Source organism: Hylobates moloch, unplaced genomic scaffold, assembly GCF_009828535.3.
Source record: "Hylobates moloch isolate HMO894 unplaced genomic scaffold, HMol_V3 SCAFFOLD_5, whole genome shotgun sequence".
NCBI lineage: Eukaryota > Metazoa > Chordata > Mammalia > Primates > Hylobatidae > Hylobates > Hylobates moloch.
The window spans coordinates 105882258-105952108 of record NW_026652280.1 but is presented as its reverse complement, the minus strand read 5'-3'; the positions used below and the strand labels follow the sequence as shown (position 1 = coordinate 105952108).

Genomic DNA, 69851 nt, shown 5'->3' with positions numbered 1-69851 from the left:
ATAACAACTTTGGACCTTGAACTTATGTATCATGTGGAGAAGAGCCAATTTAGCAAACTAGGAAGATTTAAAAGGGAAATTGTGGCCAAAACCTTGGGAAAAGGAGGTTCTTAAAATCAGTGTTCCCCTTTGTGCACTTGTAGGAAAAAAAGAAAAACCTTCTAGAGCTGATTTGATGGACATTGGAGAGAGCTTTCCCTGTGATTATAAAAAAGGAAGCTAGCTGCTCTACGGTCATCTTTGCTTAGAGTATACTTTAACCTGGCTTTTAAAGCAGTAGTAACTGTGCCCCACCAAAGGTCTTAAAAGCCATTTTTGAAGCCTATTGCACTGTGTTCTCCTATTGCAAATATTTTCATATGGGAGGATGTTTTTCTCTTCTAAGGTGATGTTCTTAGCACTTTAGTTCCTGTCAAAGTTTTTGTTCTCCCCTTCTGCCATCTTAAATGTAAGCTCAAACTGTTCATCTATGTGTCTCTAGGGTTAAGCCCAAAGACAAAAAAAAAATTTTACTACTTTTGAGATTGCCCCAATGTACAGAATTATATAATTCTAACGCTCAAATTATGTGAAAGGGTTGCTGCTGTCAGCCTTGCCCACTGTGACTTCTCCAAACCCAAGGAGGAACTCTCGATCAAGATGCCCAACACTGTGATCAGAACCTCCAAATACTGCCATGAGAAACTAGAGGGCAGGTGTTCACAAAAGCCCTTTGAACCCCCTTCCTGCCCTGTGTTAGGAGATAGGGATATTGGCCCCTCACTGCAGCTGCCAGCACTTGGTCAGTCACTCTCAGCCATGGCACTTTGTTCACTGTCCTGTGTCAGAGCACTGAGCTCCACCCTTTTCTGAGAGTTATTACAGCCATAAAGTGTGGGCTGAAGATGGTTTCATGTTTTTGTATTACATATCTTTTTGTATGGTAAAGACTATATTTTGTACTTAACCAGATATATTTTTACCCCAGATGGGGATATTCTTTGTTAAAAATAAAGTTTTTTTAATGGAAAAAAAAATGTCTGTGAGATGGCTTTGGAGAAGTTTTTGGAAAGAAGGTGTGTCTAAAGGAGTTTTCCTCTACTTAACAATCCACACTAATGAAAACCTTGTAGAGAGAACACTCCCTATGGACCCTGAGGAATGTCGGCAGAGTGGGGGCTAGAAGGTGAAGAGGGATACAGTTTGAGGCATGTTTCAGACTCGCTGAAAAACTATACTGGGATTTTCAGGTTGTCTAAACTAGTTTTCCAAATCCATAGTTAATCATTACTAAATTCCTTCAGTTTTGGAGTTCATGGGTTCTTGAAATACAGGGAAATGATGTTTATGAGGGAATTTGAAAGAAAAGAGTGGAGGTTCCTTTTTTTTTTTTTTTTTGAGACAGTCTCACTCACCCAGGCTGGAGTGTAGTAGCATGATCTCAGCTCACTGCAGCCTTGACTTCCTGGGCTCAAGTGATCCTCCCATCTCCGCCTCCCACATAGCTGGGCTACAGGCATACACAATTACATTCAGCTAATTGTGTGTGTGTGTGTTTTCTACGCTCAGCTAATTTTTTTATTTTTTGTAGAGTTGGGGTTTTGCCATGTTGTCCAGGGTGGCCTCAAACTTCTGGGCTCAAGTGATCTGCTGGCCCTGGCCTCCCAAAGAGTTGGGAATACAGGCGTGAGACACCACACCCAGCTGAAGATCCCTTTTTTACAATATGGTTTTATCATAGGGTTTCTTCCCAATGTAAACTTGATTTATATACTAACAAGGATAACTTCAGGACTTAAGAGGTTATAGAGTTGTGAGTATTAAGTTCTTTGGAGGCAGCTAACCATTTTTTTATTTTCACAGTTCCTATCCGAGCACATAACTCAGTAAATGTTTGCTAACTATTCAACTCCACCCTCATCCCTTAGAATGCTTTGGTGGTTCCTATTCCTTGTAGGGTAATAGTAGTAGAGTAATACCACAATCCCATGTTTAATTGGTGTGATTTTCATTTATTTATTTATTTTGAGATAGAGGCTTGCTCTGTCTCCCAGGCTGGAGTGCAGTGGCCCAATCTTGGCTCAATACAACCACCACCTCCCAGGTTCAAGTGATTCTGCTACCTCAGACTCTTGAGTAGTTGGGATTACAGGCATGAGCCACCACACCCAGCTAATTTTTAATTTTTAGTAGAGACGGGGTTTCACCATGTTGGCCAGGCTGGTCTCGAACTCCTGACTGCCCGTGATTCACCCGCCTCAGCCTCCTAAAGTGCTGGGATTACAGGTGTGAGCCACGGCGCCCGGCAGTGATTTTCATTCCTAAAGAACTGACAGGTGAGAAACCCTGGGATGGCCAATTTAAATATTTGCACAGATCTGGTCCTGGCCCTTATTTGGGAATTGGTTTTTCTGAGGACTTCCACAAACTAATTCCAAATAACAGGCTCCTGGAAATTCTACGTGAAATCAATGTGGAGTGTTGTAGCCCTAGCTATTCACGAGGCTGAGGCAAGAGGATCATTCAAGCCCAGAAGTTCTAGGTTACAGTGAGCTATGATTGCACCACTTGCACTCCAGCCTGGGGCACAGATTTTGTCTCATAAATAAATAATAAGCAAACTAAAATCAATGTGAACTTAACAGAAAGTGAGATTTAAAAGATCCTTTTCCATTTCAATCTTCATTTTTCGTTTATCTTTCATTTTCCATAGCACTCTCCTCCCTCTCTTTGTCTCTCTTTCATTACCAAAGTGTCAGTCTCTATTTCTCCCTATTGCCAGGGTGACTTTCACCTGAACTCTCCACCCCTTTCTCACCTGTTCAACAATTTAGTGGCTCCTCTCCTTCAAATCTGTGACCAGGAAATTAGGTCAAAGTTGATGGAAAAGTTTTTTCTGTAGCTTGTTTTCCAGGGACTAGAGGGGTGAAGCAATGACAAGAGCAGGCCAGAGAGCAGTACAAAGGAATGGAGAGACCATGGAGTACATGAGCCTGGTTGTTTGTGTGCACAGTTGGGCTACCAGTACCCAATATGAGAAGAGGGATGGCTTTGAAAGGATAGATAACTTCATACCCAAGGCCTTTTAGAGATCTGATCCTAGGGCCAGGCAGAGTGGCTTACGCCTGTAATCGCAGCTACTCAGGAGGGTGAGGAAGGAGAATCACTTGAACCCAGGAGGTGGAGGTTGCAGTGAGCCCAGACTGCACCACTGCACTCCAGCCTGGGCGACAGAGCAAGACTATCTCAAAAAAAAAAAAGGAGATCTGATCCTGGAAGGGCCAGAACATGGGCATCTCCTCCAGATACCCTTAATATCCTTTATCCAGCTGTCCAAATAGAACTTTCTATGACAATGGAAATGTTCAATGCAGTAGCCACTAGCCCTGAAATGTGGCTACTGTGACTGATAAACTGATTTTTTTTCTTATTTTATTTTATTTTTTTTTTTAGATAGGGTCTCATTCTGTCTCCCAGGCTTGAGTGCAGTGGCACAATCTTGGCTCACTGCAGCTTTGACCTCCCAAGCTCAGGTGATTCTCCCACCTCAGCCTCCCAAGCAGCTAGAACTACAGGCACATGCCACCATGCCCAGCTAATTTTTTGTATTTTTTGTAGAGACAGGGTTTCACCATGTTGTCCAGGCTGGTCTTGAACTCCTAGGCTCAAGCAATCTGCCCACTTTAGCCTCCCAAAGTGCTGTGCACACTTTTTTTTTTTTTTTTTTTTTAGAAACAGGGTCTTGCTTTGTCTCCCAGGCTGGAGTGCAGTGGCATGATCTCTGCTCACTGCGGCCTCCACCTCTCAGGGTCAAGTGATTTCCCATCTTAGACCCCTAGTAGCTGGAACTACAGGTGCATGCCACCAAGCCTGACTAATTTTTGTATTTTTCATAGAGATGAGGTTTTGCCGTGTTGCCCAGTCTGGTCTCAAACTCCTGGGCTCAAGCGATCCTCCCACCTCGGCCTCCCAAAGTGCTAGGATTACAGGTGTGAGCCACTGTGCCCAGCCTGTAACTGAATTTTTAATTTTGTTTAATTGTTTATTTTATTTATTTATTTATTTTTTTGAGATGGAGTTTCTCTCGTTGCCCGGGCTGGAGTGCAATGGCACAATCTCGGCTCACCACAACCTCCACCTCCTGGGTTCAGCGATTTTCCTGCCTCAGCCTCCCAAGTAGCTGGGATTACAGGCATGTGTTATCACATGTGGCTAATTTTGTATTTTTAGTAGAGACGGGGTTTCTCCATGTTGCTCGGGCTGGTCTTGAACTCCCGACCTCAGGTGATCCGCCCATCTCAGCCTCCCAAAGTGCTAGGATTACCATGCCCGGCCCAATTTTATTTAATTCAATTAAACTTTAGCTTTGTGTGACTAGTGACTGTCACATATGTAACTAGTGACTAGTGACTGCCATATTGAATACCACATCAAAATCTAAGGGAGTAAGCAGCTAGAGCTGTTCCCCCAGAGGAAACCTATCCTTCTCTTACAGCACAAAAACTCCGCTCTACTTCTTTTTGCCTTGTGTATACAATTTCTACCTTACACCAGGACATTTTCTTTTTTTTTTTTTTGAGACGGAGTCTCGCTCTGTCCCCCAGGCTGGAGTGCAGTGGCGCGATCTCGGCTCACTGCAAGCTCCGCCTCCCGGGTTCACGCCATTCTCCTGCCTCAGCCTCTCCGAGTAGCTGGGACTACAGACGCCCGCCACCACGCCCGGCTAATTTTTTTTTGTATTTTTAGTAGAGACGGGGTTTCACCGTAGTCTCGATCTCCTGACCTCGTGATCCGCCCGCCTCGGCCTCCCAAAGTGCTGGGATTACAAGCGTGAGCCACCGCGCCCGGCCTGCACCAGGACATTTTCTGCGTACAGGCTTGCTTCAGTCCACTTCCTTGGGGAGTGGCCTAGCTATTTCCCCACTTAAGTGGGTGAATATTTTGGGTCTTCTTTGCCTATCCTCTTCTCACATGCCTTTTAATTTTTAAGTAGCTACGACCTCCATGTACAATCATTAGAGGAGATGTGGTTCTGAGTATCATCTATTCAGTAGGTTCAATCTGGTATAGGGAGATCTGAGAGAAGTAAAAAGGAAAACTACCTAAAGAGAGAAAAAGGCAAGAAAATAAAATTAACAAGAAAAAGGGGCCGGGTGCTGTGGCTCATGCCTGTAATCTCAGCATTTTGGGAGGCCGAGGTGGGTGGATCATTTGAGGTCAGGAGTTCGAGACCAGCCTGGCCAACATGGTGAAACCCCCGCCTCTACTAAAAATATAAAAAATTAGCCGGGCATGGCAGGGACTTGTAGTCCCAGCTACTTGGGAGGCTGAGGCAGGAGAATCGCTTGAGCCCAGGAGGCAAGACATTGCAGTGAGTCACGATCGCCCACTGCACTCCAGCCTGGGAGACAGAGAGAGACTCCTTCTCAAAACAAAACAAAACAAAAAACAGGTACTTCAACAACCGGAGTCGTTGGCTGCCTTGATTGATACCTCTGAACAGACTGGAAACACAAGGATCTAACTTGGGTTGAGGCACTGGGTAGGAAAAATGTGGAGGGGAGGATCTGACAAAGCACAGGTTCAGCAAAAAACAATCACACAAGAGCTGAAGGGCGTGAAGTGGAGTCAAGGAGTGACCTTTGCACAATTCTTTTTTCTCTTTTTGAGAGAGGGTCTCACTATGTTGCCCAGGTTGGAGTGCAGTGGCTATTCACAGGCACAATCATAGCAAACTCTGACCTTGAACTCATAGCCTCAAGGGATTCCCCCTACTCAGCCTCCCGTGTAGCTGGGACTACAGGCACATGCAACCTTGGCCCAATTCTTTCAACAGACTACAGATCCCTCTTAGAATTATTTTCTTGGGCTACCTCTAGGTGATAAAATGCATAAGGTAAATAAGGAAAACATTTTACTGACCTTCCAATGATCACAAGTCCCTGCCCCAGGCATCCTGGCCTCAGTAGTTTGGGTATGGGGGATGGGAAGTTTGTTTGTCCTTTCTCTGTTATGACCTCACATCGACCTCCATTTCATAAGCTGAAACACTCCTTTTCAGAGAGCTAAAGATCCAGGGCTGCAGGTCCTGGCTCAATAGGTAAGCCTAGAACCCGGAAAAAGTCCAAAGATTAGTCTTCCTATACTATTAAGAAAAAAATAGGCCGGGCACGGTGGCTCACGCCTGTAATCCCAGCACTTTGGGAGCCGAGGTGGGTGGATCACCTGAGGTCAGGAGTTCGAGACCAGCGTGGCCAACATGGTGAAACCCCATCTCTACTAAAAATACAAAAAATTAGCCAAGTGAGGTGGTGCGCGCCTGTAGTCCCAACTACTTGGGAGGCTGAGGCAGGAGAATTGCTTGAACCCCAGAGAGGGAGTTTGCAGTGAGCAGAGATCACGCCACTGCACTCCAGCACCTGGGTGACAGAGCGAGACTCTGTCTCAAAAACAAAGAAAAAGAAAAGGAAAGGAAAAAGAAGAAAAAATAGCATAGTATAGTAGTTAAGCACGTGGACCCTGAAGCCAAACTATCTAAATTAAGATCTTATTTCTACCATTTAACCAGCTATGTGACCTTGGGCAACTTGTTTAAACCTCTCTATGTAACAGTTTGTTCATTTATAAAATGGGAGATAATAATAATGCCTACCTCAGAAGATTGTGAGAAATTTAAAAATATATGTAAAAAGTTAGAACAATGCCACATAAGTGATTGTTATCTAAAATAAAAGAAGAGACATATCCCTCATTACCCCCTTGAATAATTTTCTTTCCTTCTTTCTTTCTTTCTTTCTTTCTTTCTTTCTTTTTTTTTTGAGATAGAGTCTCACTCCATCACCCAGGCTAGAGCGGAGTGGGGCGATGTCAGCAACCTCCTCCTCCTGGGTTCAAGAAATTATCTTGCCTCAGCCACCCAAGTAGCTGGGATTACAGGCATGCACCACCATGTTTGGCTAATTTTTTTATTTTTAGCTGAGGTGAGGTTTCACCATGTTACCCAGGCTGGTCTCGAACTCCAGACAGTTCGACTCAAGCTATCTGCCTGCCTCAGCCTCCCAAAGTGCTTGGATTACAGGAGTGAGCCACAGCACCCACTTGGCCTTGGGGTGTTCTTTTTCACGGTCCCAGTATGCTTTACAAGCCTGTGGATTAAACCCTGTAACCTTCTAAAAATTATTTGAACTTTCTTAACTTTTCAGTACACAACTCCAAAGAAAAGCTTCCCACCATTTGGAGTGATAAACTGAGGAACAGAGAGTACTGGATATACAATGTGATGCCACAGGTCTTCCAGACTTTTTCTTTCAAGGCATTGCATTCCATTTGATTTTTTTCCGTGAGGTGGACTAGACTGAGTAGCACAAAGGTCAGTGGAGGTGAGCCCACGGATGAGGCCCAGTTTAGCCTATTTAGGTTATTCCTGTTCTGTCCTGACCTTTCCCTTTGCTTGACCCTTCCCTACTCTCTGCTGGGCCTGTTATGTAAGGAGAAAAGAATGAACAGACTTTGACTATCAATTGATTGGTCATCTCCAGGCAACAGAATGATGGGAGAAAGACAGGGAAAACAAAGGGACAGGATTGTGAATTCCATGTGCCCTGAGTCCTGAGATGTTAGGCAAGGTCCATTCTCAGTCCTTGTTGGGCTATGAAGTTGCTGACAATCAAAGTTAATCAAATGGTCAGTAAACAGGTTCTTGGAAATGTCTGGCTAGGTTCCCAGCTTGGATATTTTTAACCTCTTGGACAGATGGATAGAGCAAGGATTTCAGCTGCTGAGAGGGTAGGAGGTATTCAGGGGCATGAGAACTGTGCTTCCCTTTTTTTATTTTTTTTATTTATTTTATTTATTTATTTATTTATTTATTTTTGAGACGGAGTCTCGCTCTGTCGCCCAGGCTGGAGTGCAATGGCGCAATCTCGGCTTACTGCACCTCCGCCTCCCGGGTTCAAGTGATTCTCCTGTCTCAGCCTCCTGAGTAGCTGGGATTATAGGTGCCCACCACCATGCCTGGCTAATTTTTGTATTTCTAGTAGATACGGTGTTTCACTATAGATCCGCCTGCCTTGGCCACCCAAAATGCTGGGATCACAGGCGTGAGCCACCGCGCCTGGCCAACATTTGTTATATGGTTCTGTGGCTAAAGATCCCTCCCTCTCCACTTCAGATTCTGACTTCCTCCTTCATCTAGCCAGACTCAGGTTTAATCCTTTGTCTCCTGCTCTTGCATTTCTCTTTATTCCCTGTCTTTCATGCTTGCTTCACCTTCCAACTGCGAGGAAACTCTGGTTTCTGTTTTACCTCCGGATTCCTGTAGATCAGGAAGAGGGTGGTTGGGCAGGGGCCAATGGCTCCTTTGTTTCCCCAGGAGATAGGTGTAGCTCTGCCACTGGTACTCAGAGGCTTCTCTGCAGTTCTCTCTCCTCAAGTTGTCCCGCAGGACAGCTCCAAACTCTCCTGCAACCTCTTGCATCCCACTGCCCCCAACTCTTGGGAACAGAATTTGACACCATGCAAGCCCAGGCCTGTGCTTCACATACTTTTGGAAAGTAGAAGAAATGATCGTGAAGGTCAGAGAGGTTGTAAATGGTGACCAAGTCTGACAAGGCAAGATCTGCTATCTCTGGTTTGGGAAAATTAGGTCACCTGGGAGGTGGAAGGGCTGGGAGAGAGGTCGGTCATTAGCAAGTTCAGAATATCTTTTTGACTGTGAGGGAGGCCTGGAGGTTAGGAATGAAAGTGAGGAAGAGGAGACAAAAATTATGATAATTCCCTATTTGGGGTTCCATCTTCCCTTGGTGAATACCCTTTAAACTGAATACCCTTCTATATCCAAAGACTGCTTCCTTCTTTCCTCTTGTTCTTTCCTGTATCTCAACACCATTTCTGATACTGCCCACCCTGCTTTGTGGGTGGAGGAGAAAATCCCTGACATAAGTGCTCCAAGATTGATGGGAAGCTGGTGGGGAGATGGACTTAGGGAAGGGAGATCACACTGTGATTCATGTTTCTCTTCTTTTGTCTTGATTTTAGCTGATGATGAACCTAAGCAAAGCTGGAGGAAACACTAGGCCAAAGGGAGCAAATCCAGGGCCCATAGGCCAAACCAGCTTGCAGACATTTAGAAACCCATATTTCCGGCTGGGCACGGTGGCTCACACCTGTAATCTCAGCACTTTGGGAGTCTGAGGTGGGCAAATTACCTGAGGTCAGGAGTTCGAGACCAGCCTGACCAACACGGCGAAACCCCGTCTCTACTAAAAATACAAATTAGTTGGGCGTGGTGGCGCATGCCTGTAATCCCAGCTAGTCAGGAGGCTGAGGCAGGGGAATTGCTTGAACTCAGCAGGCGGAGGTTGCAGTTAGCCAAGATCGCACCATTGCACTCCAGCCTGCACAACAAGAGTGAAACTCCGTCTCAAAAAAAAATTATAAATAAATAAATAAACCTGTATTTCCTTTCCTAAACATTTGAATCGGTTGTAAACATTTAAAAATCAGATTTCACTAACATCTGCCATTCTGGTGTCTCTTAAAAAGCAATCATATTTGGTAACACTGAGTCACATTCTTTCATGGCATTAATCAGCTGGAGCTGAAGGGGCTAGGCAGGCTCTGGTTTGCCCGTTCTCACCACTCCCTATTGCATTACACTCTCGTGCTTCGATCTTTTATATCTGCCTGACTCCTGTTTAGTGTTTAGGTTTGTCTTAGCTTGTTACCTCTGCTCTAAGTAGAGCTTCTCAAATATTTCTTCTGTAGGACCCTTAAGATACAAGAGAGTGAACCATTTTCCCCCAGGACTCCCAAAGCAGTCTAAAGTAGCCTGTCATAAGCCAGAAATGTCCTTGAAGTACCTATTTTCTTTAAAAAATGCAAATTTTGATTTACACTGCATAATATATTTGTGTTGGTTTTAGCATAAAAATGATTTATCTTCCCCCACCAAATCTTAAAAGTAAAATTAACACTCTGGAAGATGTGCCATGTGTATTCTGTGGCTCCAAATAGTCCTCACCATATCACCCCAGGAATAATCCAATTTAAACAGCACTGTATAAAGGCATGAGGTAAAGGGAGACATGGAGAAAAGACACGGAGAAAGAGTCAAAAAGAGGAAAAGAATTTGAAAGACAACAAGAATGAGTCTGAGTGATAAGCTTTCTGTCTGGTCCTCAGCCAACCCTCCAGTCCTGGCCCAGTCCAGCCACTGAGAAGTGTATAAACATCCCTGATATCCCCGGACAGGTGTTAATGTGGCGGCTCAGGGTAGAAAGCAAGACCCAAAACAGGAGCCAAGCCAAGTAAGGGAGAGGTGAGGGATCCAGAGCAGCCAAGTATGGTGAGATGAGAAAGATTGTCTAGGTGCCAGGAAAGAGGCTTGGAAAGGAAACGAAAGACTTAGAAAAGGGCTGATCAGCATTTGCCCTTTCTCCCACTGAGCCCATTTTGTGTCACTTCCTCTTATCACTCTGCCTAAGAAAAATGAGGTACGAGCAGTAAATTGTCCTCCTTTGAAGAGGGAATTTCTTCTCCAAAATGGCTACATCTCTGGTCATACCAGAGCCTTGGGAGGATGAGTACCAGGGCTTCTTTCCCTGTCCAAATGGGACTCTACCTATTCTCTCCAAGACAGGAAATACCTCAAATCCACATCCCTAACTTAGGTGAGTTTCTTCCACCTACCCCTTTTGGTAAGACAAAAATAGGTCTAATTCCCTCCCTCCTAATCTAATATTATCAACACTGTCCTGAGCGTACCAAAGAATATCAGAGACAGGATTTGGATATTTTCCCCCTTTCTCTACTGTAAACCAAGATCAGTGTGGAATCACAAGGATGGGAACTATTCAGGAAAGGGCTGGGAGCACAGGCCAAAGCTGAGGATCCTGGGAGGAGGAGAGGTTTGAGAATGGAGAATAATCCCAGACTCTGAGGTCATGGGGACCTAGCCCCTTCCTGCATTGGTTGGGATCAGGCCTGAGGAATCTCTGGATTCCTTCCCCAACATCTTGACATCTTGGATTCTCAAGGTGAGAGCACCTAGCCATTAAGGTCCTGCAGTTAAGTTGGATCAGTGTCTTCCCACTGACCCCCATTAAGGTTATGAGGGGGGCCTCCTTTCTTTCCTAGATACAAAGAGGCAAATTAAAGTCTGTTGGAGATGAGCCAAAGGCCTTTCTGAGGTGATAGCAGGAAACTAGAACTTATTTCCAGTTTTGTGGTCCCAAATGACCTTGAGGAAATGTGAGCCCCAGAAAGGGAACGGTCAGTGGAGAAGAAGTCACTACTGGTTTGGCCAGATTAGTTAGTGGAGCTATTCTCGTTGAGCTCATTTCTCTTCTCCATCCTCTGGCTGGACATGACATATGAGGGGACATGAAGAGGACCTGCTCACCAGCCCCTTCTTCAGTCAGAAATCTACTGGTGGCCTGTTTGATTTGAGTCCTGGCTTGCAGATTGTGACCTTGAACTCTGCTGTAGGTGGTGTCCCTTTCTTGCTAGTTGATGGAATTGCTGATTTTCTTGCTACCCAAGCTGAAGCAGGTTCTTGGAAACGACTGGCCAGATGCCTGAGGTATCTTTAGTCTGCCTAGGCTGAAAATAAAGTGGGGAAATCCAGCGAATGGAATGTGTTCAGCCAAAGTTAGGCACATCCTGCCTTTGTTCTCAGGCCCATTTGAATTCTTACAGATGGATCAGCATAAGCCCTACTATGTGAGAGCTAGAAGGTCTCCCAGGGGACACATCTAGTCCAAATTTATATTTCACACATGAGGAATACTGAGGAGTGGAGACACACATGACTTTCCGAAGGGCACGAAGCTATGGAGTGGTGAAACTAGGACCACAAAATAGTGTGAAACCCTGTCTCTTAAAAAAAGTGAACTGAGGAAAAGAACTGTCCGTTCCTTACCAAATTATAGGTGCCCAATTACCTTACTCATCTGACCCTCCAATTTTCTTTGGTCTCCACTCCCAATCTAAACTACATGTTGCTTCCAGGTCTGCCATTTAGCCTCCCTCAAACCACTTGAGTCACTGAGCCTGTTTGCAGACCCCTCTTAAACTGTCCACCTGAGATGGGAGAAAATCATGAGGCTAGGGATGGAACATAGCATAGAGAAAAATAGGATTCTTTCCTTTTTTTTCTTTTTTTTGTAGAGGCAGACTTAGGGAAGACTGTGTTGCCCCAAGCTGGTCTTGAACTCCTTGCCTCAAGCAACCTCCCACCTCAGCCTCCAAAAGTTGTGGGATTACAGATGGGAGCCACCATGCCCAGGACAGGATTCTTGACAGAGAACCTATCCTGCCTGGGGCCACTGCAGCCCAGGCTGTGGACATGGCAGCAATCTGTTCAACATAAGCCCTATCAGGCAAGTAGTACTGGGCTGAGTAGCACTGTGTAGGTCCTCTGTAAATGTTTGCAAGCAGGGGCCGGGCACGGTGGCTCATGCCTGTAATCCCAGCACTTTGGGAGGCCAAGGCAGGCGGATCACAAGGTCAGGAGTTCGAACCAGTCTGACCAACATGGTGAAACCCCATCTTTACTAAAAATACAAAAATTAGCCGGGCATGGTGGCGTGCGCCTGTAATCTCAGCTACTCAGGAGGCTGGGGCAGCAGAATCACTTGAATCCAGGAGGCGGAGGTTGCAGTGAGCTGAGACAGTGTCACTGCACTCCAGCCTGGGCAACAGAGTGAGACTCCATTTCAAAAAACAAAACAAGACAAAACAAAAAAAGTTTGCAAGCATGGCCTCAACCCCTAACCTCTCAGGGGTTCCTCCAAAGTGAATAGGAGCCATGACCCTGTTTACTAGGCCTTGGGCTTCAGGCCTGCCTGATAGTACCTATGGAAAGTAGGGGAAAGGCTGATGGAAACAAGTCTAGCTCATGCCTGGAACCACTTCAGAATCTGGGAAAGCTGCTGGGTCCTGTGTCCCTGGCTTTGTCCAGCAAGGTCACCTGCAGACAGGGCAGAGTCCAAGAATAGTCTGATCTTTCTGACACTTTGAAGTAATACAACTGATCTCAAGTGTTCACTCCAACCTTTGTCCTCATTTCCCCAGTCTCATGGGAAAAGGATGTGTACGTATAGGATGTGTGCTGATTTTCCAGAATCTTCTTTGTTCCCATTCTTTTAAGTTCCCAGGCTGACATTGTGGGCTTTATGGGGTGGCTGTGCTCCCAACACAGACACATACAGTTGACCAGGTGAGGACTTGGTGTGTGTATGTAGGGAACAATGCAAAAGGAAAATTTTCAATAGCTTTTACTTTTGTTTTTGCTGATCTCTCCCTAGCTATAATCACAGGCTGAAGTACAGCTATGGGAAACCCCAGTTACAGGTCCCCTATCTCCTTCCTGCCACTCAACACAACACCTCAGGAGGACTAAAAAGAGAAACACATCAATCATCATAAATTGCTCAATGACTCTGGAATGTTCTGTTTCTATTCCTGTCTCCTTTGCTGCTTCTACTCTTTTCTTCTTTTCTTAGAGACGGGTTCTTGCTTTGTTGCCCAGGCTGGTGGTGCAATCATATAGCTCACCGCAGCCTCAAACTCCAGGGCTCAAGGGATCCTCCTGCCTCAGCCTCCCTAGTAGCTGGGACCACTAGGGAGTGCCACCATGCTCAGCTATTTGAAAGATTTTAAAATATTTTTGTTGTGGAGACAGGGACTCGCTTTGTTGCCTAGACTGGTCTCAAACTCCTGGCTTCAAGCAATCCTCCTGCCTCAGTCTTCCAAACTTCTGGGATTACCGGCTTGAGCCATGGCACCTGCCATTGCTTCTATGTAAACACTAACTAACACACCCAAACTAGGCTTTTAAGGTGCTTTCCCTCAATGGAGTCACAGTCTTTCTTCATTCTTTACTATGGGGTCAGACATATTCAACCTTAGATTGCCAGTCTCTATCACTTGATGCTGTAGGGAATTCAGTCGGCCTGTGTGAATGCAGTTGGGGAATTTTTTGAAGGTTCTTCTATACCCCATCTTACGGCTTTCAAATGCTCAGTAGGGTTGCTATGATAGCATGCCTTCTTATTCAGTTCCTATTCTGGACACGCAGCTTGCCCGTGACTGTTGCATGTCAAGTGGCTGGAACCAATCAGCTCATCTAAGGCATCCTCAGAAGCCAATCAGAGCCTCGGAAAGTGACCTCACCCAAGGGAGAGCTCTGTGGGTGAGACAGCATCTCTCAGATCTGTGAGTGTCCCTAAGTCACTCCCTTCCTCCCCACCCTCCTTACTTCCTGTAAAACAACACCGCCTACCTCCCTTCCCCCAAAGAAAGGGAGTGAGAAAGGCTAACTAAATTCCACAAAGGGACGAACCAAAAGGGAAACTGCAACTCAGCCACACACTGGTTTCTGTTACTGGAGAATAGGATATTTAGGGGGGCTTGCTCTGCACAGACATACCTTTCAAAGTGGCATCTCCAGGATCTGGAAGAGGAGGGAGTATGGTGGATAAGTCAGCTCCTCCTCCCTCCTCATACCTGGTTTTCTTGCCTTTCCCCACAAAAATAGCTGTAATCATTTTTTGTAAATAAGGACAACATCAAGGTCAAGTGTGGGAAAGACAGGGCCTATGTCCTTGTGAACATGTGTCAACAGACACAATCACGTCCTTGTGGCCTGAGGACCAGAGGCTCAGAAGTCAGCTGGTCTGCAGGGGGCATAGGCTGTTCTCTACAATTTACTTTGCATTACCCTACAGATGAGGCCTTGAATATTCCTTGGCTGGGCTAGATTGTGAATATATGTCCCACCATGGGGGTAGAAGGGAAGGGACAAAAGACAAGCGGGCTGTAACCCTCCAGTATGTCACACCAGACCCTGCTTAGTTAAGCATTTCCTTCACTCCTCCGGCCCTCTATCACCAGGCCTCACCCACAACAGACAGATAAAAACACTTTATTTAAAAGTATAAAACCAGGCTTCCTCCTTCAAACTGCTCCCACCCCTAATTATCTCCACAAAGAGCTATACAAATTGGGCAGGGTTATGCGTACAGTCATCTCAGCTCTAACAATCCCAGTTCTTTCAATTCTCCTTTCTCCCTTCATACAATTGAGATGTTTGTCCTTTGCACTTTCCCCAAGATAGCAAAGGTGATACAAATGTGGAAGGAGGGGAAGCGTAGAAAATAAACTGTCATCATCCTCTATTCCCATCTCCAGGGACCAGACAGATTATATGAACTCTGACCAAATGATTTGCTTGTCTGAAAAAACAAATAATAGGGACAGTTACTCTCTGTATCCTAAAGAAAGACACGAGGGTCCAGAGTCCTTCTTCAGTATATAGCCTCGTCCATATTGTCATCACTGTCACCACCAAAGTCCTCTCCATTGTCAAAATATGACATGATGTAATCAGTTTCCTGAAATGGAAAAAAAAAAAAAGTAAAAGTCAATTTGGCATTCACCTTCCTTCCTGTGTACCAGACCCCTTTCCTCCCAGTCACACCATTCCAGGCCTGAGACATCTCTTCTAGCTGTAGTTTGGAGAAGGGGGGCAGATGAAGTAGAGGGAAGCTCCTACTCTGTGGGGCACTATCTCTGTTGGCATGCCAACCCTCTGAGGAGAGCATCCCTAGTATAAGGAGGGGGACTAAGGTGGAAGGAGTCCCCTTCACCTCTTCGTGTTCTTCTTCATCATACTCTTCTTCTTCCTCCTCTTCCTTCTCTTCTTCTTCTTCTTTCTCCTCATCCTCCTCTGAAGTTACTTCTTCTTCCTTCTTCTCCAGGGTCTCATGTGGGGATGAATAGGAATAGAAACTCAGGTTCAGTTCACAGAAGGGAAAAATTGAGGCACACGTGGGCCAAGAGAGAGGGAATGGATCCAGGGCTCAGGAGGTCTCTATGCACACTTCCTCCTCACCTCTAGTTTCTGTATTGTTTCCTCCTTATCTTCTGTGGTTTTAGGGGGCCTCTTGGGGAGCAGAATTGTAATCCCTGGTGGAGGGATCAAAAGGTGAACCGTCAGAGAGCAAATTTTGCCAGCTTTATAGCCCAACCTCATGCAAAGAATATGTCACTCTGCTGCCCTCATGTGGCCACTATGACATTTAGCAACAACACTTGGTAGATTGGGTATAGGAACTGGGATGGAAGGTGAGACCAGCAGCAGCCTCTGCCCTCAGGCTGATGAAGGAAACCTCTCTTCTCCCTCCTTTTTCCAGATACACTCACGTTCTTTCTGCAGCTTCCGCACTCGGATCTTTAGCTCTCGGGGTAGACGCCGCCAATCTGGGAATAGTGGGAATGTAAATGTCAATAGGACCCTGCCTGGGGTCTCCAGTGAATACTGACTGGTTTTAAAGGGGCGGTGAGGGTTTTAAAGGAGAGGAAGGAAGGGGCTGGGTCAAAGTTGTTCAGAACAAAACTGTGGCTTGGATATCTCCTGAGTAGTGGGAACTATTTAATAGCTTTTTCAGGTAGAATCTGAGAGTGTTTTGGAACATAACTAAGGCTCTAGCTTGCAGATGCTGGATCGGGGAATGGGGTGGGGACATGGGCATGGTGGAAATGGCTTGAAACATCTCATGCATTTGAAAGAAGGGCAGTCAATGAAAGGGCCCATCACCTACCAGGGTTCCAATCGATGGCATTGTCAATCGGACCTGACATCTGATATTTGTCAGAATAACGCTCCACATCTGAGGGGTGGAAAGGTCAAAGTTTTATCCCTTCAGAGACCCAGAACAGGACTGTTCCTGAGAGTCCAGCCCTCTCAATACTCAGGAATTATCTGTTTCCTTACCCCAAACCCAGAGCCCAGGGGGTCAGCTTCAGTGAGGACCTTATCACTCTTTTTTTTTTTTTTGAGACGGAGTCTCGCTCTGTCCTCCAGGCTGGAGTGCAGTGGCGCGATCTCGGCTCACTGCAAGCTCTGCCTCCCGGGTTCATGCCATTCTCCCACCTCAGCCTCCCGAGTAGCTGGGACTACAAGTGCCCGCCAACACACCCGGTTAATTTTGTTTTTGTGTTTTTAGTAGAGACGGGGTTTCACCGTGTTAGCCAGGATGGTCTCGATCTCCTGACCTTGTGATCCGCCCACCTCGGCCTCCCAAAGTGCTGGGATTACAGGTGTGAGCCACCGCGCCTGGTCTACTTTTTTTTTTTTTTTTTTTTTTTTTTTGAGACGGAGTCTCGCTCTTTCCCCCAGGCTGGAGTGCAGTGGCGCGATCTCGGCTCACTGCAAGCTCCGCCTCCCGGGTTCACGCCATTCTCCTGCCTCAGCCTCCGGAGTAGCTGGGACTACAGGCGCCTGCCGCCGCGCCCGGCTAATTTTTTTTGTATTTTTAGTAGAGACGGGGTTTCACCGTGTTAGCCAGGATGGTCTCGATCTCCTGACCTCGTGATCCGCCCGTCTCGGCCTCCCAAAGTGCTGGGATTACAGGCGTGAGCCACAGCGCCCGGCCCTTTTTTTTTTTTTTTTTTTTTTTGTTGTCCTATCCTGACAACAGAGTCTCGCTGTGTCGCTCAGGCTGGAGTGCAGTGGTGCAATCTCAGCTTACTGCAACTTCCGCCTCCCAGGTTCAAGCGATTCTCCTGCCTCAGCCTCCTGACTAGCTGGGACTACAGGCGCACACCACCACGCCTGGCTAATTTTTGTATTTTTAGTAGAGACGGGGTTTCACCATGTTGGCCAGGATGGTCTCAATCTCCTGACCTCGTGATCCACCCAGCTCGGCCTCCCAAAGTGCTGGGATAATGCGCCCAGCCCCTGATCACTCTTCTAACCTGTTCCTTTTCCACCTAAAATTATGATTTTTTTTTTTCAGACAGAATCTCACACTGTCACCCGGGCTAGAGTGCAGTGGCGCAATCTCAGCCCACTGCAACCTCCGCCTCCCAAGTTCAAGCAATTCTTGCCTCAGCCTCTCAAGCAGCTGAGATTACAGGCACCTGCCACCAGGCCTGGCTAATTTTTTTGTATTTTTTGTAGAGACGGGGTTTCACTCTGTTGGCCAAGCTGGTGTTGAACTCCTGACCTCGTGATCTGCCCACTTCAGCCTCCCAAAGTGCTGGGATTCTAGGTGTGAGCCACCACACCTGGCCTTTTTTTTTTTGAGACAGAGCCTTGCTGTGTCACCCAGGCTAGAGTGCAGTGGCAAGATCTCAGCTCACTGCAACCTCCACCTCCCAGGTTCAAGCGATTATCGTGCCTCAGCCTCCTGAGTAGCTGAGACCACAGGCATACACCACTGTGCCTGGCTAATTTTTATATTTTTAGTAGAGACAGGGTTTCACCATATTGGCTAGGCTGGCCTCAAACTCCTGGCCTCAAGTGATCCACCCATGTCAGCCTCCCAAAGTGCTGGCCATTACAGGCGTGAGCCACCGCACCCGGCCATGATTTTTTTTTTTTTTTCTGTCCCTTAGTTCAAAGGCATGGCTGTATTAAGAAATAGCGTGGTGCAGTGGAAAATATGCTAGGGAATAAGAAACCCGGATTTCAGTATTCTCTTGTTGGTTGGTGCTTATAATATCCAGATTGTTGAAAATTTTGCTGAGCGCAGTGGCTCATGCCTGTAATCCTGGCACTTTGGGAGGCCAAGGCAGGAGAATCTGTTGAGCCCAGAAGTTCAAGACCAGCCTGGGCAACATAAGGATACCCCATCTCTATTTTACAAAAAAATAAAAAATATGTAATTTTTTAGAAAATACATCCCCCTACTTATACACGTGAAATGGGATTTTAATATTTAACCTCCTGCTGTCCCAAGACTATCATGAGACTCAAAACAAACCATGAATACTATAATGCATTTCAGATGCAGGAGTAACTATTATGATCTCCCCAGTTAGATAGTATGCTTCCTGTGCATCTCTGGCCCCCAGTGGTGCTGAGCACAGGGCACTCCCCATGGAAGGCACTCAGAATATGATGCTAGCATTCCAACTGACCTCTCTTGGGGACAGCTGGCCGGATGAAGTAGGGGAGCTGCCTCATGGCTCCTCGTAGCTCCTGCTTCAGTGCCAGGACATATTCCCCTTCCTCTCCTGAGGGCAAAGGTACTGGGCGGAACTCCAAGGGCTAAAGAGGCAGGGGCAGTGGTCAGTTCAGGGAGAAAATGCTCGTACAAATTTAGGAAGACCCCTCCTCCCAATTTAATCTAACACTCCCACTGAGCAGAGGGCCAAAAGAGAATGGGGGGAGTAACATATTATTTTGAAAGCTGGGGAGAAGTAAAGGTGGACACTTCTTTGCCTGCAAAACATCCCTGTGCATTGGCAGTATAGAGACAAAGAGGGCCAAGGTGAGGATGGTTTTATGATGGTCCAGGAAGAATTCAGAATCATGTACAGTCAGCCAGGGGCACATGAGAGTCTGGGAAGGGAGTGGAGAGACTCACAGGGAAGAGTGGAGAAGGCTGCAGGGTGGGTGGGGGCAAAGCATCCCCTTTCCCAATGCCCACGGCCTCCATGTTGAAGGTCAACTGGCCCCGGCCACGACCCCGGCCCCCACCCCGGCTGGCCATGGTGGAGGGGGCCTGGGTGTTCAGAGATTCAGTGAAAAAACCTGATAAAGACAAAAACAAAGAGAAAAAGAAATGTAGTAGAATGGACAGGAAGCCAAGGAGGTACAAGACATTCAATCTTTTATCTCTGGGACATGAAAAGTTAATGTCATTCAACACATTTTGACTGAGAAGGCACAGTGTCAGAAAGAAAAATTCTGGAAATATAAACATGAATGAGACATGGTCTCCCAAACAGGTCAGATAATTACAATATACTTTAGCACAAAGGAGAAAGTGCTTAGACCTTTGGACAAAACTCTACATCCCTAAGACAATTTGATGTTTATCTCTATCTCCATTTCTTTTTTTTTATTTTTAGAGATGCTCTGTCACCCAAGCTTGAGTGCAGTGGTGCAATCACAGCTCACTCTAGCCTTGAACCCCCGAGCTCAAGTGATCCTCCTGCCTCAGCCTCCCAAAGTGCTGGGATTACAGGCATGAGCCAATATGCCCAGCCACTAACTGCATTTCTACATATAACCTTTGAATTCTTTCTATCTCTGGCCTTCCAAACCCGACCAGGCCCCAATTCAATCCAATGCAATGCATTCGGCGAAACATTTATTAATCGTCTACCATGAAAAAGGTAGTGTGTCAGGCACTGTGGGAGCACAGGGATGAGTCATCAATTTGTCAACCAGGGGAAAAGAGACATTACAATCAAATTAATCTTTTTATTTTATTTTATTTGAGATAGGGTGTCTTTCTGTCATCCAGGCTGGAATGCAGTGGTGTGATCACGGCTCACTGCAGCCTCAACCTCCTGGGCTCAGGTGATCCTCCTGCCTTAGCCTCCCAAGTAGCTGGAGCTACAGGTGTGTGCCACCATGCCTGGCTCTTTTTTTTTTTTTTTTTTTTCATTATGTCAAGTGATCCAACTGTCTCAACCTCCCAAAGTGCTGGGATTACAGGCATGAGCCACCGCGAGAGGCCAAATTGATCTTTTTAAACACCACTTGGAAGCACAGAATCTTAGAATTGGGAGGACATTTATAGAGGTCATCTAGTCTAAACCCCTCCCAGTGCAGGACTTCATTCTGTAAATTGTTTTATTGTTGTTTGGTGTGTCTGTCTTTTTTTTTTTTTTTTTTTTGAGACAGAGTCTCACTCTGTTGCCCAGGCTGGAGTGCAGTGGTGCAATCTTGGCTCACTGCAACCTCCGCCTCCCAGGCTCAAGTGATCCTCCTGCCTCAGCCTCCTGAGTAGCTGGGACTATAGGCATGTGCCACCAAGACCAGCTAATTTTTGTATTTTTCTAGAGACAGGGTTTTGCCATGTCACCCAGGCTGGTCTCGAACTCCTGGACTCAAGTGATCCACCTGCTTGGGCTTCCCAAAGTGCTGGGATTACAGGTGTGAGTCACCACCCCGGCCCTACTTTGTGAATTGTTATTCAGCTTTTGGTGGCATTTCCCTAAAGAGATAGTATCCATTCTCCCCCAAGACAGTATATTCCACTGTGATCAACACTGATGAATCCTAAGTTTTTCCTTCTACTGAATTTTCACTCTGTCTCTTATCATCAATCCTGAGCAACCAGTCAGAGGCAGCTAGGATGGGGGAATAAAATCACCAGATGAAAAGAAAACTTGAGAGAAATGATATCCCAGTAGCAACGAGCACACCTACCACCCAGATCTTGGTTTCTAATACAATTTTCCAATAAAAGGAACCAGGGCTCCCTGGACTACTAGCTGATTCTAGGATAGGGTAGGAAATACACAGTATGAGTCTAGAGCATCTTGAGATGCCAAAAAGTAAGGAACTGCTCAAAACAACAACCACACTCACATACTGATGGGGTTAGCTGGGTGCAGTGGCTCATTCCTATAATCCCAGCACTTTGAGAGGCTGGAGCGGGCAGATCACTCGAACCCTAGGAGTTTGAGACCAGTCTGGACAACAGGGCAAAACCTTGTCTTTACAAAAAATACAAAAATTAGCCAGGCATGGTGGCATGCACCCGTGGTCACTGGGTGATCTTTCCCTACTGGGAAGGATTGCTTGAGCCGGGGAGGTTGATGCTGCAGTGTCATGATTGCACCACTGCACTCCAGCCTGGGTGGCAGAGTAAAGACTCTGTCTCAAACAAACAAAAAGACAAACAAAAAGCAGAAAAAAAAAAGAAAAAATAAATAAACATATTGATGAGGCTATGTCAAAGGGACATAAGAGCCAACTGAAAAAGTTTCCAATGGCCAAAGCTGAAACAATTTGAGGAACAAAATAAAAAAAGCAGTATTAGATTATAACCCCAAAGTATAAGATAAATATCTGTGAATCCATAGTGATATAAATAAATGACTGAATTTATTTAGATGGGGGAAAAAAGACAAATCTCTCATGTAGAATTCCAAATAAAATATGTAGGCACTCCATCCTAAATGGGAGCAGGGGAGCATAACTCCCCACTTTTTTTTTTTGAGATGGAGTTTCACTCTTATTGCCCAGGCTGGAGTACAATGGCACGATCTCGGCTCGCTGCAACCTCCACCTCCCGGGTTCAAGCTATTCTCCTGCCTCAGCCTCCCAAGTAGCTGGGATTACAGGCATGTGCCACTACGCCCGGCTGATTTGTATTTTTAGTAGAGACGGGGGTTTCTCCATGTTGGTCAGGCTGGTCTCAAACTCCCAACCTCAGGTGATCCACCCAGCTCGGCCTCCCAAAGTGCTGGGATTCAGGCGTGAGCCACCTCACCGGCTATAACTTCCCACCTTTTATGTGTGGACTGTGTATAGGGAATTTCTCTCTCTCTCTCATATATATACACCCAGGCTGGAGTGCAGTGGTGCAATCTCAGCTCACTGCAACCTCTGCCTCCCGGGTGCAAGCGATTCTCCTGCCTCAGCCTCCTGAGTAGCTGGGATTACAGGCGCACCCACTACACCTGGCTAATTTTTGTATTTTTAGTAGAGACGGGGTTTCACCATGTCTGGTCTTGAACTCCTGATCTCATGATCCGCCTGCCTCAACCTCCCAAAGTGCTGGGATTACAGGCGTGAGCCACTGCACCCGGCCATCATTCAATATAATTTAGGAAATCAGGAGGAATATCTTTACAGTGGAGAGACCAGAAAAACACTACTTCAACCAGATGAGCAAGGTCAGCATCAGTACTCATAAATCATGTTTTCGGTATGTGCCCTTAAAATTATATGATAAAATGGCACTTCACCTCTGTGATCATCCTCCTAAAAACCCATAACCCCAGACTAATAAAGTGAAAAACATCAGACAAATTCCAGCAGAAAGGCATCCTACAATATACCTAACTCCTCAAAACTGTCAGTCATCAAAAACAGTAAAGTCTGAGAAACCCGTCACACTTAAGAGGAGCCTAAGGAGACGTGACAACTAAATATAATGTGGAATCCTAAACAGGATCCATGTACAGAAAAAGAGCAATAAGTAAAAACCAAAGAAATGTCAATCAAGTATCAACCTTAGTTAATAATTATGTATCAGTATTCATTCATTAATTGTAACAAATATACTAATCTACTTTTTTTTTTTTTTTTGAGATGGAGTTTCCCTCTTGTTGCCCAGGCTGGAGTGCAATAGCGCGATCTCGGCTCACTGCAACTTCTGCCTCCCAGGTTCAAGCGATTCTCCTGCCTCAGCCTCCTGAGTAGCTGGGATTACAGGCATGCACCACCACGCCTGGCTAATTTTATACTTTTTTTTAGTAGAGAGGGAGTTTCTCCATGTTGGTCAGACTGGTCTCCACCTCCCGACGAGGTGATCCATCCGCCTCGGCCTCCCAAAGTGCTGGATTACAGGTGTGAGCCACTGTGCCCGGCCTTTTTTCTTTTTTGAGACAGAGTCTCCCTCTGTAGCCCAGGTTGGAGTGCAGTGGTGTGATCTCGGCTCACTGCAACCTCCGCCTCCCGGGTTCAAGCGATTCTCCTGCCTCAGCCTCCGAGTAGCTGGGATTACAGGAGCCCGCCACGGCGCCTGGCTAATTTGTTTTTGTGTTTTTAGTAGAGACGGGCGGGGGTTTCACCATCTTGGCCAGGTTGGTCTTGAACTCCTGACCTCGTGATCCACCCACCTCAGCCTCCCAAAGTGCTGGGATTACAGGCATGAGCCACCGCAGCTGGCCAATCTACAATGTTAATAATAGGGGAAACTGTGCAACGGGACAAATGGGAACTGTTGGTACTATCTGCTAAATTTTTCTGTAAGTCTGAAACGGTTCTAAAATATATAATCTATTAATTAAGGCCGGGCGCGGTGGCTCACGCCTGTAATCCCAGCACTTTGGGAGGCCGAGGCAGGCGGATCATGAGGTCAGGAGATCGAGACCATCCTGGCTAACACAGTGAAACCCCGTCTCTACTGAAAAATACAAAAAACTAGCCGGGCGTGGTGACGGGCGCCTGTAGTCCCAGCTACTCAGGAGGCTGAGGCAGGAAAATGGCGTAAACCCGGGAGGCAGAGCTTGCAGTGAGCTGAGATCGCGCCACTGCACTCCAGCCTGGGCAATAGAGCGAGACTCCGTCTCAAAAATAATAATAATAATCTATTAATTAAAGCAAAAACAAAAACAAAAAAAACTCGAGGCTGGGCGTGGTGGTTCACACCTGTAATCCCAGCACTCTGGGAGGCTGGGTTGGGATGACTACTTAAGTCCAGGAGTTTGAGACCAGCCTGGGCAACATAGTGAGACCCCATCTCTACAAAAAAATAAAAAAATTAGCCAGGCATGGTGGCACATGCCAGTAGTCCCAGCTGCTTGGGAGACTGAGGTGGAAGGATTGCTTCAGGCCAGTAGATAAGAGGATTCAGTGAGCCATGATCATGTTCACTGCACTCACCCTGGGTGACAGAGACCTTGTCTCAAAACAAAAAGCTAAAATAAAAATCAAGTAGCAATTCAAAATTCACAAGAGATTAGTTGGTGAAAAAAATATTTAGGCTGGGTGTGTTGGCTCACACCTGTAATCCCAGCACTTTGGGAGGCCGAGGCGGGTGGATCATCTAAGGTCGGAAGTTCGAGACCAGCCTGACCAACGTGGTGAAACCCTGTCTCTACTAAAAATACAAAAATTAGCTGGGCGTGGTGGCGCATGCCTGTAATCCCAGCTACTTGGGAGGCTGAGGCAGGAGAATCGCTAGAACCCAGGAGGCGGAGGTTGTGGTGAGCCAAGATCATGCCATTGCACTCCAGCCTGGGCAACAAGAGCGAAACTCCATCTCGAAAAAAAAAAAAAATTAAAAATAATACGTAGAAGGTAATCTTCTGTCAGAAATACATACACACATATGAATTAAAAATCTGTTATAGAAGGATATGTACCAAAAATTAACAATGGTTAATTTGAAGGATGAGGTTTTTTTGAATTTTTTCTGGTGGGGAGAGTTGTGTATCTTTTTTTTTTTTTTGAGACAGAGTCTTGCTCTGTCACCCAGGCTGGAGTGCAGTAGTGCGATCTCAGCTCACCGCAGCCTCCACCTTACGGGTTCGAGCAATTCTCCTGCCTCAGCCTCCTGAGTAGCTGGGATTACAGGCACCCACCACCATGCTCGGCTAATTTTTGTATTTTTAGTAGAGACTGGGTTTCGCCATGTTGGCCAGGCTGGTCTCAAACTCCTGACCTCGTGATCTGCCTGCCTCAGCCTCCCAAAATCCTGGGATTACAGGCATGAGCCACCATGCCCAGCCAGGTTATGTATACTTTAAGTTTTTTTCTATACTGAATAGAATACTATAATAACATTAAAATATTAATTTAAAAATTTTTGGCTGGGCATGGTGGCTCATGCCTGTAATCCCAGCACTTTGGGAGGCCGAGGCAGGCGGATCACAAGGTCAAGGGATCGAGACCATCCTGGCCAACATGGTGAAACCACGTCCCTACTAAAATACAAAAATTAGCTGGGCATGGTGGCGTGCGCCTGTAGTCCCAGCTACTCGGGAACCTGAGGCAGGAGAATCACTTGAACCTGGGTGGTGGAGGTTGCAGTGAGCCGAGATGGCACCACTGCACTCCAGACTGGCAACAGAGCAAGACTGTGTCTCTCAAAAAAAAATTTTTAAATGGGCCAGGTGTGGTGGTTCATGGAGGTAATTTCAGCACTTTGGGAGGCCAGGGAAGAAGGATCACTTGGGCCCAGGAGGTCGAGGCTGCAGTGAGCTATGATCACACCACTGTGCACCAGTCTGGGCAACAGGGTGAGACCATGTCTCAATAAATAAATAGATAAATAAGATTTAAATGTAGTAACAGAATACTAAAGTAGATTAATAATCTGTAGCTAGGAGAGGGTAGAAAATGTATATCTGAGGAATCTGGGAAGTTTCAAGCCCAACTGCCATAAAAAATTTGAGGAAACGATGGCAATCTGTTTGAAAAGAACATATTAAGGGAGAGAAGATGTCTCATGGAGACTAGAGAAATAATAAGAATTTGTCGGCTGGGCATGGTGGCTCATGCTTGTAATCCCAGCACTTTAGGAGGCTGAGGTGGGCGGATCACGAGGTCAGGAGTTCAAGACCAGCCTGACCAACACAGTGAAACCCTGTCTCTACTAAAAATACAAAAAATTAGCCAGGCATGGTAGTGCACGTCTGTAATCCCAGCTACTTAGGAGGCTGAGGCAGGAGAATAACTTGAACTCAGGAGGCAGAGGTTGCAGTGAGCCAGGACTGTGCCACTGCACTCCAGCTTGGGCAACAAAGCAAGACTCCGTCTCAAAAAAAAAAAAAAGAATTTGTCACCATGTCTTCAGCCCCTTTTAAGCGAGAGAACATTCTAACCAGCTGGTTAAGTATCTTTCCACTTGACAGGTATAGTTCTGGCAGTGGAGATAGGAGCTGCTGTGATTGCAAAGCAATGAAGAGTCAATAAACGGCCATGAGCTTTGAGGTTAGACAAATTCAACACCATTTCTACATATTAAATGAGTGATCCTCTAAGAATACAGGGGAAAAAGAAGACAAAATTTTATTTAATCCAGGTTGGGAAATAAACCATCCATCTGCCCCATTCATCTTAGGAATCTACAGGGAGTCTCTGGTATTTAAGATTGTGATGGAGTTAAAATTCTTAGGGATACTTAAGGTCTCCCATAATCTAGTCACAATCTGCTCCTCCTTAACATCAACCTTTCCAGAGAGTTTACCTCTTTACTCTGTTTTACTCCAAACAACACTCATATACACTATGTTCATTCCCAATTATTCATACCTATATATTGTGGTAGAAGTTACTGAGAGGCAGGTTTCAACTAAATATACAGAAAAACACAAACAATCACATCAAATTTAAGGAAGGCAGTACATGTAGAGGTTAAGAATATGGTTTTGAATCCCAGTTCAATTTCCTAGCTACAAAACTCTGGTAATTTATTTATTGTCTCTAAACCTGTTTCCTCATCTGTAAAATGGGAATAAAAATAACAATAATAGAATCATTTCACTCAACAAATATTTATTGAGTGCTTACTATGTGCCAGGCACTGTTCTAGATTCTACGGATATGGCAGTGTGCAAAACAGACAAAAACTGGCTGCACCCACGGGGTTTAAATGGAGCTTTCATTCCAGTGGAGGCATTAGCAAACAAACAATACTTCACGCCATGAGACTAGGTGAGACCCCTAAAGGAGTGGATGTGGATAGAGAAAATAAGAAATCCAGGCACTGAGGCCTGGGGCATACTGATGTGTAGAATTTGCTATACGTGTAATAAATAAAGCAAGAAATTAACACCCTTAAAATCTTGGAAATCCAAATTTTAAAAAATCATCTCAATGGAAAAAATGGGCAAAGGGGATGAACAGGCAACTGGCAAGGAGAATGGCCATGTCTGGGCATGGTGGCTCATGCCTGTAATCCAGGGTTTTGGGAGGCCAAGGTGGGCAGATCACTTGAGGCCAAGAGTTCATGACCAGCCTGGGCAACATAGAGAAACACTGTCTCTACTAAAAATACAAACAATTAGCCAGGCACAGTGGTACACTGTGGTGTACACACTTTAAATTCCAGCTACTCAGGAGGCTGAGGCATGAGAATCACTTGAACCCAGGAGGTGGAGGTTGCAGTGAGCTGAGATCTCACCACTGCACTCCAGCTTGGGCAACAGAGCAAGACTCTGTCTCAAAAAAAAAAGAGAGAGAGAATGGCCAATAAAACCACTCTTCACCTATGAAAGTGAGAAAGATTTAAATAATAAGCAGGCTGTCATGAGTTTTTTTCAAATGGACACTCTCATACCTCACTGGAAGGACTATAAACATAATATTTCAAGGGGAGCAATTTGTCCACTTAAATCAACAGCCTTTGAAATGTTTATATCCCTAATCCAGCAATCCCACTTTAAAAATATATTCCAAAGACATCAACAGATATACAGCCACAGATATAAGTAAAAGGATATTCATCGAAGAGCTATTTATGGTAGCAAAAATTCTGAAATAACTGAAACAATCTAACAATAAACGAATGGTTAAAAAATACCCATTTAATTTATTTATTTTCTTTTTTTTTTTTTTTAGACAGTTTCATTCTTGTCATCCAGGCTGGAGTGCAATGGCGCGATCTCAGCTCACCACAACCTCCACCTCCCGGGTTCAAGTGATTCTCCTGCCTCAGCCCCCCGAGTAGCTGGGATTACAGGCATGCACCACAATGCCTGGCTAATTTTTTTTTGTATTTTTAGTAGAGATGAGGTTTCTCCATGTTGGTCAGGCTGGTCTTGTACTCCTGACCTCGTGATCCACCCACCTCGGCCTCACAAAGTGCAGGGATTACAGGCATGAGCCATCACGCCCGGCCTCTTTTTTTTTTTTTTGAGAAAGGTTCTTGCTCTGTCGCTTAGGCTGAAGTGCAGTGCAGTGGCAATCTTGGCTCACTGCAGCCTCAACTTCTCCAGCTCAAGCAACCCCCCACCTCCGCCTCCTGAGCAGCTCGAACTACAGGACTGAGCCACTATGCTTGGCTATTTTTTTTTTTTTTTTTTTTTTTTGGAGACAGGGTTTTGTCATGTTGCCTAGACTGGTCTTGAACTCCTGGGCTAAAGTGATCTGCCTACCTCAGCCTCCCAAAGTGCTGGAATTACAGGCATGAGCCACCACGCCCAGCCAGAAATGGCTTACTTTTAAGAATGCTACCAATTCCACTGTAAAAGGACAGATTTCCCTCTTTTTTTTTTTTTGAGACGGAGTTTTGCTCTTGTTGCCCAGGCTGGAGTGCAATGGTGCGATCTCGGCTCACTGTAACCTCTGCCTCCTGGGTTCAAATTATTCTCCTGCCTCAGCCTCCCCATTAGCTGGGATTACAGGCATGCGCCAACACGCCCAGCTAATTTTTGTATTTTTAGTAGAGACAGAGTTTCTCCATGTTGGTCAGGCTGGTCTCCAACTCCCGACCTCAGGTGATCCGCCCGCCTCGGTCTCCCAAAGTGCTGGGATTACAGGCATGAGCCACTGTGCCCAGCCAGATTTCCCTCTTTTACAGTGGAAGTGTGGAATGCATTTCCTTTAGCTATATATTTCTAATTTAGAATATCTGTTGGATATTGACTAAAGAATGGGTATCAAAAAGTGGAATGACCTACAAGAGAGATAAGAGAGTTCCCTTACTAAAGATATTTACATAGAAGCTGGGTAAAAATTTACTAAATAGGGTTTGTAAGAAGGATGCATGGCTCTAGTAGAGGATTCCCTATGATCAGCATGATTTAGCATTGTGTCTGGCATATAATAGGTGCTCAATAAATATTTGTTAAATGAATAAATACATTATTTCTATAGGCCTTTCCAAACTTGAGACCTTGTGATCCATAAAGCCTCCCCTCACCATTCCAGTTCTCCTTGCTTTCTTCCTTGTCTAGATTGTAGAAACAATTATGAAACACTAATATTATGAACCACTAATTTAATGGCTCTTAATTACATACTGTATTGTCTTTTATTGTTCCCTAGTTATGTTAGGAGTTTAAATTCTGCCTCCCCAAAGAGTGCTAGTTACCAGAAATCAATTCTATTTAGCCAACTCCTTTTTTTTTTTTTTTGAGACGGAGTCTCGCTCTGTCGCCCAGGCTGGAGTGCAGTGGCGCGATCTCGGCTCACTGCAAGCTCCACCTCCCAGGTTCACGCCATTCTCCTGCCTCAGCCTCCGAGTAGCTGGACTACAGGCGCCTGCCACCACGCCCGGCTAATTTTTTGTATTTTTAGTAGAGACGGGGTTTCACCGTGTTAGCTAGGATGGTCTCGATCTCCTGACCTCATGATCCCCCCCGCCTCGGCCTCCCAAAGTGCTGGGATTACAGGCGTAAGCCATCGCGCCCAGCCACTATTTAACTAACTTTTATTGGGCACTATATATTAACTACTAGCACCTGTCCTACAAAACCTTCTAAAAGGCATAGAAACTTTAAAGAGAGAGAGTGCACTAAGTGTCCTAATAAAGGTATACACAAAACGCTATCGTAGACGGGGGAACAATTCATTTTGCAAGAAAGGCGGCCCAGGAAAACTACAGGTAGCATTTCAGCTAGTCTTCATAGATAACAGGAGTTTGTCAGGCTCTTGGGATAATATTAATAGATTAGGGGGAAGTTGATGCTATAGCAAAGAGAGGTACAAGAGGCTGTCTTGTTTTCTGCTTTAATGTCTCTCCCCATGGGCGACAGAAAACTACCATTCTCTAGTATACAATCAATACAGAAATGGGAGCCCAGGGGAGAAAGGGTAGGGAGCCAGAAGGGGGCTGATCCAACAACCTGACGGAAAGCGTTGTCTATTTCGCAGCCTGGCCGGGATGAACAAGTTTGGCAAGTGTCGGACCGAACCAGGTCAGAGCCACCAGGTCGGAGCCTTACCTGCTGCCCCTCCCCCGCGCGGAGCCCAAGCCTCGGCCAACCTGAAATGTACTGGGCTTCCTCAAGTCGGTGGCGTTCTAAGCCCGCCTCCCGGAGCTCCCTATTGGTGAGTTTTCTCGGCCAATGCAGGAGAAGCCGAGGAGGGAAGTCCGCCCTCTTGAAGCCTAGGAAGAGAAGGAGGGAGGGAGCGAGTAAGCCCGGAACCGAAGCTTGCGAAGCGGGTCGCAGAGAGAGATGGGGGTTGCAGAATCACCTGGGGTCACTTATTTCCGGCCTCACTCCAGATGAAGGAGCCACTAGCCGGCGAGAGTTCACCGAGGGAACGTGACACTCATATCTCATCGAGGGACCGTGTTGACGGAGCCCCTACAGAGAGGCCAAAGGAGGAGAGGGCCTACCGAGAAATGAACCCCTGTAAAAGCTGCTCTTTAGGGATCAGTCTTTTTGTGACTCTAGCTTCACAGCTTGGTCTCTCCATTACTCCAGCATTCCTTTCAATCATACACTGTCTCTCTCCAGCACCACCAATGGATACTTCTTTTCTAAAAATGTTTTTCTGTGGGTTGCTGCCGTGTCTGTGAGAAGGTGGGCAGAGGGTTTGAGAAAGGAAGGATTTGGGATCAGAGTACCAGGGTTGGGGAGACAGGGCAGGAGCCCAGCTTTTTCTGCATTTTCCACTACTTTCCACTTCCTGCGAGCTCCTTGGGAAAGCCAGCAGAGTGGAAGGAGGAGTCCTATTTTCACAGAAAACAGAAACAAGGGAGAAAGCGTTCAGAATGGAGATGAAATCTAGGAGTTAGTCAAGAACATCCCAGATGTCAGAGAAAATGGCCTGTAGACTGGGAGGCTGTAGGTGTAGTGGCAAGCGCCCAGTCTTTGCCATAGGACAGAAACATAGCTGTGAAGCTTTGGAGAACTTGCTTAACCTTATTAAGTCTGTTTCCTCATCTGTAACAAGAAGATGATAGTTCCTATCTTATAGAGTTGTGAGGATTGAAAATAGTGTATGTAAAGCACGTGGCACATAGTTGACACGTGTCCAAGAAATAACTAGTAAAAATGGGTAGCTTCCTGCAAATATTTCTCTCTCCCATCCCTGGGAACATTATCTTCAGTATCTTGCATCTGGGAGGCCTCCAGCCTCTGAGTTAGCTCAGGACCCTGAGTGAACTTTTTAAATCCTTAGGATTTTTCTTTTTCTCCCTCTTCCCTTGGTGCCTTCCAGCTGGACACAAACACATTCCTAAAATATGTGGATGGAAGCTATGGTAACCATGGAGACAGGGCAGGTGGCAAGGAGAGGCAGAGACAGTGTGAGAGACCAATAGACAGGAAGAGAGAAGATATAAGGCACGTTTCAGACAGAGATCTTCAAGCAAGATGGAAAAAATAAGACGTCTAAGCAAGACTGAGATTAAAGAGATGCAATGTGAGAGAGTGTATTACAAGATTCGCTCTTCTTCCTGCCCCTTTCCTATCTCCCTGCCCACAATAATACGGGGTGGAGGCACCTGGGAATGTCCCTTGCCCTATCTAAAAGTGCTCCCATATCCTTCCTCATAATTATCTAAGAGGTCTATATAAGGGAGCTGAGGTCCAAGTTTCTCTGCGATGGGTGTTCCGTTTTTGAGAGATGGGGCAGGGGTGTATCTGTGTCTGACTCCAGGCTGGACCGTGCTCTCCTTCACAATTAAACTACAGGAAGAAAGCCACATCTCTTGCCTCTCTGCACAGTATGGACACCGGCTGTGGATCCAAAAAGCCTTTCTACACCTTTCTTGCACAGTGTGCCATGTGCCGTGTGTGGCAGGTCAGGTCTGGCGCACAGGAGCGCATAAACACACCAAGTGCGGAGAATGGAGATCTGCTGAAGCTCAGCGAAGAATCTGGATGATGGTCCCTGTCTGGGTCGCGGAGGAGCCTCCTAAGGAACACTTAGGTTTGTTGGGGCTGAGGGGAGGTCGGATAAGAAAAGGAAGTCAGGATTGGAGCCTCTAGGTTTTTGAGGGTTTATGTGTGCATGAGTGGGGGAGCAGTTTGGTGCCTGACGCCCCCACCCGCAGAGACTAGGCTATAAATAACACAGCAGAGCTCCGCCCCCCCCCCCCCCCCCCCCCCCCCCCCCCCGCCAAGCTTCTCTCCTCCCGAGCCGGCGCTGTGCCCGGGGCGCTCCGGGAGGAGGGACCAGGATCCGGCGCCGGGGCGCAGATACTGACACCAAGGGAATCCGGGTGCCCCCCCTCCACGCCATGCGGGCCCCCGGGAACCTGGCTCCGCCACCTCGGCTGCCCCGTGGCCACGGCCCCAATCCTGGCCAGGCGGAGATTCTGCGGACATTCAGGTATCTATCTGGGCGCACAGCCTGGGAGGGGAAAGAGCAAGGAGTGATGGGGAACATCGCAGGGGCAAAAGAACCCCCCAATTCTCCCTCCACCCGTTTTAGGTCTCAAATGCAGGCTGCTTCCCTCCCCCCACTCAATTTTTGGGGTTGTGGCAAGCTAAAAGAGGTTAGGAATGAGAATACATGTGTGACTGTAGGGTACATGTATGTGGGTGGGTGGCGTTCAGCATCCTAGAAAGAGGGATCCCAAGTATGGATAAGAAAAGGGGGATAGAGGAAAGGTCTGATAAGCCATGGGGTGAGGGTGGGGGTGCGGACATCCCTGCGCGTGCACGAACGCATTTGCACGCGCGCTAGTCCTTCAGTGCGGGTGCACCCTTCCCACCTCCTCAGGCATGCGCTGCGGGGGAAGGGCCGGCTCAAAGGCATGAGTTAGAGGAAGGACTGTATGCCGTGAAGGTATCCCCCACCCCATGCTGGGTCCCTGCGTCGGTGCCTCAGTTTCCCTGCCGAATCTATCAATAAGATGTCTCTCTTGCAGGGATCGGCTTCGTCACTGAGACCTCAGGCCTCTGCCAGCCACTCCCCCTCCCCATACCCCTAGTCATCCTCGGCAGGTCTCAGTCCCGGCTCCATCTGTGCCCTTGCCCCAGCCGCAGCTATGTTGCACACCGAGGGCCACGCTCTTCTTCGGGCTGTGGGTCAGGGTAAGCTACGCTTGGCCCGTTTGCTTCTGGAGGGAGGCGCCTACGTGAATGAGGGTGATGCGCAGGGGGAGACTGCGCTAATGGCAGCCTGTCGGGCCCGCTACGACGACCCCCAGAACAAGGCACGCATGGTACGCTACCTCCTGGAGCAAGGAGCGGACCCCAACATCGCAGACCGATTAGGGCGCACGGCGCTCATGCACGCCTGCGCCGGGGGTGGGGGCGCCGCGGTGGCCTCGCTGCTCCTTGCCCACGGCGCAGACCCCTCAGTCCGAGATCACGCGGGTGCCTCGGCTCTTGTCCACGCCCTGGACCGCGGGGACCGCGAAACCCTTGCCACACTGCTGGACGCCTGCAAGGCCAAGGGCACGGAGGTCATCATCATCACCACCGATACCTCTCCTTCAGGCACCAAGAAGACCCGGCAGTATCTCAATTCTCCACCATCCCCAGGGGTGGAGGACCCTGCTCCCGCCTCTCCTAGCGCGGGGGTCTGCACGTCGCCTTCGGAAATCCAACTGCAGACCTCAGGAGGAGGAGGGCGTGGGATGTTGTCCCCTCGCGCCCAGGAAGAAGAGGAGAAGCGGGACGTATTTGAATTCCCTCTTCCTAAGGCCCCCGATGACTCATCCCCTTCCGAGCCGCTCCCCAAACCACCACGCCATCCCCCAAAACCACTCAAAAGGCTCAACTCCGAGCCCTGGGGCCTAGTGGCCCCTCCTCAACCAGTCCCACCCACCGAAGGGAGACCGGGGATCGAGCGCTTGACTGCCGAACTCAATGGCCTGACCCTGACCGGTCGACCCCGTCTTTCCCGACGTCACAGCACCGAAGGCCCTGAGGACCCGCCCCCATGGGCGGAGAAAGTGACTAGCGGGGGTCCTCTCTCTCGGCGAAACACAGCACCAGAAGCTCAGGAGTCTGGTCCCCCTTCAGGGCTGAGGCAGAAACTGAGCCGCATGGAGCCAGTGGAGCTCGACACCCCTGGACACCTTTGCCCTGACTCGCCTGAGTCCAGCCGCCTGTCCCTGGAGCGCCGCCGATATAGCGCCTCCCCGTTGACCCTCCCTCCAGCTGGCTCGGCTCCCTCTCCGCGCCAGTCCCAGGAGAGTCTGCCAGGGGCAGTATCTCCGCTAAGCGGACGGAGGCGGAGTCCGGGGCTGCTGGAGCGGAGGGGCTCGGGGACGTTGCTCCTGGACCACATCTCGCAAACGCGGCCGGGTTTCCTACCCCCTCTCAACGTCAGTCCCCACCCTCCCATCCCTGACATTCGCCCACAACCCGGAGGTCGGGCGCCTTCGTTGCCTGCCCCTCCTTATGCCGGGGCGCCAGGCTCTCCCAGGACCAAGCGCAAACTGGTGAGACGCCACTCCATGCAGACTGAGCAGATCCGCCTGCTAGGGGGCTTCCAGAGTCTAGGTGGGCCTGGGGAGCCAGGGCGCTGAGAGGAGTGAGAGGAGCCAAGGAGGGTGGGGATTAGGACCTTAATGGGATAGGTGGGAGAACCAGCTCACACACACACCACGAACATAAGGATCTCTTGCATGTGCTCATGGGTGCACAGTGCACCCACACATGGTTAAACATGTGTCCATAAGCACAGTATTCTTATTAGCAAGAAAGAATAAGTACTCTATTTACTGGGTATATAGACACATGTATTCATGCCCTGGTCATTTCACGTGCATATGGGATTACTTGTGTACCTACAGGCACAGCACATCAATAAACACACAGGGCTAGGGTCCCAAACTCTCTTGCACTTTTTCAGAAGCAGTAGGGAACCCTTACTTATGGGCAGTCTCCGATGTCTTTGCCCTCCTGCAGAAGCAATCCCTTGCTTTCCATGTATGCCCTGCAACACAGCCTATCATGATTTTGCACACTCTACTCTCTCCGTGAACATCCCAGCCCGTTCTGCAGGTCTTGCTTCCTTCTCCAGGCCTGGCTCCTTATTCACACCCTGCTTCCAACCCCAACCACTTTTCAGGATATCTTTTTCACTCTTCTTGGGGGTTCCTGCAGCAACCCCCAGCCTCAGTTCTGCTGCTGTCTTTACTGCTCTGAACTTCACTTCTCAACTTCCTGCTTTTTATTCCCACCCTGTTCCTCCAACAACTACAACAGGTTGTCTCATTTTCCCAGGGGGTGGGTCATGGGCTCTAAGCTGCTCTTCTGTCTGTCTGAGCTTATGAACACCCCCACAGGTAGAAGTGGGGAGAAACCCTAAATCACTCCTCTCTCCACTTGACATATCAAATAAATGTGTTCAGAAGTCTCTGTTTTGTCACTTCTGCCTGGAGATGTGGGTATGGGGAATGAGGAATGGGGAGGGAGGGTAATACTAACTTATAGCTATAATTATCCAAGGGATACTTAGCCGTTCCAGCCACCTTCTTTCCAAGAAACCAACTTTTCTATAGAGAAAAGGCAAGTGGCCTGTGTCCTAAAGGTTTTAAGGCATTTGACAGGATTTCATTTCCTCCAGTTTCCTCTATGTCCAACCTTGAATTCTTTAAGATTCCTACAAAGAGTTCCTCCCTCCATCATCAGCAGATATATCCCAGTAGATTAACTGTCTCCTTTTCAAACTTCCTATTTCTTGACCACTCACAGTTTTTATTCAGGGTCTAATTTCCATTTCACCAAGTGTGTTTCTTTTATTTTCTTCTACTTCTGGCCTCTATTTCCCCATCTTTGATTTCTGAGCCACTGTAGGAGAGATGGGAGGAAGCAGTTAATATAATCTCACCTAAGTAAAAATGGCCTAGTGACCACATGATAAAGGGTATGTATAGTGTGTGTGTGTGCATGTGTGCAAGTGTGTGTGTGTGCAAAGTAATCAGAGGAACCCAGTCTGACATGTTATACCAACAAGGGTAATTTTCTTAATTCCCCCAACTGGACTTCACAGTTTGCTAATTTTCTGCATGTATCCTAACTCTTTCTCACTCTAATGGGAGGCAAAGAGACTTGCCCATCCCACTCTCTCTTATTCCCTTCCCCTACTTAGAATAAGTGAAATCAGAAATTTACCCAACAGTGTGGCACAGTAAAAAGATAAAAATATTGGGAATCAGAACACCTATGCTTAAACTCTGAATTCCACTTTGCCATCTCTTAGCTATTTAATTTTGGCCAATTTATCTAGCCTCCCTCAGCATCTGTTTCCTTATCCCTAAAATAATAAAATCTAGTTAGTGATTGTGATTGTAAATAAGACATGCACTACAGTACATTGCATAGTTTATGTTCATTAAATGTCAGTATCTTTCTTGCCTTAGCTCCACCACCCATTGCGTGTGATGTTGGACAAGTCAAATTACTTCTCTGAGCCACAGTTTCTTCACCTACAATCTGTGAAATGAAATGGTAGGACAAAATGATCTCTACTCTGTCTGCAATCCTCCCCAATCTTGCATCTAGGCCCATTTTTTTCTTCAAGCCCCGCCCCAAGATTCTGTCCTGCTCTCTAGTGCTTGCCACAGGACTCCCAAAGACGCGCCCAAGCTATGCGTCTGCCTTTCAGAGGATACGCTTTTTCTCTTTGCAATTGGTTATCAGAATCTCCACCCTCCTCAATAATTTGCCTATGGCGGAGCAGGAGCCCTCCAGCTCCCGCCCCGTCACTGGTGATTGGCATGGAACCTAGCTCGTCCCCGCCCCCACTTGACTGAAGGTTCGGCCCTGGCGCCGCCCTCAGTCCCCAGGCGCTCGCTGACTGGGGTGGTTGGGACCGTTAGCTCGGCAGGCTGGCAGGCTCCGGGGCGCTACTCCATTGGCGGCCGGGATGGAGACGATGCGAGCGCAGCGGCTGCAGCCTGGTGTGGGCACCAGCGGGAGGGGCACTCTCCGAGCGCTGCGGCCAGGAGTGACTGGGGCCGCGGCTACCACCGCCACACCCCCTGCGGGCCCCCCGCCTGCCCCGCCGCCTCCCGCACCGCCTCCGCCGCCGCTGCTCCTGTCTGGGGCCCCAGGACTACCCCTGCCCCCCGGCGCCGCCGGCAGCCCGGCAGTGCTGCGAGAGGCCGTGGAGGCCGTGGTGAGGAGCTTCGCCAAGCACACGCAGGGCTATGGCCGAGGTGAGTCTGCGGGTCTGGCCTCCTGCGCGACACCCTCTGTAAGGGAGCCTTGCTCCCACAGTCCTCCGGATCGCTTTTCCTGGCGTGGAGCCCTCACATGCATTTCCTTTTGGGGAGTTTCCTTCTGGGCTACGCACACGCACAGACGCACACACTCATGCACACGTTTAAGCCTCCTACCTCCTCCCCTTTACTGAGTTATTAATATATTCTCTAGGGACCCTTTTTCAGATACGATCCTCTTTTCTTCCTAAGCTTTTCTCCTTTAGAAATGGAATTCCTCCTCCAGCTTAATAACTTAACGTCTCTCTGCCTTTGAGAACCAGTCCCCATTGTGTGGGATCCTGTCTTTTATTTCAGATCCAATTTCTCATCCATATCCTCTCAATCTTTCCTCTGTGATCTCTGCAATTCCTGGACTCACCTGTTAATTTGCTCCAGCTCCTTAAGCTTGACTGTTAAATTCTTTACTTACTTTCCTTCACTCTGAAATGTCAGTGCAACTTCAGATTTACTGGGGAACGAGGTAGTACCTTCACAAGTCACTCATAGTAATTGTGCATTTAAATCCGGACCCGTACCACTGAACTCACACCAGCTTCCTGTGGCTTAGTACCTTACTTTGGTATCTTTTTTAGTATGGAGGCTCACAACTCCGGCCTTTCTGTCTGGCTCTGTTTTCCTGGCCCTTGCCCAGGAACTGAGGATAAATCCCAGGCCTTGGCTCTTTCGATGTTAAATTATGTGGAAATGTGCCAGGTTAAACTCTATTTCAGTTAGAAAACTTCGTCTAATTTCTGGAAAGAGGGATGTGACGGTTTTCTTTGTTGTTTTTGTTTAACTAGTGTAGTTTCCTGTCTGAGTTTGAGTTCCAGATTTATAGTGTAAGTAATAAGGAATATATAGTGAAGGGTGTGGAATACAGGATTTAAGCCTGGAATTTACAAGACATCCCTTCTGTCTGCTTGGCCAGGTCCTGCCTGACCTGGAAGTGACTATATCTTTAACTTTCTGTTTAACAATAATACAGAGAAAAGTTACAGGACTTTTCTGTAGATTTTCTTTTTTTAAGAAAGTTTAGTGAAAAGAGCACACACAGGCTTTGGAGATGTTTGTCACTTACCAGCCAAATCTTTGGGGAAGGGACTTAATTTCACTGAGCTTCAGTTTCTTCAAGGGTTACAATATGGATTAACTGAGACATTGCAAATGACATATAACCTAAAAATGATTATTATCTCAAATTTGTTGGTTCATAGTTCCTTAAGTAGAACATGCTTCACTTTTTCCCACTCTTAAATCCTAATAATGTAAACCCAAAAATTGCTATGAAAACAGATTTTTAGAGCCATTTTGCTGTATGTGCCTAATGATTCATTCATCATCAATTTGCCTTTGTTCTTCATACAATTTGAACTCCTGTTATAAGACAGGAACTCTGCTAGGTGCTGGGGATACAAATGGATGAATCTGAAACTCATGAGGAAATATTATTTTTCCAATGTAATCCCAAGATTTAACAAGGCTATGTGATGGAACTGCTATTAGCAGACTGCTGCTTCAAGTCCCTAAGTCAAGATCAAGGGAAGGTCTTTGCCTCTGGGCACAGGAGTAGCCTTGAGTGGTCACACTAAATCTGAAGCCTTCCTCTTGGAAGCTTACAGGCATTTATTAAAATTATAGAGGAGGACACCCTTTTTCTTGTCTGTGTTACCTGGAGAGCCTCTGCTTTGGCTCCTAAACTGGGCATCCTGTAAAAACTTTCATTTCCTTAGCAAGAATGAGGGAACAAGGGGATTGTGCTGACAAAGGGCAATTAGTCAGGCTTCAGACTCTGTGGTGATTTTCTTTCCTATCTCCCCACCCCCCATCGCAGTCTTTCTCATTATTCTTGAGTTTCTCATTTCCAGTCTGGGTGTCCAGCCAGTACTTTAGGAGAGTCTGGCAGATCAGCTTCAGGCAAGCAGAATCTCTGCCCATTTGGCTCAGAAGTCCTTTACCACATGGAATCACTTATTCTGCTTCAATTCTTAGGCAAAGCTGCCACTGGCATGTACTCACATACCCTTGTGACTGATGGCATGGTATTTGGGGGAACGGCTGTATTCCCCTGAATACAATGTACTTTAGCCTCTGCCTAGATAATTCATTCCCTCATCCAGCAATGCTTTACCACATCATCTTCAGTTAACATCCTTCATCTTCTTCCTGAATGCTCCAAATTCACCTTTTCCAGTCTTTAGATCTACCTTCACTCATGTGGGCTATCAGTATGTATGTATGTATGTATGTATGTATGTATGTATGTATTTACTTATTTATTTTAAAAAGCTTTCCTGTCCTTTATCTGCCTCCCTCACCCACTTACCCAAGATACACACATAGCTCAGTATTCTGTAGGATCTTGATAAGTTTGTAGTGCATGAGATTTGTAATCAGAGGACCTAGCCCTGTCAAATAGTTGGCTGTGTGATCTTGGAGAAGTTGCTTAATCTCTCTATGCTTCATCTGTTCTCTTCATTCATATACCAAATATTTATTGATCACCAGATGCAGTGGTGGACAAGGCAGGTATTTAGTCCCTATCTTGCTGGAGTTCACAGTTCACATTACAGAGCATGTATAAAGATTAATGGTGTAATAAAGCAGGCCAGCCCAATACAAAGAGGGTTGACTTTGGAGCCAAACAAACATTGTTTCTAAATCCTGGTTAGATTCAGTTCCTTAACTTGCTTACTTTTTGTAAAATGGGTATCATAATACTTATCCTGATAGTTTTGTGTGGATTAAATCAGACAACGAATATAAAGCATGCAGCACATGGTACTCAGTGTGGCTGCTACTATTGTGCATTTGGAAATGCTTTGGAAACTGCAAATGATAGGTATTGTTCTGCATTGCCATTTCCTTTGCACCCTTTTTTTCTATGGCATATAGTCTCTTTCTCATGTTTGACATCTGGCAATCTCTAAACTGGCAGGATCGAGTAACTCACTTTCCTTGCTCTGTAATTGCTACATTTCCCTCTTCAAACCTGTTGTTTTGGAAGTATTGCTATCCTTTTATGTTACAATATGGCTGCATGATTGGAGATTTTGCCCCTGTTATTTCACTAAGTTGAACAAATGAATTTTGTGTAGTATTTTCTATTTAGTTGTTCCTTTTCCTCAGAATCACAGATAGCTTCTTTTCTGTAAGACTGGAGTTAAATGGGTTGGGCTGAATATTTCCAATTTTTGGAAATGCTGGATTAGTTCCTATATTAGTTTCCTGTGGCTGCTGTAACAAATTATCACAACTTTAGTGGCTTAAACCAACAGAAATTTGTTCTCTCATAGTTCTGGAGGCCAGAAGTCCAAAATCAGTATTACTGGGCCAAAATCAAGGTGTTGGCAGAGCTGTGCTCCCTCCAGAAGCTCTAGGGGAGAATTCACTCCTTGCCTCTTCCAGCTTCTGGTGGCTGCTGACATTGGTTTATTACGTGGTTTATTGCTGTATCACTATAATCTCTGCCTCCGTGACTCCTCCTCTTCATCAAATATGCCTCCTTTTTTTTTTTTTAAGAAATGGAATCTCGTTGTGTTGCCTAGGCTGGACTGCAGTGGTGCAATCATAGCTCACCACAGCCTGGAACTGCTGGGCTCCAGTGATCCTCCCACCCGCCTCAGCTTCCCAAGTAGCTAGGACTACAGGTGCATGTCACCACACCTGGCTGATTTAAAAAATTTTTTTTGTAGAGATGAGATCCCATGATGTTGCCCAGGCTGGTCTTGAACTCCTGGCCTCAAGTGATCATCCTGCTTTGGCCTCCCAAAGCGCTGGAATTATAGGCATGAGTCAATGTGCCCATCCTGCCTCCCTCTTATAAGGACACTTGTGAATGCACATAGGGCCCACCTATATAATCTAGGTAATCTCCCCATCTCAGGTCATTTAAACTCATCTCCAAAGTCTTTGCCAGATAAAGTGACATTCACAGGTTCCAAGGATTAAGACATGGACATTTTGGCAGGTGGCATTATTCAGTCTACCAGAGTCCCCTCCCAAAGTCACTGTTACTTTGCAGTCTCTCCTTCCAAAGAGACTGTGCACTGTGGGCTATTTAGGGGCAGATGTACCTTCTAAACATTGAAATAGGAAACAGATGAACTATTGTTAACCAGCTTCCCTATCTTCCATAATAATGTGAATAGAGTCAGTCTATTCTCCCCATCCTATATGATCAAGGAGAATCTTTTTACTCACCTCTTAATTTCATTATCTCTTTATTCCTGCTTCCCCACCACAAAGTTGTATTTACTATTTTTTTCTTTTATTTTTGTTAATTACCTTTCTGGCAAGGTTGTATTTATCCTTATGATATAAAATTTTTACTGTAGTTTCATATATTGTTTTAATATTTTTATCCTGGCCAGGCACAATGGCTCATGCCTGTAATCCCAACATTTTGGAGGCCAACGCAGGAGGATTGCTTGAACCTTAGGGTTTGAGACCAGCCTGGGCAACATAGTGAGACCCCATCTCTACAAAAAAATTTTTTTTAATTATCCAGGCATGGTGGCATGCATCTTGTAGTCCCAGCCACTCAGGGAGCTGAGGTGGGAGGATCACTTGAACCCAGGAAGTCAAGGCTGCAGTGAGGTGTGATTGTGCCACTGAATTCTAGCCTCAGCGATAGAGTGAGACCTTGCCTCAAAAAAAAAAAAAAATGTTTTAGGTTAGGTGCGGTGACTCACACCTGTAATCCCAGCACTTTGGGAGGCCGAGGTGGGAGGATCATCTGAAGTCAGGAGTTCAAGACCAGCCTGGCCAACAAGGCAAAACCCCGTCTCTACTAAAAATACAAAAATTAGCTGGGTGTGGTGGCGTGCGCCTGTAATCCCAGCTACTTGGGAGGCTGAGCCAGGAGAATTGCTTGAACCTTGGAGGTGGAGGTTGCCATGAGCCAAGATCATGCTACTGCACTCCAGCCTGGGCGACAGAGCGAGACTTTGTCTCAAAAAAAAAAAAAAAGTTTTTATTTTGGCTGAAAACGATTTCTCTTTTTTGTTATTTAACAGCAGGGTATAAGCACTGAAATATTCCTATCTTGGTCTTTCTTGTGAGGGACTTTGAGAAAACAATTATCAGATGTGTGTATCTCAGTTATTCCTACCCTCCCACCTCACTGTTCTTTAGCCATCCGTATGTAAACCATTATATCCATGGTTCCTCACCGAAAATACGATAAAAAATGTGAGTGCTCCACACATACACATGCACAAATACTCATATGCACACAGACACACACATAATTTTACTTAACAGTTTTAGGAAGCTTGTGAACCTCCATGAAGCTCAGCTACAGACTGGACCTTGGAGCCTGGGTTAAGATTCCCAAATTGGAAAGAATATTGGCCCCCAGAAATCTAGATTCATGCCCCAACTCTGTCATAGCTATGTGACCTCAAACAAGTCTTCTGTTCTTTCTTAGCCAGCGTTGGACTAGATGATCTCTAAAGTTCCTTCCAGCTCTAAAAATGAATAAGTCTAGAAGCATTTTCAAGTGCAGATCACAATTAGTTGCCTTTTTCTTGACCACTTTGCCCAATTATCATTTCATACTCACATTTCTAAAATCAAGACTCCCCATGTCCCTTGGCTTTGAGTAATCATTAAAAAATGATTCTCTAGTCTGTGCGAAGAAATGTTTAACTGGATAGAGACTGAACATATGCTTTTTAATAGGACCTTCTCAATTATGGTGGTCTCCTCCTCTTCCTCTTTATTCCAGTATTCTCCCTGTTGTGTGCATGTCAAGAGAGCTGTCACCCAGTGCATTGTGCTAAACTGTCTCAAAGAGGAAACTGAAGCTGAAAAGATCTCATGGAAAGAACAAAGATGGCTGAGCTTTCTGGTCAGTATTGACCTTTGAAGAGCCCTGCCAAAACCAGCGGAGGGAAAGAGTTTTCTTTTCATGCTGGATCTTTTTTTTTAATTTTTAATTTTAATTTTAATTTTTTTTTGCCCATGACAGAGCCTCAGGAGGTCCTAATGACATGTGCTCTCATGCTGTCTTTTAATAGAAAAATGAGCATTCTTAAAAGTCAGTTAAATGTAGGTTCTCAAAAAGAGTTTATGCTGCTTCTCCAACTCAGGCTAGTACATCGGTGTTTGTTTCATTCGCAGAGCAGACGAGATAATGTATTATTGGCCACTGATTTCAAATTCCTTGCTTGCTGGGCGCGGTGGCTCACGCCTGTAATCCCGGCAGTTTGGGAGGCCGAGGCAGGTGGATCACCTAAGGTCAGGAGTTTGAGACCAGCCTGACCAATATGGTGAAACCCTGTCTCTACTAAAAATACAAAAATTAGCCAGGCGTGGCGGCATGTACCTATAATCCCAGCTACTCAAGAGGCTGAGACAGAAGAATTGCTTGAACCCGGGAGGTAGAGGTTGCAGTGAGCCGATATTGCGCCACTGCACTCCAGCCTGGGAAACAGAGTGAGACTCCAACTCAAAAATAAAATAAATTCCTTGCTTGAAGGAACTGTGTGTTATTCTTTTCATGCCCAATGCTTAGAATGATGCCATGTACCTATTAAGTGCTCAAAGTTCTGCTAACGTGTATATGACAGCCATGAAAATGTGCAGTTCTCATTGCCTGCTGCAGGGAGCATGACTAACAGCCTCAGCCACTGCCCACTCTGGGTCATCCACAACCACATTTGCACCACAAAGTTGCACATTTGCATCCATAACCACATTTGAAGGAACCACGCTTCCTGTAGGCTGCTCCCAGCCAATGACCTAGCACATCAGGGGTATTAACACAGGCAGATCCTGGTGAGATATGGGATTCCTTTGGCATGAGGACTTTTCACTGACTTAGCCAAATCTTTCTTTCTTTTTTTTTTTTTTTCAGACGGAGTCTCGCTCTGTCACCCAGGCTGGAGTGCAGTAGAGCAATCTCAGCTCACTGCAAGCTCCGCCTCCTGGGTTCACGCCATTCTCCTGCCTCAGCCTCCAGAGTAGCTGGGACTACAGGCGCCCGCCACCACACACGGCTAATTTTTTGTGTTTTTAGTAGAGACGGGGTTTCACCGTGTTAGCCAGGATGATCTTGATCTCCTGACCTCGTGATCCGCCCGCCTCGGCCTCCCAAAGTGCTGGGATTACAGGCGTGAGCCACCGCGCCCGGCCCAAATCTTTCTTAAAACTGTACTACTGCCTCCTCTTGCAACCTCATCTTGCATTACACTTCCCCTCACTCACTCTTTCATAGCCATATGGTCTTAATTCCCTTTATTCATCATGTTCCCTGCCGTCACGAGCCTTTGAACATGCTGTTCCTTACGCTCAGAACACTGTCCTCTCACCTCTTGCCCAGTGAATTCCTAGTCATACCTGAACTTAGATATTGCCTCCTCAGGGTAGCTTTCTTTGACCTTCTTAACTAGGTCAGATACTCCGACATCTGTCACTCCTTTATAGAACTTGATCACAGCTGCAATTTTACATTTGTTTGAGATTTGGTTAATATCTCTTTCCCTCTTTACACTGTAGGCTACATAAGGAAAATGTAGGGGATGAGAGGAAGTCTTCTAGAATACAATGTCAGGTCTGGAGTTTGATTTTAGCCTACCTACAACTAATAAATTAGCCATTTACTGTTTCATGGGTGCTGGCAGAAGTCAAGAGACTGAGATTAGAGACAAAGGAATTTATCATTCATAGCACAGCAAGCAGCATGAGCATCATGTTTATATTAGTTCTCCTTGCCTCCTCCCAAGTCCAATGCAGAGGTCTCAGGTAGATACTTGCATAGGCCGTGGGTTGCTTCACAACAGAGGAACACTTATAGAACTCACAGCTTGGGGAACTTGCCATTTTGCAACAAGCTGAAGCAAGCGTGTTCTTTATCTGAGTGAAGATAGTACCTCATCCCTCAATATTTCTTGCTGCAAGCACAGTCCTGAAAAATAGCCCAAGTAAAGAGCAGTCAGGGATTTGCAATCTTGGCATACCTAGCAAGATGTGAAGGAGCATGAGAGACCTCCCCATGGAGGAGTGCTTCTTTTTAAAGTCCTCCAATTGCTTCCCATTGCATTGCTTCGCATCTCACCATATGGTTCCTCCAAAAATCATTTATACCCAGGTAAAGCCTCAAAAGGGTTTTCTCTCCCACCCCCATGCCCTGGCTTCTCTCACTCATAGTATATACATAGTATTCTGGGTTGGAAAAGGAATCTGGCAATGGATGTGCTCACTAGAAGCACAGGCTCAAGAATGGTTATTAGGGCTATATTTCCTTGAGCCAGCAGTATTGCATATAAGAATATTCATTGGAACCAAGACTGCTTGAGTTTGAATACTCAAACTGCTACTTTCTGCTGGCATAACCTTGGGCAAGTTATTTAACCTCTCTATACCTCATTTCCCTCATCTGTAAAATATGGATAGTAAAAATATCTGCTTCATAAAGTTGCTGTGATTAAACACATAAAGCAGTTACAGAAATGCCTGACATACAGTAAGTGTTCAATACATGTTAGCACTTATTGTGGTGGTTATTATCATCCTGGGCCAGCTAACCAATTGTGGAATAATCTGCTTGTATTTCATCAGGCAGTGATAATGGTCTGCTGACATTGGGAACTCTGCCTTCAATATTTAAGTTATTCTAGGACTAAGTTAAAATGTGAACTATTCAGATTGGAGGTGGGAGTGAAAAAAAATTTAAATAAAATAAAATGTGAACCAGAAAAGTGGTGGAGGAGGGCGGGCATACTCTGGTCTTTCTAGGCAAATTAACTTAATCGCAGTCTAGGTTTATTAATTTAAATGCTTTTAAATGATGATAGGTAGGGAGCTAAGGGGCAGACTCTTAATGTAGGTACAGGTTACAGGTACTGTATTGAAGTATAGCACCACTTGGAGATGTTCTCATTCATTGCTGAACTTAACTACTTCTCTTTTGTAGTGAATGTGGTGGAGGCACTTCAGGAATTCTGGCAGATGAAGCAGTCCCGTGGTGCTGACTTAAAGAATGGGGCTTTAGTGGTTTATGAGATGGTTCCCTCCAACAGCCCTCCTTATGTCTGCTATGTCACCCTGCCTGGGGGAAGTTGCTTTGGGAGTTTCCAGGTAAGAGTTGTGAGGTGGCAGTAGCAAAGGTAAATGCTTAGATGTTAGTAATGGCTTTCTCCACCACTTTGGCCATTAAACTGCCTGAAATATATTTGAGGACCTAAAGCAATTCTGGGAAAATTATTCTGGCAAGCATCTGAGGCCAATTTGACCATAGTAGAACCTCAGTAGCATGCTTTCCTTTCAAAAACTCAAACCCATTTTGAATTTGAGCAGTTATGAATATCCCCTTGCTCAGTATATCCTACTACCAGCATCCAACCCATGTTCCAGTCTGGCTTCAGTTATTGCATTCCAACTTTCTTCCATCTCTTATTGAGGATATAGAACAATATTCCTTGCCTCCAGTACTTTTACATAGGCAATTACTAAAGAAAGCAATGTTGGAGTTCTCTAAGAGGTCAAATCGGAGGGACTATGTATGGTGGAAACAGTACTCATCTAAGAGTTAGGAGATCCAAATTCACATTCCTCTGAATATCAATGGGGCAAATCTCTGGGCCTCACTTTTCCCATCTATAACATGAAGGAGATAGGTTAGATTATTTCTAAAGTCTTTTCTACTACTAACATTCTACAATTGTGTGAAATACCTATGATGATGAAAAGAATGGTTGCCATTATGAGGTAGTAGTGAGAAATTATGGACTAGTATGAATATTGTCATCAAAGATGGATTTTTTACATTGCAGACAGGGAGGCAGCCTTCTGAAATGTCAACTTAAAAGTCTGAAATGGAATTTAGAGAAAATAATAAACACCTTTGTTCTGTTTTCCATATGGTTTGTGTAACCCTTAGACAAGGTTAAAGGCCCTACTGTCTGTCTGCATAGCACCTTGAACTTCCCCTATCATATCACTTATTACAACATATCATAATTGTTTGTCTCTCCTAGTGGACTATGTTCCATGGAGGCAAAGATTGTGTCTGTCCTCTTTCTTGTTAAATCCTACCACCCATCTTAGTGCCTAGCAGATAGTAGGCAAATAATATGTCTGTTGCATGAATGAGTGCCATTGCAGCTTAGTTTCTGCCTCAAACAGAAGCAGTCCTAAGGAAGCTTCATTTCAAATCAGGTGATGAAATTTTTTCCCTTAGAACTTCAGTCATTTCAGGCCGGGCACAGTGGCTCACACCTGTAATCCCAGCACTCTGGGAGGCCGAGGCGGGTAGATCACGAGGTCAGGAGTTTGAGACCAGCCTGACCAATATGGTGAAACCCCATCTCTACTAAAAATACAAAAATTAGCTGGGCGTAGTGGTGCACGCCTGTAATCCCAGCTACTTAGGAGGCTGAGGCAGGAGAATTGCTTGAACTTGGGAGGTGGAGATTGCAGTGAGCTGAGATTGCACCACGGCACTCTAGCCTGGGCAACAGAGTGAGACTCTGGCTCAAAAAAAAAAATAAAAAAGAACTTCAGTCATTTCAGAGAAATAAATATATACCCAAGATGACAAACGTTCATGCTTTCACTTTTTTTTTTTTTTTTTGAGATGGAGTCTTGTTCTGTCACCCAGGCTGGAGTGCAGTGGTACGATCTTGGCTCACTGCAACCTCCGCCTCCTGGGCTCAAGTGGTTCTCCTGCTTCACCTTCCCCAGTAGCTAGGACTACAGGCGCATGCCACCACGCCTGGCTAATTTTTTTTTTTTTTTGTAGTTTTAGTAGAGACAGGGTTTTACCATGTTAGCCAGGATGGTCTCAATCTCCTGACCTTGTGATCCGCCTGCCTTGGCCTCCCAAAGTGCTGGGATTACAGGTGTGAGCCACCGCGCCAAGCCTATGCTTTCACTTCTAAGAGAATAAGATCTTTCCTTCTTCTTTTTTTTTTTTTTTTTTTGAGATAGAGTCTCGCTCTGTTGCCCAGGCTGGATGCAACGGCCCAATCTCAGCTCACTGCAACCTCTGCCTCCCGGGTTGAAGCGATTCTCCCTGCCTCAGCCTCCCAAGTAACTGGGAGTACAGGCACCTGCCACCACGCCCAGCTAATTTTTTGTATTTTTAGTAGAGACGGGGTTTCGCCATGTTGGCCCAACTGCTGACCTCATGCAATCCACCTACCTCAGCCTCCCAGAGTGCTGGAATTACAGGCGTGAGCCACCGTGCCTGGCTGATCTTTCCTTCTTCTTCCCACCTCATTACATTGTTGAATGACTTGAAAATTTTATGATGATGCCCATAACTGAAACATTATAGTAATTTGATTTCTGTTATTTTTGAAAAGAGTAGAATTGTCTTTCTTGGCCTTTTAGCCTAAACTTTTTTTTTTTTTTGAGACAGAGTCGTGCTCTGTTGCCCAGGCTGGAGTGCAGTGGTGTGATTTCGGCTCACTGTAACCTCCATCTCCCAGGTTCAAGCAATTCTCCCTGCCTCTGCCTCCCGCCACCACACACAGCTAATTTTTGTATTATTTCGCCATGTTGGCCAGGCTGGTCTTGAACTCCTGACCTCAGGTGATCTGCCTGCCTCAGCTTCCCAAAAGTGCTGGGATTACAGGTATGAGCCACCTCGCCCACCTTTTTTTTTTTTTTTCCTTTCTTGAGACAGGACCTCACTCTGTCACCCAGACTGAAGTACAGTGGCACAATCATGGCTTACTGCAGCCTTAACTTTGTGGGCTCAAGTGATCTTCCTCCCACCTCAGCCTCCCGAGTAGCTGGGGCCGCAGGCATGTGCCACCATGCCTGGCTAATTTTTGTAATTTTGGTAGATATGGAGTTTTGCCATGTTTCCTAGGCTGGTTGCAAACTCCTGAGCTCAAGCAATCCTTTCACCTCAGCCTCCCAAAGTGCTGGGATTACAGGTGTGAGCCATCTTGCCCGGCCAGGGGCAGGGTGCAATAACTGAAGCTAGATTAGAACATGGGCTGGGTGTTCATAGTCTGATACACTGAGCAAGGGCATATCCATAACTGCTCAAATTCAAGATGGGTTTGAGTTTATACCTCTTTATCCGCTTTGGCAGGTGAAATTTCTCCTGCTGGTTTTCTTCACAGATGACTTTTTAAGCAACAGTACTATAGAGCAGGCCAGCAAGCTAGTAATAGACAAATAGAAACAGACAAATTGAAGCACTGGGAAGACTTAGGACTTACCAAGCTTCATATGCTGTCTCAGAGAGCCTGTCAGTTAATAGAAATTAGGAATTATTGATAGTAGGGATGCTTAAGTACTAAACACATCCTGGTCTACTTATTTATTGTTTTTTTAAGACAGAGTTGTGCTCTGTTGCCCAGGCTGGAGTGTAGTGGCACAATCATAGCTCACTGCAGCCTTGACTCCTGGGCTCAAGTGATCCTTCCACCTCAATCTCCTGATTAGCTGGGACCACAGGTGTGCACCACAACCATGTCCAGCTAATTTTTAAATTTTTTGTAGAGTTGGCATCTCACTATGTTGCCCAGGCTGGTCTCAAACTCCTGGCCTCAAGTGATCCTCCTGCCTTAGCCTCCCAAAGTGCTGGGATTACAGGCATGAGCCACCATGCCCAACCCCTGGTCTACTTTTTATTTTAAGTTTTCTTTTAGAGACAGAGTCTCACTCTGTCACCCAGGCTGGAGTGTAGTGGTGTGATCATAACTCACTGCAGCCTGGAACTCCTGGCTCAAGTGATCCTTCTGCCTCAGCCTCCTGAGTAGCTGGGACTACAGGCACGTGTCACCATGTCTGACTTACTTATTTTTTATTTTTTTGGTAGAGACAGGGGTCTTGCTATGTTGCCCAGGTTAGTCTTGAATTCCTGGGCTCAAACAATCTTCCTGCCTTGGCCTCCCAAAGTGCTGGGATTACAAGTGTGAGCCACCAAGCCCGGCCTTGGTCTACTTCTAAAAACTGCAACATTACTTTCTTCCTTTCCTCTAATTACTCATAAATGACATAGGGCAAAGAGGCCTTTGAGACAGCCAATAAAGATGAATTATAAAGGAATACTATGGTGGCTAGAGATCTGAAGTTGAATAATTTTGAGACTTCTGCAGATCAGACTTGTTCTATGATACCTATGTTGGATACAATATAAAAACATGAATTTTTTACAAAAAAATTAGCCGGGCGTGGTGGCGGGCGCCTGTAGTCCCAGCTACTCGGAGAGGCTGAGGCAGGAGAATGGCGTGAACCCGGGAGGCGGAGCTTGCAGTGAGCCGAGACTGCGCCACTGCACTCCAGCCTGGGCGACAGAGCGAGACTCCGTCTCAAAAAAAAAAAAAAAAAAAAAAAAAAACCATGAATTTTTATTTTTTTCCTTCTTAAGTCAGCTTTCCTTCCCTTAGTTACTCCTCTCCTCTTTGTTTCCACTGGGGGGAAAAAAGAAGTCTATAAATTCCTTCTTCAGACTTAAATCCTTCTCAGAGATAGCTCTTTTGGCTCACTACATTATTTGAGAAAATGCCTGCTCACAGCTAAAAATGAAGTCCAAGATTCCAAGATGGGTGCTTCTGATAGAGACCAGTGGCCTCCTCTGTAGAACCACCCTAGACACAGCTTTGGTTCTAATCTTGGGTTATCTAGAGGAATCCAAAAAACCTTACCTGTCCACAGAACAAGATACAGATTTCTGTTAAGCCAGCCAGAATCTGACTTTTGAGTAATTAATTCTGTCGACAGTTTAAACAGGGGTATTTTTCTTTTTTTTTTTTTTTAGATGGAGGATGGAGTCTTGCTCTGTCGCCCAGGCTGGAGTGCAGTGGCGCAATCTCGGCTCACTGCAAGCTCCGCCTCCCGGGTTCACACCATTCTCCTGCCTCAGCCTCCGAGTAGCTGGGACTACAGGCGCCCGCCACCACGCCCGGCTAATTTTTTGTATTTTTAGTAGAGATGGGGTTTCACCATGGTCTCGATCTCCTGACCTCGTGATCCGCCCGCCTCGGCCTCCCAAAGTGCTGGGATTACAAGCGTGAGCCACCGCGCCCAGCCTAAACAGGGGTATTTTTCATGTCCAGTGATTATATGCTGACTTAAGCAGCCTTCCTCGTTCTGCATTCAGTTTGGTATGAGCTACAGCCCTCTCCCAGTTCGTTAATGACTTCAGGATGTTGAATCAAAATTATGTTTCCAAACATCCCAACCACTTTACCATAAAAACCTTGGAGAGTGTGTTGAACACAACTGATTTATCCAAAGAGCGTCCAAGTGTTTTCTATCTGAAGTGTTTCCCTCCCACTGTTCATTCCTCTCTCTCATATGCAGAAATACACATATTCTCACTCTTTCTCCCCTGCCTAGTTTTGCCCCACAAAAGCTGAGGCCCGGAGGAGTGCTGCAAAGATTGCGCTAATGAATTCTGTGTTTAATGAACATCCTTCCCGAAGAATCACTGATGAGTTCATCGAGAAGAGTGTCTCTGAGGCCCTGGCATCTTTCAATGTAAGTTGTATGGAGCTGGAAGGAAGGAGAGTGGGAGATGGGAGAACTGGCTGCTTGGGAAGTCGTAAATTACTGTGAAACAGAGCATGAATTCTTGTTTTCTTTCTGGTCCACCTCTCTGTTCTTTTGATTTATTCTCTGTCAGTCTATTGTGTCATGTGCTCCACATGTCTCAGTCTCTAATTCTATATCTGTGTTTATGTGTTTTTTCTTGTTTTGTCTCTTTCATTGTGTCTCTTTGGTATCTAGAAACCTTTAATTGCAGATTTACAGAATTGTAGAGCTATTCCAAAATGAAAATTGAGCTTGAATTTTGCTTTTGCTAATTTGGGTTAAGACCTTCATTTCTGCTGTTCTTTTTTTATAAGACTGTTTTTTATTGTCACTTGTCTCCTGCCTCCATTACTTCATCTTATTGATAAAGAACCCTTTTATAACAAAATGTCTTTTTAGGAACAAGGAGGATAATTTATTTACTCTCTTTATTTACAACTGTTCTTTCAAATGATGATGATAAGAATAACCATAATTAGCCGGGCGCGGTGGCTCACACCTGTAATCCCAGCACTTTGGGAGGCCGAGGCGGGCAGATCACGAGGTCAGGAGATCGAGACCATCCTGGCTAACACGGTGAAACCCCATCTCTACTAAAAATAAAAAAAAATTAGCCTGGCATGGTGGGGGGTGCCTGTAGTCCCAGCTACTTGGGAGGCTGAGGCAGGAGAATGGCTTGAACCCGGGAGGCGGAGTTTGCAGTGAGCCGAGATGGCACCACTGCACTCCAGCCTAGGCAACAGAGTGAGACTCCGTCTCAAAAAAAAAAAAAAAACCATAATTAATCCTAATTGATTTACCTGTGGCACGGAGTGTTCTAGGGGATTTATATGCGTTTTACCTCATTTGATCATCACAACAATCCTATGAGGTATAAGTACTATTATTACCCCTATTTTACAGATGAGGAGACTAAAAACACAGAAGTGAAGTGTTGCTTAACATGATATAACTAGTAAGCGGTCACGCCAAGATTAGAACCCAAGTTGACTTAATTTAGTTACATCTTAGAAATTAACACTGCCATCTTCCTTCCTCTCCACAAATTCATTGATAGACCAAGTATCTGTTCTATTTGCATTTAATTAAGATGTAATTACAGGCCAGGTGCGGTGGCTCATGCCTGTAATCCCAGCACTGTGGGAGGCTGAGGCAGGCGGATCACCTAAGACCAGGAGTTTGAAACCAGCCTGGCTAACATGGCGAAACCCCATCTCTACTAAAAATACAAAAGTTAGCTGGGCACAGTGGTGGGCGCCTGTAATCCCAGCTACTCGGGAGGCTGAGGCAGGAGAATTGCTTGAACCTGGGAGGCAGAGGTTGCAGTGAGCTGAGATTGTGCCATTGCACTCCAGCCTAGGTGGCAGAGCAAGACTCTGCCTCAAAAAAAAAAAAAAAAAAAAGATGTACTTACATATGCCAAATTACTTCAGTTATCTGCTTTGTGGATTAGTTGTTGAATACTTTATTGAAAGTTGGTTTCCTGGCCGGGCGCGGTGGCTCACGCTTGTAATCCCAGCACTTTGGGAGGCCAAGGCGGGCGGATCACGAGGTCAGGAGATCGAGACTACGGTGAAACCCCGTCTCTACTAAAAATACAAAAAATTAGCCGGGCGTGGTGGCGGGCGCCTGTAGTCCCAGCTACTGGGAGAGGCTGAGGCAGGAGAATGGTGTGAACCCGGGAGACGGAGCTTGCAGTGAGCCGAGATCGCGCCACCACACTCCAGCCTGGGTGACAGAGCGAGACTCTGTCTCGTCTCAAAAAAAAAAAAAAAAAAGTTGGTTTCCCTCTGTTATTTAGGACCCAGCTGTTTTTCTCCCATTATTCTTTGCCCCAATCAACAGCATCTGCAGGGAATGAAAACATTTTTATATTAATCCAAACCAAATAAAAAAAAAAAAGCCAGCTAAAATTTTTTGGAAAGTACATTTGCTACTTTTAGGTCACCTAATGGTATTATAAAATGAAACAGGTCCAGGCGTGATGGCTCACACTTGTAATCTCAGCACATTGTGGGGTGGATGCCAGCAGATCACTTGAGGTCAGGAGTTCGAGACCAGCCTGGCCAACATGGCAAAACCCCATTTCTACTAAAAATAGAAAAATTGGCCAGGCACGGTGGCTCATGCCTGTAATCCCAGCACTTTGGGAGGCCGAGGCGGGCAGATCACGAGGTCAAGAGATCTAGACCATCTGGCTGACATGGTGAAACCCTGTCTCTATTAAAAAAAAAAAAAAAAAAAATTAGCCAGGTGTGGTGGTGTGCACCTGTAGTCCCAGCTACTTGGGAGGCTGAGGCAGGAGAATCACTTGAACCCAGAAGGCAGAGGTTGCAGTGAGCCGAGATCACGCCATTGCACTCCAGCCTGGTGACAGAGCAAGACTTTGTCAAAAAAAAAAAAAAAAAAAAACAAAAATTACTGGCATTGTGGCACATCCTGTAATCCACTACTCAGAGGGTTAAAAGAGACTCTTAAGTGAGCTGAGATCATTCCATTGCACTCCATCCTGGGCAACAAAGTGAGATTGTCTCAAAAAAAAAAAAAAGGAAAGAAAAGAAACTGTGGATTATGGAAAATAGGATTTGCAGTATTTATCTGATCATGGGCTCTAAATTCATTGTTGGCCGGGCGCAGTGGCTCACGCCTGTAATCCCAACACTTTGGGAGGCTGAGGTGAGCGGATTGCCTGAGGTCAGGAGTTCAAGACCAGCCTGGCCAACATGGTGAAACCTCGCCTCTACTAAAAATATAAAAATTAGCTGGGTGTGGTGGCAGGCGCCTGTAATCCCAGCTATTTGGGAGGCTGAGGCAGAAGAATCACTTGAACCAGGAGGCGGAGGTTGCAGTGAGCCGAGATTGTGCTATTGCACTCCAGCTTGGGTGACAAGAGCAAAATTCTGTCTCAAAAAATAAATAACTAAATTCATCGTTATTGAAATTACGGTTCTAGGCCAGGTGTGGTGGCTCACACCTATAATCCTAGCACTTTGGGGGGCTGAGGCGGGCAGATCACTTGAGCTCAGGAGTTGGAAGTTGGAGACCAGCCTGGGCAACATGGCAAAACTCTATCTCTACAAAAAACACAAACAGTTATCTAGGTATGGAGGCATGCGTCTGTAGTCCCAGCAACTTGGGGGTCTGAGGCAGGAGTATCACTTGAGTGAGCAGGTAAAGGCTGCAGTGAGCCAAGATTGCACTAGTGCACTCCAGCCTCGGTGACAAAGTGAGACCCTGTCTCAAAAAAATAAAAAATAAAAATAATAAAGAAAGCAATTATGGTTCCTGGCTGGGCGCTGAGGTTCATGCCTGTAATCCCAGCACTTTGGAAGGCTGAGGTGAGCAGATCACTTGAGGTCAGGAGCTCGAGACCAGACTGGCCAATGTGTCAAAACCCCATCTCTACTAAAAAATACAAAAATTAGCCAGGCATGGTGGTGCACACCTGTAGTCCCAGCTACGTGGGAGGCTGAGGTAGGAAAATCACTTGAACCCAGGAGGTGGAGGTTGTAGTGAACGGAGATCGCACCACTGCACTCCAGCCTGGGTGACAGAGTGAGACTTCATCTCAAAAAAAAAAAAAATTATGGTTCTATAGTCTTCCTTTGGGATCTGTGTGGGATTGGTTCTAGGATCTCTCGAGGACACCTAAACCCAAGGATGCTCAAGTCCTCCATATAAAATAGCACAGTACAGCCTGGGCAACATAAAGAGACTTCATCTTTACAAAAAAAAAATAAAGCCGTGTGCGGTGGCTCACACCTGTAATCCCAGCACTTTGGGAGGCCGAGGCAGGTGGATCACGAGGTCAGGAGATCGAGACCATCCTGGCTAACACGGTGAAACCCCGTCTCTACTAAAAATACAAAAATTAGCCGGGCGTGGTGGTGGGCGCCTGTAGTCCCAACTACTCAGGAGGCTGAGGCAGGAGAATGGCGTGAACCCGGGAGGTGGAGCTTGCAGTGAGCCGAGATCGTGCCACTGCACTCCAGCCTGGGTGACAGTGAGACTCCGTCTCAAAAATAAAATAAAATAAAATAAAATAAAATAAAATAAAATAAAATAATTAGCCAGGTATGGAGGCACCTGACTGTGATCCCAGCTACTTGGGAGGCTGAGGCAAGAGGATCACTTGATCCCGGGGAGGTCGAGGCTGCAGTGACCATCCACTGTACTCTAGCCAGGGTGACAGACAGAATGAGACACAGTCTCAAAAAAAAAAAAAAAAGTACAGTATTTGCATATAACCTATGCACATCCTCCTGAATGAATGCTTTAAATCATGTCTAGAGTACTTATAATACCTAATACAATGTAAATGCTGGGCCGGGCACGGTGGTTCATGCCTGTAATCCCAGCACTTTGGGAGGCAGAGGCAGGCAGATCACCTGAGGTCAGGGGTTCAGGACCAGCCTGGCCAACATGGTGAAACCCTGTCTCTACTTAAAATAAAAAAATTAGCTGGGCGTGGTGGCGCATGCCTATAGTCTTAGCTACTCTGCAGCCTGAGACATAAGAATCACTTGAAACCAGGAGGCGGAGGTTGCAGTGAGCCGAGATCGCACCACTGCACTCCATCCTGGGCGACAGAGCGACAGAGTGAGACTCTGTATCAAAAAAAAAAAAAAGTGAATTTTTATTTTATTTTTAATTTAAAATTTTATTTAATTCTCAAGGCAATCATTTAAGGTAGCTCTATGATTATTCTCATCTTACAGAAGAGGAAACTGCAGAACAGAGAGGTTAAGTAACTTTACCAAGGCCATGCTATTTGTAGGAGCTGCAGTCCATGCTCTTAACTTCTATGCTGTATTGGTTTTTTTACATACTAGGCTTGAATGCAGAACAGTGTGTCTTAATTCTAACCCTGCAGGATTACATAACCAATAGAAGACACAATAGGCCAATGTCCAGGAGACCACAGTGCTACCCAGAATTTCCACACTTATACCACATTTCAGAAACTCAGTACAAGAATGTAAAATATTTCATTAATAATGTTTATACTGACTACAGCTGGAAAATAATATTTTGAACATATTGGTTTAAATAAGATATATTATTAAAATTAATTTTACCTGGTTTTTTTTTTTTTTTTTTTTTTTTTGAGACAGAGTCTCGCTCTGTTGTCTAGGCTGGAGTGCGGTAGCCCGATCTCTATAATCTCTGCCTCCCAGGTTCAGGTGATTCTCCTGCCTCAGCCTCCTGAGTAGATGGGATTTACAGGCACCCACTACCAAACCCGGCTAATTTTTGTATTTTTAGTAGAGACAGGGTTTCACCATGTTGGCCAGGCTGGTCTCAAACTCCTGACCTCAAGTGATCCGCCCACCTTGGCCTCCCACAGTGCTGGGATTACAGGCATGAGCCACTGCACCTGGACTTAACTCTTTATTTTTACTTTAATGTGGCAGAGAGGAAATTTTAAATTAAATATGTGGCTTGCATTATATTTCTACTGGACAGTGCTGCTTGAGATGATAATCCTGGTTGAAAATCTATTTGTCTTTTCTGTTCCTCTACTACCAGGGCAACAGGGAGGAAGCTGACAACCCAAATACAGGGATTGGTGCCTTCCGATTCATGCTGGAATCCAACAAGGGCAAATCAATGTTGGAGTTCCAGGTACTTTCCCATGTACTTCCCTGGCTCTAATAACATGGGTCAGCCTGCTACTATAATATATAATGGTTCCTACTAATTCCTAACTTATTGATACTGGAAAGGAAAGAAGGTTGTTACAATATTTTCCAAAAATAAATACCTTCCTGGCCGGGCATGGTGGCTCACGCCTGTAATCCCAGCACTTTGGGAGGCTGAGGCGGATGGATCACTTGAGGCCAGGAGTTTGAGACCAGCCTGGCCAACATGGCAAAGCCCCGTTTCTACTAAAAATACAAAAATTAGCTATGATGGCACATGCCTGTAATCCCAGCTACTTGGGAGGCTGAAGCATGAGAATTGCTTGAACCCAGGAAGCAGAGGTTGCAGTGAGCTGAGATTGCGCCACTACACTCCAGCCTGGGTGACAGAGCAAGACTCTGTCTCAAGTAAGTAAGTAAATAAATAAATTAAATAAATAAATATTTTTCTTCCCCAAAGTCCTATCAGAGTTAGTGATGAGAGATGCTTCTACACATCCATTTTGTAAAAGGTTTCCCATGTAATTCTGATGTAACCTCCCAATATAAAATCACTGTCCCGGTACTTCCTATCCTCTTCCCCCAGGAGCTAATGACAGTTTTTCAACTGCTACACTGGAATGGCAGCCTTAAGGCCATGAGGGAACGACAATGCTCTCGGCAGGTAAGAGATTTTATGAGTGGGGGGAATGAGGGGAGCACAATCTGTCAGTGGACTCTTTTGAGGTGGTTACTATGTTAGAAATAAGGTCTGTTGTGACTTATGGTTGTGAATATTGAAAGCCTTACCTAAGTACCCTCTTCATTCCTATAATCTTTTCTATTTAAATATTAGCTGTGATTCTTTTGGCTATCTTGCTTCCCCTACCAGGAAGTTTCCTTTAAGAATCTCCTTGAAGAACTTAGGTGCTGACCTCAGTTAGGTCTCTAAAGCTGAGTTCTTAGTCCCAGTTGGGTCAGTGTGGTATGATATGAACCTTCTCAGTGATGTTCACATTCCCCTCCCCTACTAGGAGGTGTTGGCTCATTATTCGCACCGGGCCCTGGATGATGATATTCGCCACCAAATGGCCTTGGACTGGGTGAGCCGGGAGCAGAGTGTGCCGGGGGCACTGTCTAGAGAGCTGGCCTCTACTGAGCGGGAGCTGGATGAAGCCCGACTGGCAGGCAAGGAGCTGCGCTTCCACAAGGAGAAGAAAGATATTCTCGTGCTGGCTGCTGGGCAGTTGGGCAATATGCATTCTTCCAACTGCTAGGCATCCACCCACATACTCCCCAGCCTTTCCACGGCCTTTTTTTTATGTCTCCTTTCTAAGATTTAGGATGGTTTTTTTGTACATACTTTCTCAATTTTATACTTTAAAATATATATATATGTGTATAAATTCTACACCTAGATTCCTATTTGCTAAGAGATCCCTTTTCTTACTTCCAGTTTTTGGATATAGTTTTATTTGAAACATCTTCAGTCCACTTTACAACAAAGAGCAGGTTGTCTTTGAAGCTTTGTTAGCTCTTAAACTTCCAGATTAACTATGTAGTCATTTCAGTAGCACTAAAAGATTAACTCAAGTGTTCATGTCTCCTCCTTTTCTTTTTTTTTTTTTTTTTTTTTTGAGACGGAGTTTTGCTCTGTCTCCCAGGCTGGAGTGCAGTGGCGCGATCTCGGCTCACTGCAAGCTCCGCCTCCCGGGTTCACGCCATTCTCCTGCCTCAGCCTCCCGAGTAGCTGGGATTACAGGCGCCCGCCACTGCGCCCGGCTAATTTTTTGTATTTTTAGTAGAGACGGGGTTTCACCGTGTTAGCCAGGATGATCTCGATCTCCTGACCTTGTGATCCACCCGCCTCGGCCTCCCAAAGTGCTGGGATTACAGGCGTGAGCCACCGCGTCCGGCCATGTCTCCTCCTTTTCAAATATCAGGTAGCTTGAATAAGGATTATGTGCCCTACCCTTACTCTCATTCCTGCTTCCTCTTGGACTCAAACAGGGTATGAGTATGAAGATTTTGCCTTTAGTTCTTGAACTGAACCTGCTTGCTATCCCTTTCCTCCCCACCACTACCTTATTCCTTCTCTGCCTCCAAATTGCCACTTTGTTTTGAGGCTTCCTTCCCTACCTTATTATTCTGAAGGAAGTAGAGATCTTGCTTCTGAAACCACTCCTAAGAAACTGCCCAGGGACAAGATAAATTACAAACAATTCATGGGAGTTTACTACCTAAGTTGCTCCTAGGGCATATGTATACCATACTAGTAGTCTAGATTTCTGGATATACTCTACAGTAGTTGGGGGTTATGGTTGAAACTGATTCTCTTTCAGTATTCCCTCTGCACATCGCCCCTGCTCACCGAGCTTAGTTGAACCCTGCGTTTAGACCCTCCTGCCTGCAGCTATTAGTAGAAGGTAAAACATATTTCCATATTTCCCTTTACCTAACATTTTATTTTTTGGAAGCGTTATCAGTCCTATTTGGTTAGTGAGAACCATGTTCCCCTTATTCCTAATAAGTTGCTGCTGTTTACTACCTTAGATTCTCATTTGTTTTCTCTTTCTTTCCTCTTCTTCCACATTAATTATTAGAACATGAGTTGATCAGGAAAATTAAATGAGACTTTAGTATTTTGGCACTTCCTAATTGACACCTTGGGAGACTGTAGGAAGGGAAAGAGAATCAATGATCAGTTATTTGTGTGTGTGTGTGTGTGTGTTTTGAAGACAGAGTCTCACACTTTTGCCCAGGCTGGAGTGCAATGGCGCGATCTCGGCTCACTGCAACCTCCGCCTCCAGGGTTCAAGTGATTCTTTTGCTTCAGCTTCCCGAGTAGCTGGGATTACAGGCACATGCCACAACGCCTGGCTAATTTTTATATTTTTAGTAGAGACAGGGTTTCACCATGTTGGCCAGGCTGTTCTTGAACTCCTGACATAAGGTAATCTACCCGCCTCAGCCTCCCAAAGTGCTGGGATTATAGGCGTGAGCCACTGAGCCTGGCCTATTTGTGGGGTTTTTTTGTTTGTTTCTTTGTTTTTTTTGAGACTGAGTCTTGTCTGTTGCCTAGGCTAGAGTGCAGTGGCACGATCTCGGCTCACTGCAACCTCCACCTCCCAGGTTCACACCATTCTCCTGCCTCAGCCTCCCGAGTAGCTGGGACTACAGGCGCCTGCCACCACGCCCAGCTAATTTTTTGTATTTTTAGTAGAGACGGGGTTTCACCATGTTAGCCAGGACGGTCTCGATCTCCTGACCTCGTGATCCACCTGCCTCAGCCTCCCAAACTATTTGTGTGTGTGTTTTTTTTTTTTTTTTTGAGACGGAGTCTCGCTCTGTCGCCCAGCCTGGAGTGCAGTGGCGCCATCTCGGCTCACTGCAAGCTCCGCCTCCCGGGTTCACACCACTCTCCTGCCTCAGCCTCCTTAGTAGCTGGGACTACAGGCGCCCACCACCACGCCTGGCTAATTTTTTTGTATTTTTAGTAGAGACAGGGTTTCATTGTGCTAGACAGGATGGTGTCGATCTCCTGACCTCATGATCTGCCCTCCTTGGCCTCCCAGAGTGCTGGGATTACAGGCGTGAGCCACCGCGCCCGGCTCTATTTGTGTTTTTAACACCATTCTCTCCCACCTCTCTCCTGGCTGACATAAGAGAGAAATAACCTGTAGTACAGCAGCTAAAGTATTCTCCTTTCAGAGAATTTTTTTGGAGGTCTCTAATATATATTTCCCCCTTGTCTCTGTGATCTCTTTTATACTATATTATTGTCCCAGGTACTTTTTTTTTTTTTTTTTTTGAGACGGAATCTCGCTCTGTCGCCCAGGCTGGAGTGCAGTGGCGCGATCTCGGCTCACTGCAAGCTCCGCCTCCCGGGTTCACGCCATTCTCCTGCCTCAGCCTCCTGAGTAGTTGGGACTACAGGCGCCCGCCACCACGCCCGGCTAATTTTTTGTATTTTTAGTAGAGACGGGTTTTCACTGTGTTAGCCAGGATGGTCTCGATCTCCTGACCTCGTGATCCGCCCGCCTCGGCCTCCCAAAGTGCTGGGATTACAGGCGTGAGCCACCGCGCCTGGCTTGTCCCATGTACTTTCTAAACTGAGCTTGGGACATTTAGTATTCCTGCAATTGGACTTTCCACTTAACAATTATACAGACTTTGCTTTTTAGAAATAGATTAGGTTCCAAACAGAAAGTTCAAGTGTAACAACAACAATAAAAATAGATTATGAAACAGGCCATATTTGGCTCTTTTGGATTTGATAGGGGCAAGATGAAAGGGAACTTTCTTGCTTTTGAAATCATGTTGGATAAGAGGTAAGGAATCCAGCTACAATTTTATTAGTGCTTGAAACAGGCTTCTTTGAATTCTCCAGGCCCTATCATTTTATTTTATTTTATTTTTTTTTTGAGACGGAGTCTCGCTCTGTCACCCAGGCTGGAGTGCAGTGGCGCGATCTCGGCTCACTGCAAGCTCTGCCTGCCGGGTTCACGCCATTCTACTGCCTCAGCCTCTCCGAGTAGCTGGGACTACAGGCGCCCGTCACCACGCCCAGCTAATTTTTTGTATTTTTAGTAGAGACAGGGTTTCACCGTGGTCTCTATCTCCTGACCTCGTGATCCACCCGCCTCGGCCTTCCAAAGTGCTGGGATTACAAGCGTGAGCCACCGCGCCCAGCCATTTTTTTTTTTCTTACTAATCAGAAGAGAGCTGGGGTAGAAGCCCCATCTTTGTATTCCATGAAACACGTCGGGTTGGAGTAAAGGCAAAAACAGCTAGACATACCAGGTGTGTCTGTTTGTATTGATATTTATAAGCTGGCACTCATCAACACTCCTGTTTCTTCTTTCTCTGGGAAGAAGTATGGGTTAACGGGTGTGAGTTGTGGGAAGAATTGCCCTCGTACCTCCTGGATTTATTATTTTTCTCAAATACCAACCAGTAAGATCCCAAATAACTTGAGAAAAATTGTTTCCTGATCTGTCCACTTCTGGTGTCAAAGATTTTACTCATCTTCTTAGTACATTCTATGTATTTTATATGTATAATTTTATACAATTAAAAATAGATTTTTGTCTAGTGAGCCAGACTGACTCTTTCTTGAGACCTATATGTTAGAGAAGTGAAGGGGTGGGTTGCCCCTCCACACCTGTGGGCGTTTCTCATTAGGTGGAACGAGAGACTTGGAAAAGAAAGAGACACAGAGACAAAGTATAGAGAAGGAAAAGTGGGCCCAGGGAACCGGCGTTCAGTATACGGGGGATCCACGCCGGCCTCTGAGTTCCCTTAGTATTTATTGATCATTACTGGGTTTTTTCTCGGAGGGGGGATAGGATAATAGTGGAGAGAAGGTCAGCAGGTAAACACATGAACAAAGGTCTCTGCATCATAAACAAGGTAAAGAATTAAGTGCTCTGCTTTGGTTATGTACACACATAAACATCTCAATGCCTTAAAGAGCAGTATTGCTGCCAGCATGTCCCACCTCCAGCCCTAAGGCAGTTTTCCCCTATCTCAGTAGATGGAATATACAATTGGGTTTTACACCGAGACATTCCATTGCCCAGGGACAAGCAGGAGACAGATGCCTTCCTCTTGTCTCAACTGCAACAAGGCGTTTCTTCCTCTTTTACTAATCCTCCTCAGCACAGACCCTTTACGGGTGTCGGGCTGGGGGACAGTCAGGTCTTTCCCTTCCCACGAGGCCATATGTCAAGCTATCACATGGGGAGAAACCTTGGACAATACCTGGCTTTCCTAGGCAGAGGTCCCTGCGGCCTTCCGCAGTGTTTTGTGTCTCTGGGTACTTGAGATTAGGGAGTGTTTGAGATTAGGGAGTGGTGATAACTCTTAACAACAAATGCTGCCTTCAAGCATTTGTTTAACAAAGCACACCCTGCACAGCCCTTAATCCATTTAACCCTGAGTTGACACAGCACATGTTTCAGGGAGCACAGTGTTGGGGGTAGGGTTACAGATTAACAGCATCACAAGGCAGAATTTTTCTTAGTACAGAACAAAATGGAGTCTCCTATGTCTACTTCTTTCTACACAGACACAGTAACAATCTGATCTCTCTTTCTTTTCCCCACAAGAAGCTCTAAAACATCCCTGTTCTTTTACATATATACTAAATAAGAATTTTTAGGCCGGGCACGATGGCTCATGCCTGTAATCCTAGCACTTTGGGAGGCCGAGGCGGGTGGATCACGAGGTCAGGAGTTCGAGACCAGCCTGGCCACCATGGTGAAACCCCATCTCTACTAAAAAAATTAAAAATCAGCTGGGCATGGTGGTGGGCGCCTGTAATCCCAGCCACTTGGGAGGCTGAAGCAGGAGAATCGCCTGAACCCAGGAGGTGGAGGTTGCAGTGAGCCGAGACTGAGTGATTGAACTCCAGCCTGGACATCAGGGCGAGACTCCATCTCAAAAAAAAAAAAAATTTATTAGTATTTTTGCGGTGGTAGAAATGATCGCACAAGGCAGCCTGCCTCCCTTTCCGCAGACATTTAACCTGGAGTTTGTCCTTGGCCCTTTCTCCTCAAGCTCCACCTACTGCCACTGGCAATCTCACCCATTATGGTGACTTGAACTCCACTATACACTTGACTCAAATCTATTTCTTCCTCCCCAATCTGTTTTAAGCTTTTACATTTACTTTCCACATACTTGACACGGCCATCTGAATATGACAAAAGCACTTTGAAACATATCCAAAATAAAAAACATTTCTCCATACTCATTCCTCTTTGACTCTCTAGATCTATTATTCGATTTTTTTTTTTTTTTTTTTTTTTTTTGAGACGAAGTCTCACTCTTGTCCCCCAGGCTGGAGTGCAATGGCGTGATCTCAGCTCACCACAACCTCTGCCTCCTGGGTTCAAGCGATTCTCCTGTCTCAGCCTTCTGAGTAGGTGGGATTATAGGCGCCCGCCACCACGCCCGGCTAATTTTTGTATTTTTAGTAGAGACGGGGTTTCACCATGTTGGCCAGGCTGGTCTTGAACTCCTGACCTCAGGTGATCCACCTGCCTCAGCCTCCCAAAGTGCTGGGATTACAGGCATGAGCCACTACGCCTGGCTGATCTATTATTAGAATTATTATCTACACTGTTACCTAAGCCACACACCTCAGATCCACCCTCAACTCTTCTCTACCATAATGTAATCAGTCACTTACTGTTGAGTCTACCTCCTAATATGTTGTTGTTTTTGAGGCGGAGTTTTGCTCTTGCCCAGGCTGGAGTACAATGATGCAGTATCAGCTCACTGCATCCTCCGCCTCTCGGGTTCAAGAGATTCTCCTGCCTCAGCCTCCCAAGTAGCTTGGATTACAGGCACACACTACCACACCTGGCGAATTTTTTTATTTTTAATAGAGATGGGGTTTTACCATGTTGGCCAGGCTGGTCTCAAACTCCCGACCTCAGGTGATCTGCCCACCTCAACTTCCCAAAATGCTGGGATTACAGGTGTGAGCCACTGCGCCTGGCTTGCCTCCTAATATGTTTTGTCCATATTTACTGCCTGAGTTTAGGTTTGGTCCTTTCTCATCTCCAGAATGGATCACTACAATAGCTTCCTAGCTGGTCTTCACCTCCATTCTTAACATCCTCCATACTACTGTCATATTTCTTTATAAAATACTTAAGACTGTGACACTCCCTTGCTTAAGCCATCATTGAACTATCTTTACCTTTAGCAGCATTTCTCAAAGTTTTATTTTTTTTGAGACAGGGTCTCACTCTAATGAGCAGGCCGGAATGCAATGGCGTGATTTTGGCTCACTGCAGCCTCCGCCTCCCAGGCTCAAGGAATCCTCCCACCTCAACCTCCAGAGTAGCTAAGACTATAGGCACACACCATCACACCCAAGTAATTCTTTTTAAATTTTTTGTAGAGGTGGATCTTGCTATGTTGCCCAGGCTGGTATTGAACTCCTGAACTCAAACTATCCACCCGCCTCGGCCTCCCAAAGTGCTGGGTTTACAAGCATGAGCTACCATGCCTGCCCTACCATTTCCCAGTTTTATATGTGTTCCTGAGATTATTTTAGATGATAGATGGGCAAACAGTTTTTAATAGTTGTGCTTTTATCTGAATTTGTAGTAGAAAAATACTGATTTTCCTTTCAGTGTAAATTTATGTTTAAAGTCAGTCTATTTAAGGAAAAATAATAAGCAAAAACTAGTATGGGGACTATTTTCAAATATTAAAAACCATGAATACTCAAATATCTGAAGTAGGTAAATTTCTTGCTTATAGGATAAATTCCAAAATCCTTAGATAGCAGACCCTAAACTGTATTTCCAGCTTTATTTTCCAGTCACATAGCATCGGGCAGACAGAATTTCCTGCCATTCTAATATTCATTCATTTGATAAGTATCTACCAAATGTCTACCATGAGCCAGACATTGGGCTAAACTTTAGGGATTTTAGTTGTAAATAACTATCTCTGCCATAGGATTACATTCTAATGGGAAAAACAGACAATAAACAAGTTAGAAAGTAAACAAGGTAATTAAAGATTCTGACTGGCCTAAGCAACATGGCAAGACTCCGTCTCTACAAAATTTTTTTTTTTTTTTCTGAGACGGAGTCTTGCTCTGTCCCCCAGGCTGGAGGTGCAGTGGCGCGATCTCGGCTCACTGCAAGCTCCGCCTCCCAGGTTCACGCCATTATCCTGCCTCAGCCTCCCGACTAGCTGGGATTACAGGCGCCTGCCACCATGCCCAGCTAATTTTTTGTATTTTTAGTAGAGACGGGGTTTCACCGTGTTAGCCAGGATGGTCTCGATCTCCTGACCTCGTGATCTGCCCGCCTTGGCCTCCCAAAGTGCTGGGATTACAGGCTTGAGCCACTGTGCCTGGCCTCTACAAGAATTTTTTAAAAATTAGCCGCGTGCAGTGGCGTGTGCCTGTAGTCCCAGATATGCGGGAGGCTGAGGCAGGAGAATCACTTGGGCCTGGGAGGTTGGCTGCTGTGAGCCATAATTGCACCACCGCACTCAGCCTGGTTGACAGAGTGAGACCTTGTCTAAAAAAAAAAAAAAAGAAAAAGAAAGAAGATTCTGATTTAAGTTCTGTGAAGGAAATACACAGTTGAAGACAGGAGGGTAGAGAAGACCCCTTTGGGTGACAGTACTATTGAGACCTTAAAAATGAGGTCGAACTTGGCCAGGCACGGTGGCTCACACCTGTAATCCCAGCACTTTGAGAGGCTGAGGCGGGTGGATCACAAGGAGTTCCAGACCAGCCTGGCCAATATGGTGAAACCCCGTCTCTACTACAAAAATTAAAAAAAGCTGGGCGTGGTGGTGTGTCCAGAATTGGTGGATTCTTGGTCTCACTGACTTCAAGAATGAAGCTGCAGACCCTCACGGTGAGTGTTACACTTCTTACAGGCAGCGTGTCCAGTGTTTGTTCCTCCTTCGGATGTGTTCGGAGTTTCTTCCTTCTAGTGGGGTTCATGGTCTCACTGGCTCAGGAGTGAAGCTCCGGACCTTCACGGTGACAGTAACAGCTCTTTTTTTTTTTTTTTTTTTTGAGACGGAGTCTCGCTCTTTCACCCAGGCTGGAGTGCAGTGGCGCGATCTCCGCTCACTGCAAACTCCGCCTCCCGGGTTCACGCCATTCTCCTGCCTCAGCCTCTCCGAGTAGCTGGGACTACAGGCGCCCGCCACCACGCCCGGCTAATTTTTTGTATTTTTAGTAGAGACGGGGTTTCACCATGGTCTCGATCTCCTGACCTCGTGATCCGCCCGCCTCGGCCTCCCAAAGTGCTGGGATTACAAGCGTGAGCCACCGCGCCCGGCAACAGTAACAGCTCTTAAGGCGGCGTGTCTGGAGTTGTTCATTCCTCCCGGTGGGTTCGTGGTCTTGCTGGCTTCAGGAGTGAAGGTGCAGACCTTCGCGGTGAGTGTTACAGCTCATAAAGGCAGTGTGGACCCAAAGAGTGAGCAGCAGCAAGATTTATTGCAAACAGAGAAAGAACAAAGCTCCCACAATGTGGAAGGGGACCCCAGCAGGTTGCGACTGCTGGCTTAGGCAGCCTGCTTTTATTCTCTTATCTGGCCCCACCCACATCCTGCTGATTGGTAGACCCGAGTGGTCTGTTTTGACAGGGCACTGATTGGTGCGTTTGCAATCCCTGAGCTAGACACAAAGGTTCTCCAGGTCCCCACCAGAGTAGCTAGATACAGTGTCCACACAAAGCTTCTCCAAGTCCCCACCAGAGTAGCTAGATACAGAGTGTTGATTGGTGCATTCACAAACCCTGAGCTAGACACAGGGTGCTGATTTGTGTGTTTATCAACCTTGAGCTAGATACAGAGTGCCAATTGGTGTATTTACCATCATTTAGCTAGACATAAAGGTTCTCTAAGTTCCCACTAGACTCAGGAGCCCAGCTAGCTTCACACAATGGATCTCGCACTGGAGCTGCAGGTGGAGCTGCCAGCCAGTCCTACGCCGTGTGCCCACACTCCTCAGCCCTTGGGTGGTCTATGGGACTGGGCGCGCTGGAGCAGGGGGCGGCGCTCATCGGGGAGGCTCGGGCTGCAAAGGAGCCCACGGAGGTGGCGGGAGAGGGGGGTGGCGGGGGAAGGCTCAGGCATGGCGGGCTGCAGATCCCGAGCCCTGCCCCGTGGGAAGGCAGCTAAGGCCAGGCGAGAAATTGAGCGCAGTGCCGGTGGGCCGGCACTGCTGGGGGACCCAGCACACCCTCCGCAGCCGCTGGCCCAGGTGCTAAGCCCCTCATTGCCCGGGCCGGCAGGGCCGGCCGCCCGCTCCGATTGCGGGGCCCGCTGAGCCCACACCCACCCGGAACTCGTGCTGGCCTGCAAGTACCGCGCGCAGCCCGGGTTCCCGCCCGTGCCTCTCCCTCCACACCTCCCCGCAAGCTGAGAGAGCCGGCTCCGGCCTCGGCCTGCCCAGGAAGGGGCTCCCACAGTGCAGCGGCAGGCTGAAGGGCTCCTCAACTGCCGCCAAAGTGGGAGCCCATGCAGAAGAGGTGCCGAGAGCAAGCGAGGACTGTGAGGACTGCCAGCACGCTGTCACCTCTCAGTGGCACGTGCCTGTAGTCCCAGCTACTCTGGAGGCTGAGGCAGGGGAATCGCTTGAACCCAGGAAGTGGAGGTTACAGTGGGCCGAGATTGTGCCACCGTACTCCAGCCTAGGTGACAGAGTGATACTCCATCTCAAAAAAAAAAAAAAAAAAAAAAGAGATCGAACCCAATATGTGAAAAGCTACAGGAAGAGCACCAGGAACAGAAAGCTTCGGGGAGCAGTGGCTCATGCCTGTAATCCAAACACTTTGGGAGGCCGAGAAGGGCGGATGACCGGAAGTCAGGAGTTAGAAACCAGCCTGGCCAACATGGTGAAACCTCGTCTCCACTAAAAATACAAAAATTATCTAGGTGTGGTGCCGCACGTCTATAGTCCCAGCTACTCAGGAGGCTGGGGTAGGAGAAGCCTTGAATCCAGGAGACGAAGTTGCAGTGAGACAAAATTGCATCACTGCACTCCAGCCTGAGTGACAGAGTGAGACTCCGTCTCAAAAACAAAACAAACAAAAAAGCAAGTTGCAAAAGCCCTGGGATGAGAAAGAGCACACCACAGTTGGGCGAAAGAGCAAGGAGAGCTTCATGGGTGAAGGAGAAGAATGGTAGTTGAACAGGTTGAAAACATAGGCAGAGCAGACTTTGTGAGTTTGATTATTTATTTATTTATTTATTTATTTTTTTTTTGAGACAGAGTCTCGCTGTCGCCCAGGCTGGAGTGCAGTGGCGCGATCTCGGCTCACTGCAGGCTCCGCCCCCCGGGGTTCACGCCTCAGCCTCCCGAGTAGCTGGGACTACAGGCGCCCGCCATCTCGCCCGGCTAATTTTTTGTATTTTTAGTAGAGACGGGGTTTCACTGTGTTAGCCAGGATGGTCTCGATCTTCTGACCTCGTGATCCGCCCGCCTCGGCCTCCCAAAGTGCTGGGATTACAGGCGTGAGCCACCGCACCCGGCCTGATTTTTTATTCTAAGTGCAGCAAAAAGCCAAGGAAAGAGCCGGGTGCATGGTTACACCTCTGTAGTCCCAGATGCTTGGGAGGCCAGAGGATCCCTTGTGCCCAGGAGTTTCAGGCCAGCCTGGGGAGTATAGCCAGACCCCTCTAACAAAAAGGGTTTTTAGGCCGGTGCAGT

The 69851-nt window shown here is 46.3% G+C and overlaps 4 protein-coding genes across 6 annotated transcripts in view; 3 read left to right on the top strand and 1 right to left on the bottom strand.

The window, feature by feature from the left end:
• Nucleotides 1-533, top strand: part of TXNIP (thioredoxin interacting protein) — a 3636-nt gene extending 3103 nt beyond the window's left edge. The window contains exon 8 of the mRNA XM_032151638.2: nucleotides 1-533. This exon is cut by the window's left edge and continues 412 nt beyond it. The gene's annotated coding sequence lies outside the window, so the exon portion shown is untranslated.
• Nucleotides 534-14889: 14356 nt separating this feature from the next.
• On the bottom strand, nucleotides 14890-30438 carry POLR3GL (RNA polymerase III subunit GL). 2 transcript variants are annotated; one of them, XM_032151654.2, is made up of 8 exons: nucleotides 30349-30438; nucleotides 19356-19522; nucleotides 18907-19036; nucleotides 16584-16652; nucleotides 16186-16242; nucleotides 15875-15948; nucleotides 15630-15743; nucleotides 14890-15374 (listed from the first exon to the last, which is right to left on the bottom strand). In XM_032151654.2, exons 2-8 carry the CDS (start codon nucleotides 19479-19481, stop codon nucleotides 15288-15290), a joined length of 657 nt encoding a protein of 218 aa, XP_032007545.1. In that variant the 5' UTR covers nucleotides 19482-19522; nucleotides 30349-30438; the 3' UTR covers nucleotides 14890-15287. The 2 variants fall into 2 exon arrangements, with proteins under 2 accessions (XP_032007545.1, XP_032007547.1); XM_032151656.2 differs by having other exon boundaries at nucleotides 30390-30413.
• Nucleotides 30439-32576: 2138 nt separating this feature from the next.
• On the top strand, nucleotides 32577-35689 carry ANKRD34A (ankyrin repeat domain 34A). The gene is made up of 2 exons (XM_032151626.2): nucleotides 32577-32689; nucleotides 33231-35689. Exon 2 carries the CDS (start codon nucleotides 33351-33353, stop codon nucleotides 34839-34841), a length of 1491 nt encoding a protein of 496 aa, XP_032007517.1. The 5' UTR covers nucleotides 32577-32689; nucleotides 33231-33350; the 3' UTR covers nucleotides 34842-35689.
• Nucleotides 35690-37077: 1388 nt separating this feature from the next.
• Nucleotides 37078-59054, top strand: LIX1L (limb and CNS expressed 1 like). 2 transcript variants are annotated; one of them, XM_032151641.2, is made up of 6 exons: nucleotides 37080-37478; nucleotides 46441-46604; nucleotides 51828-51968; nucleotides 57552-57647; nucleotides 58251-58328; nucleotides 58678-59054. In XM_032151641.2, the coding sequence occupies exons 1-6, from the start codon at nucleotides 37187-37189 to the stop codon at nucleotides 58918-58920; spliced, it is 1014 nt and encodes a 337-aa protein (XP_032007532.1). In that variant the 5' UTR covers nucleotides 37080-37186; the 3' UTR covers nucleotides 58921-59054. The 2 variants fall into 2 exon arrangements, with proteins under 2 accessions (XP_058295341.1, XP_032007532.1); XM_058439358.1 differs by lacking the exon at nucleotides 57552-57647 and having other exon boundaries at nucleotides 37078-37478.
• The last annotated feature ends 10797 nt before the right edge of the window (nucleotides 59055-69851 follow it).

Excerpts from the sequence above, each read along its gene's own strand:
- ANKRD34A (XM_032151626.2), top strand. The coding sequence starts at position 33,351 with ATGTTGCACACCGAGGGCCACGCTCTTCTTCGGGCTGTGGGTCAGGGT.
- POLR3GL (XM_032151654.2), bottom strand. The coding sequence starts at position 19,481 with ATGGCCAGCCGGGGTGGGGGCCGGGGTCGTGGCCGGGGCCAGTTGACC. Across the intron at positions 19,037-19,355 it reads AGCCTTCTCCACTCTTCCCT|CCCTTGGAGTTCCGCCCAGT; the intron begins GTGAGTCTCTCC and ends CTGCCTCTTTAG. Across the intron at positions 16,243-16,583 it reads TGCCATCGATTGGAACCCTG|ATTGGCGGCGTCTACCCCGA; the intron begins GTAGGTGATGGG and ends CACTATTCCCAG.
- LIX1L (XM_032151641.2), top strand. The coding sequence starts at position 37,187 with ATGGAGACGATGCGAGCGCAGCGGCTGCAGCCTGGTGTGGGCACCAGC. Across the intron at positions 46,605-51,827 it reads GTTGCTTTGGGAGTTTCCAG|TTTTGCCCCACAAAAGCTGA; the intron begins GTAAGAGTTGTG and ends TCCCCTGCCTAG. Across the intron at positions 58,329-58,677 it reads AACGACAATGCTCTCGGCAG|GAGGTGTTGGCTCATTATTC; the intron begins GTAAGAGATTTT and ends CTCCCCTACTAG.